The sequence below is a fragment of the Babylonia areolata genome, chromosome 19 (assembly GCF_041734735.1).
Source record: "Babylonia areolata isolate BAREFJ2019XMU chromosome 19, ASM4173473v1, whole genome shotgun sequence".
In the NCBI taxonomy this organism is placed as follows: Eukaryota; Metazoa; Mollusca; class Gastropoda; order Neogastropoda; family Buccinidae; genus Babylonia; species Babylonia areolata.
The window spans coordinates 41,745,003-41,812,221 of NC_134894.1; the positions used below are offsets into that span (position 1 = coordinate 41,745,003).

General features: G+C 41.3%; 4 protein-coding genes across 6 annotated transcripts in view; 3 read left to right on the plus strand and 1 right to left on the minus strand.

Moving 5' to 3' along the window:
- The window catches only part of LOC143293725 (uracil-DNA glycosylase-like), a 9,292-nt gene extending 993 nt beyond the window's left edge, over positions 1-8,299 (plus strand). Inside the window, exons 1-5 of one of the 3 annotated variants that reach the window (XM_076604923.1) lie at positions 280-533; positions 4,593-4,771; positions 5,442-5,489; positions 6,300-6,472; positions 7,083-8,299. In XM_076604923.1, the coding sequence (XP_076461038.1) occupies positions 284-533; positions 4,593-4,771; positions 5,442-5,489; positions 6,300-6,472; positions 7,083-7,362 (930 nt within the window). In that variant the 5' untranslated portion in view covers positions 280-283 and the 3' untranslated portion in view covers positions 7,363-8,299. Of the gene's footprint in view, positions 1-279; positions 534-2,295; positions 2,465-4,592; positions 4,772-5,441; positions 5,490-6,299; positions 6,473-7,082 lie in introns of those variants that run through there. The other 2 variants (XM_076604925.1, XM_076604926.1) reach the window with 2 other exon arrangements.
- Positions 8,300-11,594: 3,295 nt separating this feature from the next.
- LOC143293726 (S-acyl fatty acid synthase thioesterase, medium chain-like) lies at positions 11,595-22,661 on the plus strand. Its single transcript, XM_076604927.1, has 8 exons — positions 11,595-11,730; positions 12,392-12,552; positions 13,666-13,804; positions 14,417-14,516; positions 16,128-16,206; positions 18,505-18,598; positions 19,940-20,025; positions 21,282-22,661. The coding sequence occupies exons 2-8, from the start codon at positions 12,405-12,407 to the stop codon at positions 21,410-21,412; spliced, it is 777 nt and encodes a 258-aa protein (XP_076461042.1). The 5' UTR covers positions 11,595-11,730; positions 12,392-12,404; the 3' UTR covers positions 21,413-22,661.
- Positions 22,662-33,862: 11,201 nt separating this feature from the next.
- LOC143294172 (S-acyl fatty acid synthase thioesterase, medium chain-like) lies at positions 33,863-47,231 on the plus strand. Its single transcript, XM_076605603.1, has 7 exons — positions 33,863-34,016; positions 35,491-35,629; positions 39,642-39,741; positions 44,133-44,214; positions 45,119-45,212; positions 46,398-46,489; positions 47,092-47,231. Exons 1-7 carry the CDS (start codon positions 33,884-33,886, stop codon positions 47,229-47,231), a joined length of 780 nt encoding a protein of 259 aa, XP_076461718.1. The 5' UTR covers positions 33,863-33,883.
- A 4,884-nt stretch (positions 47,232-52,115) lies between these two features.
- Positions 52,116-60,537, minus strand: LOC143294173 (putative defense protein 3). The gene is made up of 6 exons (XM_076605604.1): positions 60,368-60,537; positions 59,448-59,949; positions 58,794-58,868; positions 54,614-54,833; positions 53,157-53,224; positions 52,116-52,267 (listed from the first exon to the last, which is right to left on the minus strand). Exons 2-6 carry the CDS (start codon positions 59,647-59,649, stop codon positions 52,167-52,169), a joined length of 666 nt encoding a protein of 221 aa, XP_076461719.1. The 5' UTR covers positions 59,650-59,949; positions 60,368-60,537; the 3' UTR covers positions 52,116-52,166.
- Positions 60,538-67,219: the final 6,682 nt, after the last annotated feature.

The following is a 67,219-nucleotide window of genomic DNA, read 5'->3' on the forward strand; positions in this document are numbered from 1 at the left end:
GACTGGGGAAATGACGAGGGAACGTCCTATGGCTATGGTGACTGGGGAAATGACGAGGGAACGCCCTATGACAATGATGACTGGGGAAATGATGAGGGAACGTCCTATGACAATGGTGACTGGGGAAATGACGAGGGAACGTCCTATGACGATGGTGACAGGGGAAATGATGAGGGAACGTCCTATGACGATGGTGACTGGGGAAATGACGAGGGAACGTCCTATGACGATGGTGACTGGGGAAATGACGAGGGAACGTCCTATGGTTACGATGACTGGGGAAATGACGAGGGAACGTCCTATGGTTACGATGATTGGGGAAATTACGAGGGAACCTCCCATTACTATGGTGACTGGGGAAATGACAATGGAACGTCATATGGATATGATGACTGGGGAAATGACGAGGGAACGTCCTGTAGATATGATGACTGGGGAAATGACGAAGGAACATCATATGGATATGATGACTGGGGAAATGATGACTTTGGCTGTGGTGACTGGCAGTGACGAGGGAACATCCTTTGGTCATGGTAAGTGGAGAGATTAAGATGGAATGCCGTTTGACTGGGGTCAGTATGTACATATTATATGAGTTAAACATTTCTTGCAGCAGAGTGTATTGTAGTTTTTAAGCCTGGCGTAACTCAAGTTTCTGGTTTGGTAAGTGTTTTTTCTACATGCCCCGTTGTCTCGTAGGCCGTTGGGGCACTACATATTTGGAAACCAGCTAGATCCACCCCTCACGGTTGTCTGTCCTTCTGACTGTCTCACTCAGGGTCAGAACTATCCACTCTGAGATGTTGTTTAACCACCTCTACCTCTGCCTGCCTCTTCTCCTTCCTTCCTGCACTGTTTCCTGTAGGAAGGTCTTGGCAGGTCCTGATGAACGCGAGAAAGGCTGAGGTTTCTTGTGACACCCGAATTTTCAGTCATGGGCCCTAAGAGTATAACAAGCGACTATGCTTGGCTGTTCTAGATTTTCCCAGCATTCCTCAAAGTGACCAGTTTATTAGGAAAAGAACGCTGTCGCAGGAAGCAACAGAAGCGAGCCCTTACTTTTGTATCAGACTGAGAGGACAAACAAATTCTCTGTAGCCTAAGTTAAAGTACAGAATCATTTTAACTAATTCTTAATCAGTTGAGCGTATGTCAGTTTGAATGTGAGCGGCATAGAAATGTGACAGCTGCTGGCCAGTCTACTCACCTGCATGTCCTGCCTGGACGCAGACCATTTTTGGACCAGACCAGCCTAGCTCGGTTTCAAGTTCCTCGTCGTCGTCCTCGGCCTCCTCCTCACTCAGTGAAAACATTTATAGGATCATAAACATCCCGGAAAGACCAAAGTATACATATATATATATATATATATATATATATATATATATATATATATATATATATATATTAATGAATGAACTGTATTAAATAATCTTTAAAAAGTGGGCGGGGTTTAAGAATATTTCGTGCGGCGTAACACCCAGCAACACTTTATGGTAGGCCTAACTGGTGAAGAGAATACTTCAGTTTAGTCCAGTTCAGAAACTTGAGCTGCCACTACTTGTATAATTGTGTGTGTGTTGTGTGTGCGTGTGTGTGTGTCATCGCCATCATTGTCATCATTAGTTGTTTATGCCAAAAATATGTTTCCGCGGCTGTGGAACCGCTGACTTTTTGACTGATCTTGAGTTGCCGTGAGATGTTTAGTTAATTTACTCATGGTAAATATTGTAGAATCAATTTCACTGTTGTGATTAGACTTTTGTGTGGGTGTGGTGTTTTTTGTTGGTGTAGCTGGTTTTGTGTGTGTGTTGTTTTTTCCTGACATAATATTTGTTTGACCTTATAGTTGTCAGCTTCATTTGGTATTCTCGGCATATTTGTGTAATAGTTGTCAGTTGCATCCCTCAAGGACTGACTAAACGCGTTGAGTTGTGCTGCTGGTCAGGCATCTGCTTAGCAGGTATGACGCAGCGTATATGGATTTGTCCGAACGCAGCGACGCCTTATTGAGTAACTGAACTACTGTTGAACAATTCACGGTGTTGAACTGATGCGTGGATCCACATACACATAATTATGTCTTTTAAATATTAAATGCATGTTTTCATGTTTGTATTGTGAGCATGAACAACAAGACCACATGTGAATTTCTCTTTGGGGATAATAAAGTGGACTCGACTTTGAAAAAAGAATAAATAAAGCAAAATAAAGTGAATATTGAAAAAGGAGGGGATAGTTGTTTCACGGGAAATTACTGCGTCAATCTGTCGTCCATTTCTTTAAGTTATTTCCCTTCTGTCACCACGGAAGTTTAACTCGATCTGCCGCAAAGCGTCTGTCTGGAGGCGTGTGGAGGCTGACTTGTCGGATAATTCACAGATGCCACCGAAAAGAAAGGCGATATCGAAGGCTGGGGGGAAGGGCAATAGTCCTGCCAAAAAGGCCAAAGCAGAAGAATCATGTACGTAAGCTTTCTGAAGTTTGTGTGTGTGTGTGTGCGCGCCTGAGGAAAGAATGCTCACACTTGCACAGTAATCGAAAACAAAAACGCACTCTTCGAACTAAATGCATGTTCCTTCTTGTGGCCAGCGACCGAGCATGAAATTATGTGAGCTTTCTAAACCTACGTGCGTATGCGTGGGTGGGTAGGGTGCAGGCAGTTTGCCAGGGGGCGAAATGGGGGTAAGGGGTGTGTGTAGATGTGTGGATGGTTTGGTTTTGTCTGAATAATTTTGTAATGTATACATTTTTCACAACTCACCGCATGGACTGGTTCGGTAAATTTCGACCGTGATTTGAGGAAATCGGAAACCAGGTCAGCATGCCGTAAAGTAAAACACTTACTTCAGACATGCAGGACCAAAGGGGGAAAAAAGATACATCCACACACACACACACACATACACACACACACATGCACGCACGCACGCACACGCGCGCGCACACACACACTAATATCTTACTTAATTGTCTCCTTTTTTTTTTTTTTTTTTTTTTTTTTGGCTGCCTCATCATCTGCACTGTTCCAGTGGCATTACTGCCACGCCGCTCATTTAGATTCCCCCATACACAGCCACACCCAGGTTCATCCGTCACAGATCCAGCGTCGGCAGTCCACAGGGAACCATCGATGTTAGGTCGCCAGGAAGCCACACACCAGAGGGAGACCCTGCACTGCTGCTGAGTCACTTCGGTGATGTTCAGTGGCGCCTGTTCTGTTTTAACATACTTAGGACACCACCTACTAAGTCCCCTACTAACGACAATAATGGCTTAGTCACAGAGCCAGACTGAGTGAACGTCCCTCCCAGAGTGCAGACTGCCACCACATCCCTCGAACAACAGCCCCCCATGAATCTGCTGACACTGACGACATTGACAGGACTCACCCCAAGCACGGAAGTGGAGGGGTATCGAAACTGAGGTCACCATGAGAGCAGGGCATGAAAGGCCACAAACTTTGAGACTATTTTGCTTATATTGATGACGATGAAGGAGGAGGATGACGATGATGATGACAGTATTGCTATGGAGGTCCAATTTGGTTGGCGACTGCGTGACAAGGCTGTACTTTACGCTTCCTGTCATAATGATATCCCGGTGTTAACCAGGCCCGAGAGATACAGACACTTGCAGTGTTGGTCAGGTAATTAGAGCAACACACACAAAGACGCATCCTTGAAGTGGATGACACTCGAATGTGTGGTCTCAGTCTCCCCATTTAAGCCCACAGCACACTCAGCCTTGGGTAGGAGCCGGATCATGGGCCGAAAAACCCACCTCCGCTGGGATTCGAACCGGCGTCCTCCCAGCCATCAGTCCATGACGCTAACCACTTCGCCATGGCGGCTGGTCTTAATTGTCTACTTGATAGACTTCCAGACCAACCATATGCTCATGTCTATAAAAGATATGTTTTAATTACACATACTTAACCGTGACCCACTAGTGCAGACTCCGGCAGGGGTCTGACATTCCTGTCCTGTGCAAATTGCTATCCGCCTATGCAGAGAAAACAAAAGTAGCAGATATGTATATGTTTTAAAATATGTTGTATTATATATATATGTGTGTGTGTGTGTGTGTAAAGAATATATATATGAATAAATTAAGATCTTGAGGAAATGTTTAGTTTCCTTTTTTTGATCGTCAACAAAAATTCAGACTTTCCCTTCGTAAGCTTTTTCAGTTTTCTCAGATTAAAAGTTAGGCATTTTTCTTCATATGAATAAAGATATTTGTTGTTGTTTTTTTATTATAAATATTGGTTAGTTTACTTTTTACAGTATGAAGAATCAGTTCCCTGCTCATTGTTTTTGTCTGTATTTTGTCACACACACACACACACACACACACACACACCAAAACAAAACATTCAGTGTTATCCAGAGTCATCCACTTCTTTCCTTCCACTTTCTATGCCAGTTGCAGTGTGTGTGTGTGTTGTGCAGGCATTTGATTGTTCCTTGTTGTTTTTGTCTGTGTGTGTCTGTGTGTTGGTGGCACTGTGAACACAGAAGCTAAGTGTGAAAATTTGTATGCACCCTACATAAATAAAGTTCATTCATTCATTCATGCAATCACCACAGGGAATCTGTCCCGTCTGCTGACGGAAAGTAGCTGGCGTGACGCCCTGCAGGGGGAGATGCAGAAGGAATATTTTTTAAAGCTGGAGACTACCCTGGACAATGACTACAAGAGAGGCGTCCAGATCTTCCCACCTCAAGACCTCATCTTCAATGCCTTCAATCTCACACCTCTCAGCAAGGTATAGAGTTTTTCAACCAGGGGCGGGTTGCATGAGCAGCCTTAACTGTACTTTTGGTCCCCCACCGTTCTATGCTGAGCCCAAGACACAGTGGATATATCATATGAATCCACTTCCCTGATGGCCATAGGAAGGCTATCAGACCTTTAACCTAGCAATGTTGGAGGAAAAAGATGTACTCAGAACAATTTGCTTTTTTCATTTACTCAAAAAGAAAATATTTCTGATAAGATCTTTGTTCAGTTGTCAAGATGTTTGTGTTATTGCCACTTTATGAGAAGAACATATAATGATACCAATTATTGCTCAGCAGTCAAGGTCTCAATGTTATTGTTACTTTCTGAGTTTGACATGTAATGACGCCATTCGGAAAACTGAAATCAGCAGTAAAATGGCAAGTATTGCGATTTTCTAAGCATAAGATATAATGACACCAATTAGAGTTCATCAATTGATTTTTTAATGTTACTTTCTAATCATAACATACAATGATACCATTTAAAGTTCAATTATCAAGATGCCAATGTTTTCATCACTTTCTGATTGTAACAATGTTGAAAATTTGTTCTTTTGTTTCTTCACAGTTTCTGTCCTTGGAGTAATTTAGCTGCATATAGTACCAACACAAAAAAGAATCACCTTGAAAATGGTGTCTCCACTTTGTCAACAGGTGAAAGTTGTCATTCTTGGGCAGGATCCATACCATGACGATGGCCAGGTACATGATTAGTGATTGATGAATAATTGATTTGTTGGTTGATTGGTTGTTCGATTGATCTCTTGATGTTGATTAAAGTGTCTGGTTGGTTGACATACTTTTTATGGATTTGTAACTGTGTATGTGTGTGTGTGTTTCCAATCTGAAATTCTTCAAACTGGGTCAAAGTTATTCTTTTTGCCCTAAGCCTTTGATGAAATGTCATTTTCACTTAATTAGGTTTTTAGTGATTATGGATTAAGGTTATAATGTTGATTCACTTTGTTTTAGCAGTTTTATGTAGGTCATGTTTGTCATAATGATAATGATGATGATTTGAATTGTAATGAAGTGTATTTCAAAGAAACATTCCAAAATTTGTCATATACATTTATGATTCAAATAATTTCTTTTTGGGACAGCCTTTGATGAGAGAAAATTGAAAAAAGTTGGGGTAAAGACAGTGTATGGAAGTGAAGAAACCTCCAGCTGTTTTTATATTTTCTTTAATATGTATACAAACACACTCACCCACACCCACACTCACACCCACACCCCTCCCACACGCACACACTCACACACACACACACACACACACACACACACACACACACACACACACACATATATATATATATATATATATATATATATAGATTTTTTATAAGGAAAACGCTCCAGCGTTGCAAACATTGTGAAGGATGTTCATTCTGTGGTGATGTTTACATTTTCCCATCTGTATTCCTGTGGGTCTGTCTGTCTTCCTGCATCTGTTTTCCCATTGCTGTTTGTTCCCACAAACACTAATTTTACTTTCCACATGCATTGCAGGCCCATGGTCTGTGTTTCTCGGTGCCCAAGGGAGTCAAGGCCCCTCCCTCCCTGAACAACATGTTCAAAGAGCTAGAGCAGGACATCAGTGACTTTACCACTCCCAGCCATGGCTGTCTTGAAGACTGGGCCAAGGAAGGGGTGTTCTTGCTCAACGCCACTCTCACTGTAGAGTAAGTCACTGGCCTGTTCTGCTTGCTTTTTCTTTTCTTTTTTTTTCTTTTTTTTTTTTCCTTTATAGATTGACCCTTTAACTGCTGCTGCTAAGTATGCTGATCAGTGAAGGGCAGTCACTTTTCTAATATAAGACTGAGCTTACATTGTTATTGCTCAGGGCCTCAGTCACAGGACCTTTGCTCAACATTGACAGCACATTATTTTGAGAATAGGAACAGTCTGTCAGAACTGTGCTTTATCATGTGGTTGTTTCCCTTGGGATTTGTGTTTATTATCCATGCAGTTGATGCCAGTGTAACCATAAATTTGACAGCACAAGGTATTCTTGTCTCCAAATTTTGCAAAGCTGTAAACACTATGACTTACAGTTGTGAGCTAAATCATGCAGAAAGCTATTAAGAAGTAAAAAGACTGAAGACATACAGAAGTGGATTTGCATGCAGAGCTGTGTGTGTGACTGACTGACTCAGATGCACACACACAGGGTGAGGTGGCGGTTTAGGGTGAAGTTGACAATATTGATTGTTGATACATCTGAGTTCACACCCATTTCTATTGCACTTTTTTCATAAATATCCTCCATAAACAAACAGATTGTCATTCCAGAGCTCACAAGGCAAACTCCCACAAGTCCTATGGGTGGCAGATGTTCACTGACGAGGTCATCCGCATCATCAGCGCAAAGTGTGACAAGGTAGTGTTCCTTCTGTGGGGGAACTTTGCCCACAAGAAGGAGAAGCTGATCGACACCAACAAGCATGTGGTGCTGAAAGACGCTCACCCATCCCCACTCAGCTTTGGCAAATTCCAGAACTGCAAGTGCTTCTCCAAAGCCAATGATGCCCTGGTGAAGGCTGGGCTAAAGCCGGTCAATTGGAAACTCTGAGAGCACGGTGCTGAGAGCATGGCACTGAACTCAGGAAGCTGAATATAATAGGTTTTGAGACCTTATTGTTTCCTGGAGTTTGTTTTTAGGCAGCTGCTGAAACATGGATGTAGGGTTGTCAGTAGAATGGATGTTTTAAACTGGCTTCATTATAAATACCTAGAAACTGAACTACCTTTTTCAAACAGTGATATTTTATGCTGAGTGTCACTGGCTTCATTTTGTAGTTCTGTCTGTGTTGATGTTTTGTTTTTTTTATTTGGTTTTTGTTTTGTTTTTTGTTGTTGTTTTTGGGGGGGGTAGCGAGTGGGGGGTTATCAATTGTGTGATGTTTTTATCTTATGTTACTGGTACTCATGAGTACTGTGCTTGAATATTGTTGAATATTCAACATATGTTACTTGTTCTGAATTATTGTTTAATCAGAACCATTTGTTCACCAAGTAAAATAATGTCTGTGATGTTTTTGTTGTTTTTTATGTCTGTGATATTCATCAAGTTAATTCACTGGCACCACCACCTGTATAGTCTGTGGTCTCAGTCAGTGTGTGCTGGTAACACATGGGAACTTCATTCCTGATTCAGATGTTTACAAAAGGACAAATTTTCTTTATATGCCGAGGTAACTTCTCAGTGTTTTTTATTCAAACTCCAAATTTGCCATCATTTTGATCGTTCAGTCAAGAACTGAGGCAATTTTGATATTGATGTATTTCTTTTTGATTTGTAATTTCAACCTTGTTCATTGTTCATGTTAATCATAGTCGGTATCCACATAACTGACAACTGTAGTTGTCTTCTCATTTTGCAACATCTTAAATTGTTTTCATTGTCATTTGTCCCCCTATGTAATTATGTGTGTATGCATAGCTTGGAATCATATTGCTGACTTTTACTTTTAACATTTGAAAACAACATTAAAGTCTGCTTGCCTGAACTGTGACTTTTGTGGTCATTTTTGACTCCTGTTTGTGAACAAAATAAGTGTTATAACCATGACTCAACTGTCTATATTCACATATGTGTGTGTGTGTGTGTGTGATGTGTGTTTGTATGTGAACTGTTTATGTGTTAGTGCTTATGAATGATTTCATGGAAAGTTTGGTCAAAATCAAAGTTGCAAGGTTAGCAAACAGAAGCTTGCAGCCATAACAGAGCTAAAATCATCAGCCAATTTTCAACCAAGTTCTTATAGTGATTAGCCAGATGACAGATTAATCTGAATTGAAATTATTGGTCAAAGGCAAGGGTGTAATATATTACTGGGAAAAGCTGAACAATAATAATTATTATTGCACAAGTCAGCATTGCAATGTCCAAACAGTTCCCCACAGAGCTATTTCATCTGCCATCATGGAAATGTTTTGACAACAGAGCTCATACAGAAAAGTGCAAAATGTATGCACTTGGTTAAAGGCTGTAAAAGAATTGCAGAACAACATCAAGTGCATTCAGGGGGAAACAGATTCACCATACAAGCAAACCGTATTCCATAATCCATTATTGCACATGATTGAGAAAAACTAACTGCATTGAAAATTTTGGTCAAAGATACAACATGTCATATCATTAGGAACATTTTAAATTGTGTACAAGAGAGATAAGGTCTTGCATTGAAATTCTTGGTCAACAGTCAAGTATGTAACATGCATGTCATATTACTGGGAAATGCTTAAATACTGTGTATAAGAGAAGTAAGGTCATGCATTTAATATTTGTCAAGCACTGTTCAGAATAAATCGAGAATAAAAACCATTATAGAAAGCCCCAATCAAACTTAACCTTCAAAGTTGAAATGACAGGCCTGCTTAATTAACACTCATGTTATCAGCTTATTGAGTGCAACCATTGAGAGCAGAGCTAAGCAATGGATTATGAAACAGACACTGTCAGCAGAAAACCATGTTGACAAATCCAAATGGAACAGGGTGAAGCTATTTCATCTGCCATCATGGAAATGTTTTGACAACAGAGCTGATACAGAAAAGTGCAAAATGTATGCACTTGGTTAAAGGCTGTAAAAGAATTGCAGAACAACATCAAGTGCATTCAGGGGGAAACAGATTCACCATACAAGCAAACCGTATTCCATAATCCACAGATCTGGACAAAAATTACCACAAACTTGGTACAACACCAGCCATGGAAGCATTCCATGTCACCACCACCCTCATATTCCTCACCATATCTAATCAAACTTCATCCTCGAAGTTCAAATGCCATGTCTACATACTGACCCCAGATAAACGCCCTGGAAGCAGAGTAACTGACCACAGTGAATCACTACTCCTGTAAATACATCCATTATTGCTTCTTTTTTTTTTTTTTATTCAATAGCAGATTTATCTCTGTGCAAGGGAATCTCAAAGTGGATTTTTCTACAGAATTTTGCCAGGAGCAACCCTTTTGTTGCCATGGATTCTTTTATGTGCCATAAGTGCATGCTGCACACAGGATCTCAGTTTATCATCTCATCTAAATGACTAGCACCCAGACCACTACTCAAGGTCTAGTGGAATGGGAGGAAGTTAAAAATCCAGGTCCGTACATGGAACTTGAACCTGTAAACACCCACTTCCTAGTCAGTCACATCATAATAAAGCTACAGTTTCACTGTGCAATGATCCAGCTGGAATGTTGAATGTAACAAGGTAGAAATATTTTATCATTCAAGTCTGAAATGCTTACATGACCGAGCCTGATCATATAATCAGAAAATGTGAGTCTCTCTAAAATGTTCTGAAGTGTCTGCAGCCATGGTGAAACATACAGCTGAATGTGAGAGGGATGGACACAGACTCAGGGAGTATATCAGACCAATGTACCAACTACTTGATGTACTCACTACCTGATGTGCCCACAGCCCGATGTACCAACTACTTGATGTACTCACTACCTGATGTGCCCATAGCCTGATTTATCAACTACCGGATGTGTCCACTACTTAATGTGCCCACAGCCTGATGTACCAACTACTTGATGTACTCACTACCTGATGTGCCCACAGCCTGATTTATCAACTACCTGATGGGTCCACTACTTAATGTGCCCACAGCCTGATGTACCAACTTCTGGATGTACTCACTACCTGATGTGCCCACGGACTGATTTAACAACTACCTGATGTCTCCACTACTTAATGTGCCCACAGCCCGATGTACCAACTACTTGATGTACTCACTAACTGATGTGCCCACAGCCTGATTTATCAACTACCCGATGTGTCCACTACTTAATGTGCCCACAGCCCGATGTACCAACTACTTGATGTACTCACTACCTGATGTGCCCACAGCCTGATTTATCAACTACCCGATGGGTCCACTACTTAATGTGCCCACAGCCCGATGTACCAACTACTTGATGTACTCACTACCTGATGTGCCCACAGCCTGATTTATCAACTACCTGATGTCTCCACTACTTAATGTGCCCACAGCCCGATGTACCAACTACTTGATGTACTCACTACCTGATGTGCCTACAGCCTGATTTATCAACTACCCGATGGGTCCACTACTTAATGTGCCCACAGCCCGATGTACCCACTACCTAATGTACCCACTACTTGATGTACCCACAGCCAGGTGTACCCACAACCTGATGTACCCACACCCGAAGTACCCACACATGATGTACCCACTACCTGATCTACCCACACCCTGATGTACCCAAACCCTAATGTGCTTGTTCAGTTTCAAGGAAGTGTCAAAGCGTGCAGGCTGATCCATATGTGCTATACAACATCTGCTGTTCAAAAAGAAAAAGGTCAATACATGAATGCAAAGAACATTATATTAAACTCCATATACAAAATGTTAGAAATAACTGATTTGCAGCAACCCAACACATTAATAACAGATCTTCATCGGAACTGTTGGAATGGCACTGTCAAGTACACACTGGGGAGAACAGACTCCCCACACAATCAAAAACCCGTAACTCCAAATCCACAGTTCTACACTTCAATAGTCCGATCCATGAACTGGTTGTTTTTGATAAAGCTGTCAGTTCTGATAATTTCAGAGCAGTTAACCTCGAGATCGTTTGGAAGCCATTCTTATTCGTGTAAAGTTTAATATATAAAACCGTAAATCTTTACAATAGTCAATGTGTATGTACAATAAATCTGCGAAAGTTTAGAGAAGGGAGATTATCCTTCGTGTTGAGCATGCGGGCTTATCTGACGTGTTTTGTTCTCCTCAAGAAAAGGCCGATTTTGTCAACGCAAAGGCTGAAGGGACATGCAGGTGCTCAACTTCCTCTTTGTCAAAAAGGCATGATCAACGAAAAACTAATATAACAGACTGATTCACGTCTTGAATAAACAAAACATAATCGTTTTCGTCGATATTCAAGAAATCAGAGGTAATACTGAACAATAAAGGTTTCTATTCCTACGAGTAAATACGTTCGTTTTCAACTGGGTTGTCAACTGGGAAATCGAAAGTAGATCAGTACATCTGCAAAAACTAGATGTGATGATATTTTGGGGGGGAGGGGGGTGTTGAATGTTTCAACTATTTTGTTGTTACTTTGTTTATTTATGCAGAATAAACAGATCCTGATTTCAATACATAATGATTCAATGGAGGTCCAGGCTTTTCCTATTTATCCTTTATTCTGTTCCACTTCAAATTAAATGTTTTTGGTTTTTCCAGTTTATAATTTTTGTTTCCATGGTTTGACACAACTGGAAAGCCAAAACAATGCTCAAACACACACACACACACACACACACACACACACACACACATATATATATATATATATATATATATATATATACACACACATTAATTACTAATTAGTATACACATACATGCAAACACACACACACACACACACACACACACATAATGAATGTGTGAATGCGCACATACCCTAAATGCATTTCATTCATTCATTCATTCATTAGTTAACATATTCGTTCATTCATTCTTTTTGTTTTTATCTTGCGTTCACTCACCTACTCATTTGAGTGTAAATATTCATTCTGAAACACTTTTGTTTTGTTTTGTTTTTTCAGATCAGTTTGGAAGATGACAAGTGAACTAACACTGAAGCGCTTTATGAACTGTCGCTTCTTGCACCCTGAAGCCACTCACCGCTTGTTCTGCTTTCCATGGGCTGGGGGCGGCTCCAACTTCTATGCTGCCTGGGGCAGGGCACTGCCTGCCAACATTGAAGGTGAACCTTGTTGAAAGCTCTGATTGTGTGTGTGTGTGTGTGTGTTGGTGTGTATATATCTGTGTCATTGTGCATGTGTGTGTATATGCCTCTGTGTGTGTGTGTGTGTGTGTGTGTGTGTGTGTGTGTGTTTGCTATGTCATTTAGTACATACCCTGGTATGAAAATGATGGACAGTTAAAGGCAAGTGTGTGTGTGTGTGTGTGTGTGTGTGTGTGTGTGTGTGTGTGTGTGTGTTTGCTATGTCATTTAGTACATACCCTGGTATGAAAATGATGGACAATTAAAATTTAAAGCAAGTGTGTGTGTGTGTGTGTGTGCGTGTGTTTATATGTGTCTGTCTGGGGTTTTGTGTGCTCATGTGAACGACAGTGTGTATGCTTGTTTGCATTCTTTTTATATATAAAAAAAAATCACTTTCCTTGCACTATGTATACTACCATAAAAAAAACTTCAGATGGAAGCACTTTATCATTGTTGTTTGTGCATATGAGTTTTGAAGTAGAATCCCAATTTATCTGACTTCTTTTTTCTTTCTTTTTTTTTTTTTTTTACATGTTCTTTGTTTGTACTAGGGGCTGGGGTATTACTTGAACATTAGAGACAGCTTTAGAGAGAAATATATTTAGTGTATTCTAATATGTGTTGATGATTGATGCAAGTGTCAGCTTGCAGTCTTGTGTGTGAATGGATGGGGGAGGAGTAAGGTATAGGTGTAAGTGTATGACATTTATGTACATGGTTAATTGTTAATTGTGTATTGCGTTTGTGTTTTATAATTCCCTTGATATGCCTAATAATTACAGTTGCTGTGAAAGTGTATGTTTTATACATTCATGCATTCATGTATCTGTTTTTTATTTGACAAATGACGGAACTTGAATTGTACCACTTCATTTTCCTTACCCGTAAAAATGTTACATAATTGAACAATAACAAGTGTGTCATTGTATGCAGTGTGTGACTGATGAATAAGTGACAGATAACTCTACACCTTTTCTGTTGATGAATGAATAACAAGTGTGTTATCGTGAGTACTGTGCTTTGGTAAATAAGTGGCAAGTTTATTATTGGTTGATGGCTGACTGCCAAACCATATGTTGGTGCACACAGTGTATGGCATTACCTTGGCGGGCAGAGAGTCCCGTTTTAAAGATGAGCCATGCACTTCTGCACAGAAGACGGTGGACCAGATTTCAAAGACAATTGTGTCTGAGTTTGGAGACAAACCATTCATCTTCTTTGGTCACAGGTAAGAGTTTGTCTGCAGTGAGTTCACAGAACCAGACTTAACTGACATACAGGGAAGTTGAAAACTGTGAAAGATGAACCAAAATGATGATAATAACAGTCTCTGGCTTTTTTTTTTTTTTTGGCTTTTTTTTTTTTTTTTAAGAAGGAAATTAATTGCACAGTTTAAAATCTTTTGGCTGAAGTTCTTGTATTTGCTGAAATTTGACAGCACACAGAACCATCGGTTTACAAAGTTCACGTGACTGTTAGCATTGTTCTTTTCTTTGTGTTTTATTAGTTTCTTTGTTTTATGTTTTCTTGTATTTTTTGAGAAGGAAGATTTTGTCATTTTGTTTTTTCTTTGTGCAAGTGGGCATTCCTGCTTATATGTGCATACATGCATGTGTATACGCATTTGCATGACAGAGTGTATGTCAGATATATAAGCATGTGTTGTGTATTTTGATATCATTGCTGTGAATAGTTCTAATGCTAAGGGATAGGGGATGAATTTACATTAAGGACAAGTTGTGTGAGTGATATTATTATTATAATCATTGTTATAATTTCATTGTTGTTTATGATGATGATAATAGTAATAATAATATTATAAGTATACCTCTGATTTCAGTATGGGGTCACTGTTGTGCTATGAGACGGCTGTACTTCTGAAAAAGCATCATGGGTTACAAGCAGAACGCATGTACCTGTCTGGTGTGTCTGCACCCCATGTTAGTTCCCCTGTACTCTTAACATATATCAAGTGTAATTTATCAAAAGTGTCACATAACGTACATCATAAGTGTTCTTCTTTTTTTATTTCATTCAGTGTTTGTTGTCTGTGGTATGTCTGATCCATATCATGTAACACATTGCAAATGGTCTCTTGTGGCATATAGGTGTCCCATGTGTCAAAACATTTGTTGCGTAATGCAGCTGAAGTGCTCTGTGTGACTCCACAGAAGTATTACGAGTAATATGAACATCCTTTGTTGCAGCAGAATCATTCTGTATAATACACTGATATTCTATTTGTATTGCATTTTTTTTAAATCTGTTTTTTCTGTATCAATTTTTACTAAGTAAAAATGTCTGGTTTTCAACAAAGCACGCCGAAAATGTCCCCTGTAACTGTGTGTCTTTTTTAACACAGGTGTGTTTCACTTTCGAAAGATGAGCTTCCTTTGTCACTTTCGAAACATTTTACCCTGTACAGAAAATTATGTGTGTTTTATGTGTAATTATATTTTGCAAGTGAAACACTTTTAGAAGAGTACATTGAATACCTCAGTTGTGTTACAAGAGACAATTACCTTTCTTTTGAAAGTGTATTGCCGTGTATGTTACAACCCAGGGAAGAAAGTCATTGGTTCTACATGTTTTTAAAGCCATCTTTGAAGAACAGTCCTTGGAATGGGAAGAAATATGATAGAAGAATATATTGATTACAAAATAATTAATAAGTGTTTTATGTTCATTGGTGAAGTTAAAAGATGTATGTGAGGAAGATCAGAACACATGTTGATTGAGAGTTCTCATCTCTCGTGTTTCAGAAACTAAGCATTGTCATAGAAGAAGGTATTGTCTGAACCAGAACAGTGAAGGAGTGTGTGTACATGTCGGCGTACATTAACATAAGAATATTAGTGCAAATAATCCTCTTTCGTTATGTGAGAAAAAAAAAATGTTTTGTACTGAATTTTTATATGTGGAGAATGATGGTGCCTCTTTTAGTTTGTTTTAACTATAGCAGAAGTAACCGAAGACAACTTTCTGGCTCTAAACTGGATAATAAAGACACATTGTTGTTATAGCAACAACCAGAACTTGGATCAACAAAATGAAACAACCCCACTCTATCAAGTCAAACAACTGAATTTCAATTAGGAATTCGCACTGCTCAGGAAATGTACAAGAGGAAACAGAGCATGATTCTGATTCTAAACCTTTTTTCATGTTTTGTTCGCCAATCAAGATATTGAGGTTATAAATCAAACACTCACCGATAGATCAGCTTAAATCCAGTCTGTTAATTTATTAGATATTTTTCAAACTGAGATGAAATTGACATTAATGCTTTGATAAAATGATCATGAACAATGATTTGGAAACAGAAATAATTGATTTTATCATTAGGTACTGCTGCTTTATAAACATAACATAGAATTAACAGTATAGTTTCTGTATGGACCGTGTGTGTGTGTGTGTGCATGTGTGTGTGTGTGTGTGTGTGTGTGTGTGTGTGTGCATGTTTGTGTGTCTCAGTGTACCAGTTGCAAATAGTAACTCCACATATACAATGCTTAGTGTAAATATGTTGTTTTTTCTTATGTTTCTTTCAGTCACAGAGCAGACGAGTAAAATCCAAAGAGTTTTCTGCAATGACAGATGAAGAGTTCAAGGACCATTTGAAGAAACTGGGTCAGTCTGCAGTGCTGTTTATACCAGCATATGTGTCACTTTGTTGTTGATCTCAGCTGATGTGTCAGTCTGCAATGTTATTTACATCACCTGGTTTGCCAGACTGTCTGTTGTTGCTATCAGCTAATATGTCAGTCTGTTGTTGATGTCAGCTGATGTGTCAGTCTGTTGTTGGTCAGTCTGTTGTTGATATCAGCTGATATGCCAGTCTGTTGTTGATATCAGCTGATGTCAGCCTGTTGTTGATATCAGCTGATGTGTCAGTCTGTTGTTGATGTCAGCTGATGTGTCAGTCTGCAGTTTTGTTGATATCAGCTGATGTGTCAGTCTGTTGTTGATGTCAGCTGATATGTCAGTCTGTTGTTGATGTCAGCTGATGTGTCAGTCTGTTGTTGATATCAGCTGATGTGTCAGTCTGTTGTTGATGTCAGCTGATGTGTCAGTCTGCAGTTCTGTTGATGTCAGCTGATGTGTCAGTCTACAGTTTTGTTGATATCAGCTGATGTGTCAGTCTGTTGTTGATGTCAGCTGATCTGTCAGCCTGTTGTTGATATCAGCTGATGTGTCAGTCTGTTGTTGATATCAGCTGATGTGTCAGTCTGTTGTTGATATCAGCTGATGTGTCAGTCTGTTGTTGATATCAGCTGATGTGTCAGTCTGTTGTTGATATCAGCTGATGTGTCAGTCTGTTGTTGATGTCAGCTGATCTGTCAGCCTGTTGATGATATCAGCTGATGTGTCAGTCTGTTGTTGATGTCAGCTGATCTGTCAGCCTGTTGATGATATCAGCTGATGTGTCAGTCTGTGATGATATCAGCTGATGTGTCAGCCTGTTGATGATATCAGCTGATGTGTCAGTCTGTTGCTGATATCAGCTGATGTGTCAGTTTGTTGTTGGTACATATATTTATCAGCTGATGTGTCAGTTTGTTCTTGATATCAGCTGATGTGTCAGTTTGTCGTTAATATAATAATAATAATAATAATAATAAATAATAATGGTATTTATATAGCACTGAATCTTGTGCAGAGACAAATCAAAGTGCTTTCGCACCAGTCATTCACAGGCATGCATAACTCTAAAACTGTAGAAACTAAAGACAAGGAAGAGGCAGGCAAGGGAAGCTATTTTGGGAAGAGGTGGGTTTTAAGGCCAGACTTGAAAGAGCTGAGTGTGGAGACTTGACGAAGCAAAAGAGGAAGTTCATTCCAATTGCAAGGTCCAGAGACAGAGAAAGAACGGTGGCCAACAGTCGAGCGTTTGAATCTGGGTATGTGTAAACAGAGTGGATCCGAAGCCGATCGTAGTGAGCGAGATGGAGTGTAGAGGTGAAGGCAGCCGCAAAGATAGGAAGGGGCAGTTTTGTGAATACATCTATAACACAGAGTGCTGATCTTGTACTTTATTTGGTGTGAGACAGGGAGCCAGTGGAGATGTTGCAAAAGAGGAGTGATGTGCTCAGATCTTTTCTTTCTGAGGACAAGTCGGGCAGCAGAGTTTTGTATGCGCTGAAGGGACTGAATGGATGAAGCAGGCAAACCAGACAATAGAGAGTTACAGTAGTCAAGGCGAGAGAGAATGAGAGAAACAACAAGTCTAGATGTTGCGTCAGTGGACAGATATTTCCGGACGGCACTGATGCGCCGCAGTTGACAGTAGCAGGACTGACATGTCTGACTGATAAATTTTTGCATGGACAGTGTATTGTCAAGGACAACACTGAGGTTCCTGACTGAGCTGGAAAGAGGGATGGATGTACTGCCAAGTTTGACTGTGTCAATTGTGATGGAAGACAGTTTTTGTTTAGTTCCTATGATCATTGCTGACATGCCAGTTTGTTCTTGATGTGTCAGTCTGCAATGTTGTTTATATCTGCTGATGTGTCAGTTTGTTGTTGATATCACCTGATGTGTCAGTTCTCATATCAGACTGATATGTATACAGGCCATAATGTCTGTAATAAAATTAAAATAAATCACCACATAGGTTGCACAACATGACTTCCAAACATTTTTCAGAGATGCAAGCGCAACCTGATATATTCTGAATACCCTAATTGTGTCATCAAAACTCAAGTGTCAGATTGGGGGAGGTGTTTTTCATAAGTCTTTTTCTGTTTTCCGATTCAGATATGATGATTCTTTTAATAACAGAAAAATGACTGTAAAGAGAAAAGCATGTGAAGTGTGTTGATGGGACCTGATTCCTCTTTGTGTGTGTGTGTGTATGTGTGTGTGTGCGAGCGCATGTGCGTGCTTGCGCACATGTGTGTGTGTGTGTGTGTGTGTCTTCACCAGGAGGCACCCCCCCTGAGGTGCTACAGAATCAGGAGCTGATGAGCCTCTTTCTGCCCGCCATGAAAGCTGATTACACCATGGTGGCTCAAATGGCGTAAGTTGTTCTCCAGAGTTCCCACACAGAGTCCTGGAATTCTGTAAGAGAAGTCGTGGGGGGAAAATAAATGACACTGTTTAACGCTAGGGCCGGAAAAGTCAGGGAAGTAAAAATGTTTTATCCTTGCAAGGTCTAGAAAATTAAAAGTCTTTCTGAATTTTCACAATTACCTTTCACCACAACTACAGTATTGAGAAAGATTTTACTTGAGCCAAAAAGAAAATCAATAAATAAATAAATAAGAATGTTTTTTAAAGGTGAAAAAAGAGCAGCGGAAATGAACAAAATTAAATGCTGAAAATTAGAAATGATATGTCTCTTTCTCTCTCCTCCCACCACCCAATACTCCCCTCTTTCCCTCACAACCTCTCCCTGTGTGTTAATTCTTTTGTGCTTGTACATGCTGGTTTATTTGTCAGTGACTTTGTTTGGGGGGTCTTGGAAACTGTGGTGAATGGTTTTGGTTTGCTCAGACTTGTGGGAACACTGTGTTTCCATTTCCTTGTTACTCCTGTTCAAATATCACTGCTTGTTCTTTATATGTCAGACAGTCAGTTTTGGGAACAGTTGGCTACAATCAGAGTTTTTTGTTGGTAGTTGTTGTTTGTTTATGATTTTTTTTTTTAAACTGTCAGAACCTTGTGCTTTAGCTTCGGTTCTTTTTTTTCTTCTTTTTTTTAAATTAGTAAGAAATCATCTTCCTTATTGCTTTTGTAGTTGTCAACTAAAATGTGGTGGTGGTGGTGGTTTGTCTTTGTTTTCTTCAAAGCGCATGTCGTGTTGTATGTATGGATCAGTCCACACACACTGATGCTTTCTCGAAACTGAAACTGAAACTATGATAGAAGAGTGGTGTGACTTGTTGGTCTGTGCAGTGTGTGTGTGTTTTGTGTATGTGTGTTTGTGTGTGTGTGTCTGTGTGTGTGTAAAAATGCTAATTTCCCCATTTAATTGTTGTTTCAGATCTTAGTGTAAATACCTACGTAGAACATTAAGTATGATGAATGTTACAGATTCTGCAATCCCTGTCAGAGTTGTGTGGGTTATAATAACAGGGAAATACCCAGTATGGGTCACTCATCAACAGAATCATTAAGAAGCTGATTGTTGGCCATTTAAAAGGGAGAAGAAGAGTAGTTTTGTATGTATGCCTTTGCAGATGTACATGTTCATGCACATACATATATTTCACTTGACTTGTTGGTACATATTTGAGTCAGACTGCATTTTGAGAAAAATATATATTATGGTGCTTAAAGAATATCCCTGATATTTAAGTAATAACTTGTGGGGTGGTTGTCAGTCTAGTGGTGTGGTTTTTCACTTTCTGTATTGCAGCTATGACAAGCCAGAAGGATGTCCTTTTCTTTCTTGTGACTTCACTTTCTTTGACGGTGCTGATGATTCAGATCATGATTATGACAGTGAGTTTGTCTTTTGATTTCTGTGTGTGTGTGTGTGTGTGTGAATCAAAATCAGTCACACAGACTTTGTTTAACACCACTAAACTGAGCACATCTGGTGATTTTACATTGAAAATGTGTGTTAACCCTTGGGCTGCCTATATGACGAGATAACTCGTCAGCGCAAGCATGTACACTTCGCTGCCACAATGACAAGATAACTCATCATCAAAATATTCTGACGTTTCCTTGGTTTGCATTGAGTTTGTTGACAAAAATACTGGTAGCTTTAGCCTGGGGAATCATTTCTAGATTCTATTCATAACTAGAAAACCCACAGTGTCATGAGGCAGTCCTTGATTTGAACGTTTTGGTTGGGTTACTGCCGCAGTATTAACAATCATTATGTGTATGTATGTTTTCATGCACGCATGTGTGTGCATGCTTGTGTGTATGTTTCAATGCATGTATGTGTGCACGTGAGTGTATGTCTGCATATGTGTGCATATTATATGTGTATATGTGAGCATTTGAGTGCACAAGCGTATGTGTTTACCTGAGTGTGTGTGATGTAAGTGTGTTTGTATTTCTTGCCATAGTAATCTGTATTCTTTTCTGAACATCCCTTTTCCATTGTTGAATCATCTACAACATTGTCTTTACAGCAGTTTTCCTTTCTGCAGATATCCAGACACAGTATGAGGTTGCTTTCTGAACTCATGTACTTGCACTGGGCCATTGTATATCCCATAATATAGTGGGTCATTATGGTGATGTTTCTGTCAGCAACTTGACATGACTGTGGGATCATGTTGAACACTTCTCACTCTGGACTGATCATTTGTAAGTATTGTGAACATTTAGGGAGCGTGCTCACATGCACACACACACACACACATACACATGCACACACACACGTGCACATGCATGCACACACACACACACACACACACGTCAAAAATCATTCAAAGTGAAAAGACGTTAGATTAAAGAAAGATGCGCACACGCACACACTATTTTATATGAAACCAGCTTTTACTGGAAACACGTCATAAGGAGACTTAAATGTTTACTTAAATTTTACAGACTTTAATTATGCATGCACAATTATGCATGTATATATGCACATCCTTGTACATGTTCATGAATGTGTTGTTTTGCATACACATGCATGATCATTTGTGTGAGCATGCCTCAAGGTTGTGTATGAGGTGAATTTTCTCACACACAAAGGATTTCATTCTACAAACTACATGTGTGCCAGCTCTTTGTCCCAGGCTGGAAAGAACTGACAGAGGGTTCTTTCACCTTGCACAAACTGCCCGGTGGCCACTTCTACCTGAAGGATGACAACAACCGACAGAAAATTCTGGACGTTATTCAACAAGATTTCCCAGCAGCTGTGTGAGGCAGGGTCACCGTTAGGGCATGCCCCTCGGCTGTATCCTTTGTCAAAACCATGACTCTGTGTGTGTGTGTGTGTGTGTGTGTGTGTGTGGCTGGTGACAAAGTGTGTTCACTGGCTGGTTTTGAAGTTGTTTAAGTCTGTGGGTTTGTCTCCTGTGCTCTCAAATGCACAAGTGATTTCTGATCAGATTGTATTGTGTTGTACTGTACTGTACTGTACTGTGCTGTATTGTTGTTGTCTCAAACCTTTACATCCAGTTGGGTGGTTTTGTTGGGGTTTTTTTTGTTTTGTTTTTTAATGAATAAAGCAGAGAAATAAATGCACAGATTTTATATACATATGGTTTTTTTTAGGTAACTCTTATTGTACTGTACTGTACTGTACTGTACTGTAATGTACTGCAGTTGTCTCAAACATTTACATCCAGTTGGGGTTTGTTTGTGTTTTTTGTTGTTGTTGTTGTTGTTGTTTTGGGGGGTATGAATAAAGCAGAGATAGAAATGCACAGATTTTTCATATACATATATATTTTATAAGCAATTCTTTCATCATAATGAAACATGACTCTACAAAAGATTTATATGTATAAACAATGAAATGAGGAGGTAGATGGAGATTTAAATCTTCGGAGGCAGCCAGGAACCTTCTGAATAATAAGAGGGAGAGAGAGCCAGTTATTACGCCTGTTGTGACATGAGTTAAGTCTCTTCCCCTCTGGATTTGTCATATGTCTCAGCAGTGGCAGTGATCGTTTACATTCGAGTTTCACGTTGACACCCTCAGATACACTGTTCTCATCCTGCATGACTGGTGCAACAGCCGAGTGGTTAGAGCTTTGGATTTTCAATCTGAGGGTCCCTGGTCCAATCCCGATTATCAGTACCTGCTGTGGTAAGAGTTGAGACATTTCTGAATTCCGAGATCAACACATGTGCCAAAATGCAAGTGCCTTAATCTGCTCCTTCTGTTAAAACGTACAGAAGATGAAGTACATACATTAAAGATCCTATGACCCGTGTCAGTGTTTGGTGGTTTTTGGAAACAAGAAGAACACACTCAGCATGCACATCCCAAGAAACAGGGTATGTGGTGCAGTGTAAAAATGGTCATGCACCTAAAAGGCCATTTACAGACACAAATATATGTGTGAGTTGTAGCCCACACACATAGAAAGAAAGAAATCATCCTGCAGAAAGTTTTTGTGTGACTGTGATTATGGGGAAAGAAGATAGTGTTTATGAAAATGTGTGTGTTTTTGTGTGACTGTGATTATGGGGAAAGAAGATAGTGTTTATGAAAATGTGTGTGTTTCTCCTCCTTTGAGCAGTGATTGATCCAGATATCCTAAAAAGGCATCCATATAAAGCCAATGCATTTTTAGAATGTTGTACTTTGCAGCAATGTGTATTTGTTCAGCTTCTTTTTACGGTTGGTGGTGGTCTTTTTCTTATTTTTGTTCTTTTGTTCTGTTTTTGAACAATCAGTTTGATGGTCAGCCAGTGGTTCAGTGGTTTTTAGTGTTTGTCAACAGACTGATTTTTTTTTTCTCTCCCAAAATGATGAGGTAATTGGTGACTTTTTTGTGACATGTCTGCTCTGAAACTTGATACAGTGCTGTGTCCATATTGACACATTGGCATGTTGTGATGGTTTGATCCAATGCAGTCTCACGGTGACGGCGCCTGGTGGGTAAAGGGTGGAGATTTTTCCGATCTCCCAGGTCAACATATGTGCAGACCTGCTAGTGCCTGAACCCCCTTCGTGTGTATATGCAAGCAGAAGATCAAATACGCACGTTAAAGATCCTGTAATCCATGTCAGCGTTCGGTGGGTTATGGAAACAAGAACATACCCAGCATGCACACCCCCGAAAACGGAGTATGGCTGCCTACATGGCGGGGTAAAAACGGTCATACACGTAAAAGCCCACTCGTGTGCATACGAGTGAACGCAGAAGAAGAAGAAGAAGATCCAATGCAGTCATTATATTTTCCAGTATATTTTATGCAGCGTGTTACCTCCTCTTCTTTTCTTCATCTTCTTTCCGCTCCTCATCCCCTCCCCTCCCCTTCCCTGCACCCTCTCCCCCTACCCTCTCCTCTCTTTCTTTCTCACCAACATTTGAATTTAAATAGATTGAAAGATTTATTCACTGAACCTTTTGTAGTATTTATGATTTTAAATCATATTTGGTGCCAAATATTGATAGATTATCACGTTTTACAACAAGATTTAGGCTCTGTTCACCTGATCTTGCTGTTCACTGTTTAAGGTTTTTTTAAATATATTAGATAAGATTAAATGATTTTGGTGTGAAATATGCCTTTTGTGCAAGAATCAAAAGATTGAGTGCATTTTGTTCTTGGTTGTGCTGCTATGACCTGATCATAGGATGATTTTTGTTTTTCTGTGTGATTATGCATACACACATTTGTGTATGGGCATGTGTGTGTGTGACTGTTTGTATGTTTCTGTGAACACACACTTGTGTGCATTTAAAAAATAAACAAAATAACAAGGGTATAGAGTGAGTGTAGGATGACTTTTGGTAATGATAATTACCAGAAAGGATGTTTTGGCATCATCATTGCAGTTTCTGTGCACAAGAGGGAAATTAAAGAATATGTAAAAGCAATGTAAATCACACTAGATACCACACATTAACAGCACAAAGTTATGTCAAAAAGTACATTACCAGTGAAACACACTCACAAATACATATGTCATTTCTTAGGCTTTCAAGAATACATTACCAGTGAAACACACTCACAAATACATATGTCATTTGTTAGGCTTTCAAGAATACATTACCAGTGAAACGCACTCACAAATACATATGTCATTTGTTAGGCTTTCAAGAATACATTACCAGTGAAACACACTCACAAATATGTCATTTGTCAGGCTTTCAAGGCCTGGTTGAGGTTACAGACCAGGCATCTGTGTGGTGTTGTTGTTATTGTTTTTGTTTGTTTTGTTGTTGTTGTTTTTTGGGGGGTTGAGGGTGGAGGGGGGGTTGTTTTGATTTTTTGTTTTGTTGGTTTTTTTGACTCACTTGTGTAAACAAAGTGAGTCTATGTTTTAACCCGGTGTTCAGTTGTCTGTGTGTGTGTGTCTGTGTCCGTGGTAAACTTTAACATTGACATTTTCTCTGCAAATACTTTGTCAGTTGACACCAAATTAGGCATAAAAATAGGAAAAATTCAGTTCTTTCCAGTCATCTTGTTTAAAACAATATTGCACCTCTGGGATGAGCACAAAAAAAAAAATAAATGAAGCCTAATTATATGCAAACTGCATTTACTGTTATATTTATATTTTTTGTATTCTCTAAACTTGGCACTTTGATCTGATATTCTGACCCAACAACAAGAGCAGTCATTATTATCATTTTTTGTTCAAACAGGAACTTTTTTTGCTAAGCATGGAAGTTTTATTTCTTTTGCAAACGTTTTGGTGCAGATAGTAAAGAAGGGAAATTACTCTGTAGTTAATGCTAGGGGACTTAATTTGCTTTAAACTGATCTTTCTCATCTTAAACATTACATTTTGAAATTATACTCAATACATAAAAAGCTTGGATTTTTTTTGTTTAAGTGTATCACAAGTGAGTCTTGAAGGCCTTGCCTCTCTTGTTTTTGTTTGTTGTTGTTTGTTGTTGTTTTAAGTAGGCTGGCTGTTTCAGAATCAGTCCACACATTTTGATGCCTCCTTGAAAGTACTGAGTAGTATCAGAGAAAGATTCATCAGCCTATGGATTATAGACAGTCTTGTATATTTAAACTGACTTACTGTGGGCATGAACTGAAAACTTCTGTTGAACACTATCGCAGTTTATCTCTGTACTTGTAGAAGTTCAAATAAATATCTACATCCTTTAGTGTATCGTGTGCCCATGAAGCGTTGTGTGCCTTGTTGTGCCTTTATCTATGACATGGTATCACATAGTTATCATGTGTGTGAGTGTTCATGCAGAGAGCTCAGCTAGAAGCCACCTCAGTGCAAGCATTCAATTCTTTTACTTAAAGTTATGGAACATTCACTTTGAGTGTGAAGTCACGAATGTGTGGAAGGCAGCACTGGTGGCATCACAAACACAACACATGGAAAATTGCTGCATGACTTTGATCCATGATGTCTACACTGTTTTCTGGATGAAATATTGTTTAGTGTTCTTGCTGTCTGTTATATGCTGTACACATTCCCCTCCATTAGAAGCTGTCACGGGAAACAAATAAAATATCTGAATCTGTATCCATACCTCTCTCTCTCTGTCCATCTGCCTGTCTGTCTCTCTCTCTCTCTCTGTGTCTTCTTCACTCCCTTTCTCACTCTGTCTTACTCGTCTGTCCCCATCCCTTTCTCACTCTGTCTTACTCATCTGTCCCCATCCCTTTCTCACTCTGTCTTACTCGTCTGTCCCCATCCCTTTCTCACTCTGTCTTACTCGTCTGTCCCCATCCCTTTCTCACTCTGTCTTACTCGTCTGTCCCCATCCCTTTCTCACTCTGTCTTACTCGTCTGTCCCCATCCCTTTCTCACTCTGTCTTACTCGTCTGTCCCCATCCCTTTCTCACTCTGTCTTACTCGTCTGTCCCCATCCCTTTCTCAAGTTATGTGATGAAGAGGAAGTTTGTATTGATTTGCGTGTGCATGCATTAAGTGTGTTTGCAGTCAGACAGTTTCAGAATGAGTTTATTTTGTTCTTCATGTTAACTGATTACGATTATTGTTATTTTTCATGTACACTCCTGTTCTGTTTGATGCTCATCTTATATCTTGCAGTGAAATACCAATATGTTTTATGTTCAGCGTCTGCCTTTTTTAAACCAGATTGATTATTACGTCTTGTTCTTTTAATAAACCACTTTACTTTGAGTGTTTGTGTGCAGTACAGTTTGTATGATTGTTTGATTTGCAGTCAGACAGTTTCAGAATGAGTTTATTTTGTTCTTCAAGTTAACTGATTACGATTATTGTTATTTTTCATGTACAGTCCTGTTCTGTTTGATGCTCATCTTATATCTTGCAGTGAAATACCAATATGTTTCACTGAACATTTGTGTTCATCAAATATGAAGTCACATAATATTGTAATCCATGAGATGGATATATCATCACACCAAAATTTGAAAATTTGCTAACCTGAACAATGTAGACAGCAATATCACTGAAGTTGCAATATTTCCTAATAAACTTCCAAAAGCCAAGAAGTAAGCAGTTTCAAAACAAAGTAATAAATTAATTCGATTTCATGGGACATACAAAAGTTTGTGTGTGTTTGCTTGTGTGTGCGAGTTCATTCTATGACTTGCTATTTTTTTTATGCATTATTCTAATTTTTGTTGTGAAGCACTAATTTAATGCTCAACACTATCATTAAAAAGTTTGTTACAAATAAGTTTCTTTTTTTTTCTTTTTTTAAAAATTATTATCAGAAGCATTTTAAAATTTCATTTCCAGATAGGTTTCTGCCATTGTTTGCATTGCAGACCTAACACCTGGAAGACACAGAACTGAACCCCATTATAGTGGGACACTCACCTGAAGACATCTGTTTACAAGCAAAGTTATTTTCTGCAATGCCCAACCAAACAAATATTGCACCACCCTACAGTACAAACCTGCAGAATCTTGTCTTTCGTTTGTTTCCAGACATCTTGAATTGTCAAGGTTCCTGCTCATATACTGAAGTCAGTTAATTGCAGCTTAGGGATTGTTTCCTTTTCTTCAATCATTTGACCTGGCTTTGGGGAGCCACATGCAATGGATTGGCTCAGACATATGGACACTTTGTCTTCAGCAGAAGACGGGTTTTGGTGGATACAATAATAGGCTTTCAAGGTGTCATGTTTTGTTTTGTTTTGTTTTTTGTTGGTTTTTTGTTTTTTTTTTTTGGGGGGGGTGTTTTTTTTGTTTTTTGTTGTTGTTGTTGTTTTGTTGTTGTTGTTTTTGTTGTTTTTGTTTTGTTTTGTTTTGGTTTGGGGTTTTTTTTCGTTGTTGTTTTGTTGTTGTTTTTTGGGGGTTTTTTCAAATGCCAGCGACAATTCATTGATTGTCACAAAGGCCTGATAGCAACAGCTAGCATTTCACAATTAAAGCACTGTACGTCAGTCTAAGCAAGCATTTCACAAAGGCCAGAGAGCAACAACTAACGTTCCACAAAGCACTGATACCAACAATTAGCGTTTCATAAAGCCCTGATAGCAATAACTATAACGTTTCACAAAGCACTGATAGCGACAACTTTGGCGTTCTCTCAAAACCCTGACACGATAACTGGTGTTTTATACAGCACTGATAGCAGAGTTTTTAAAAGCACTGGCATGGAGAAAAAAAAAGTATTTCACGAAGAACAAGTAGCATATGTACTCTTTAAAAAAAAAAAATATATATATATATAAAGAAGTGGGGTGGGGGGCTCTGACGGCGGTCAGGCAGCTGGTGATGCTGATCTGAATGCCTCATTTACAGTACTGAAAGCGACGCCAGAGGTTCTGACTCACTGCTGTGGTTGGAGATTACTCTGCATGAATTCTTCCTCGCCATTATCATGTGTTCTCTGAACGCCAGAATATGCTTTTCGCATCGAACAAGAAAAATAGTCAAGCGTGCAATACCAAAGGTGTTTGTGGTAATTTGGGGGCTATAGTGTTTACACATGAGATAGGATAATGTTGTGACAACAATGGGCCTTTTCACAACTGAAAGATAAAATTAATGCCGATCATTCAGGAAACTGAGCTGAAGAACCACATTGTGTTCAAAAGTCTCCTCCCGGACACACAGCAACAAAGCACGAATTCAGAAGAAAAGGCCACTTAACTTGTCCTGTATGGTGGTAAGACAGACTCAATGCTTGGTACGTCAAAAGCTATATATCGTCACCCTTCAGCCAAACTGACAACCAGCTCTAAATCTCCCGGCGGCAATAAATTTCCATTTCTGGTCCACTCCGCCGCTATTATCTCGAGAATGTAAAAAGCCTGTATGGAAGCAGGACTACGAACCTTGGGTTCAACAACTATATATAGGACAACATGATTTAATTATGATTCCTGTATACATGCCGCAGCCGCCCCTGAACCACATGTTTATATGCAAAATTAAGTCAGGACAAACCTTTAAGTTGCTCTGTTTCCGTCTCGGCACCTTCTGATGTAGCAGAACTGGCAACAACTGTCAGTTTTGTATCTTAATTTGAGCTAAACCGGGCTGCCATGCAGTCTCTCACCACTCCATCGTGGATTTTTCGATTCTTTTATAATGATGAGTAACAGTACCACTTTATCCTTTTTATTGGTTGTCTGGTCCGGCTAATGACCAAATCATGTTAGTCTCATCTCCCCACACCACTGGCCAATGGGCCACGTTCGGCGAACTTGCTCGCACGCGCGCGCACGAACACACACACACAAACACACATACACACACACTGACACACACACACACACGCGCACGCGCGCTTGCTTTTTGCTCTACTGTGAATGACGGTCCGTTTACGTGTACTCACACTATCATACGACGTCACGTGTACTTTAAGAGTGCCACAGTCATCACATTCGTGACATAAGTCAGTCCGTGACGTGACGTATTCATCCATCACGTCACGTGTCCTTTTCTCAGCCAACTGGAAGATCGAGGGACTGTCATCTGCTGTTGCCGAGTCGTCCTAGTTGACTGCAGACGACGCTGTGTGCACAGGTGACATTGTGGAGTTTCCTTTTACCCATTACTTGTTTCACTGACCTAGATTTATTTATTCTTTTTGAGTGTTTTGAAAGCGAGGGTGCGGGGAAGGGGAGGGGGGTGAGAGGGGGTGCGATAGGACTGGAAGGGGAGGATGGCTGGTGTAGGAAAAGCGAAATGCTTTCTCTTGGCTTTCACCTGTACATTAAAAATTTTCGGTAGGGTCACCTGTACTTTTAGGCAAGGTCGGAGACGTATATATATATATATACTCACACGCGTCTCTGTTAGGGTAAAACAGTCCCACATCTACGTATGCGCTTGGAGCAGGTATTTATACCTCCTTTACTCGTTCTCAGGTATGCGTAGCTGTTTTGTAACACAGGTGAAACTTCTGCAGTTATTTGTTATTTCGTTGTGGATTTCTCTGGGGGGTTTTAAGGAGTAACTTTGATCCACTTGCTTGTGAGAATGTGTGTCATTAGGGTGGTGGTTACTGTAGCATGTTGACATGAATACTCTTGGAAGCAAGAGAAAGGTAGCCAACCATTTACTTCCACCGACATCAAGCTGTAACTGAGCTAATACAGTAGACAAAACAGTGATAGCACATTTTGTAACAAGTAGATATGTAGAAACTGTAGATTCCTTTAGTTTCGTATTATCGCAACATTCCCGCTTTTCCTTTAAATGTGATGTAACAGTGTTAACATATATACATACGTTCCAATGTGATCATGCAATATCATGTATTGAATAACAAATATGCAAAAACTGAAATTATGTAGTTCTCGATTGTCACATCTTTTTTTTTAAATTTAAATGTTAAATGGTAGGGTTAACCCTGCATTCACATTCTAATATGTTCATATCATATTCAGTTATTTTGTGTAAATATCGGTTAAATTTATTTTTCTTTGTTTGTCTGTCTGTATATATATATATATTTGTCTGTCTGTATGTATATATATATATATATATATATATATTTTTTTTTTTTTTTTTTTTTTTTTTTAAGCAAGGCACTGGTGACTCGAATTAACATTTAAACAGTGTAAACGTAATCCATAAATCTTTTCATGAAAAATATTGTAATTTATAAACATATGGGAACACTCTGCAAACATAAGCCTGGGTGATGCTTTTAAACTTTAAAAGAACCAGACACTATAAATAGCACATTCTTCTCTATGAGATCCCTCAGTGGCAGTGATTCCACGTTCAAGTTCGGGATGAGTTACACAATGTTAGTCGTCTTTCCCATTGACTCGTGCAACTCTTCTTTGCTTTTCTTTTGTTTTTTTCTTTTTGTTTTTTTTTAATTTTCCCAAACATCTTAAAATTCAGAATTAAAATTCAGACAAAGGTTCACATATAAAGTATGATATTTTACATTGGGAAGTTGCAACAATATATTGTTCTGAATATCAGTCATTCCACATCAAGAATTATATTGGTAGAAAATTGAATCTTCATACAAAACATTGTTCAGTGCTATGCTATGACGCACAGCTTATAAATATTGTTGTTGGAGTCTCCGTCGGACCGACGGATGAGTAGGCAGGCAGGCATATCTGTCAGTGTGTGTCCTCATATGGGAGAAGAGGCCGATTCTGGATGTGCAGCACTTCCCACATGTGTTGCAAGAGAAAACGTCCCCAGAAGTTGAGCCCTGCTTCCTTCGCTCACGCTTCTCCTTAAAGCTGGAAAAACAAAAAATACAAAAAAATGGGTGGCGCTGTAGTGTAGCAACGCGCTCTCCCTCAGTGGGGAGAGCAGCCCGAATTTCACACAGAGAAATCTGTTGTGATAAAAAGAAATACAAATACAAAAATACAAATACAAAGCGATATAGGCAGATCAGTGGACATTCATTCACAAAATAATTAATTTTATGTGATATTATAATGTTCGGCTCACATCAAAGCATTCGGATGAGACGATAAACAGAGGTCCCGTGTGCAGCATACACTTAGCGACGGTAAAGAACCCACGGCAACAAAAGGGTCGTCCCTGGCAAAATTCTGTAGAAAAATCCACTTCAATAGGAAAAACAAATAAAACTGCACACAGGAAAAAAAAAAAAAAAAAAAAAAAAAAATGGGTGGCGCTCTCAGTGGCACAGATTTTAGACTTGTACAATGTGTATGTATGGTGCCGATTCCTGCACAAATTAATTTTGTTATATTCCATAGATATTTCACAAACATATTTGTCAATTTCATATGCCTTTTTAAGATCTTTTATGAACATTTGTATTGCTGGGTTTACTTTATTTGTATATAAAGAATTTGTATATGAAGAATCAGTGTGTGAGAAACAACCATCAGTTTTTGCTTTATTGTCGCACCCAAAAAGCATCAACTCGTGGTTGAGAACAAGTATATCACAGTTTTTGGACATTTTTCTTTAAAGTATCGTACAAATTCTGTCCAAAACTCTTGTACATGATTACATTCCCACGGATAATGTAGGATCGTGTCTTTTTCATTTCTACAAAAATTATTATATGTTAACACTCCCATATTCATCAGCATAGAATTCGTTTTTGCAACTCTTCTTTGTTTTCTGGAACGGGGTTGTTTTGAATGTGGTGGATCTTGGCCGGTTCAGGTTTGATTCCTTCTTTGGAGTAGGTGTCGCTGAAGAAAGAAGTTTATGGCTGTCGAATGTAACATTTCACTGAATTGAATACCTGTCCAGATTCTTTGGCTTTTTCTGCGAGTCCTTGTTTCTGTTGCGCTGCTCCTTATCTTTGCTGTGGATGAAGACGTCGTCAGTGATACCGACAACTCCAGGCAAGTCTTCAGTGATCTCACCCATCCTTGCTTGGAAGATGCTCGATACTTCCAGTCCTTGTAGAAGTCTGCTCCAGCAGCAACGGCCAAATGAGGTTCTGAATGTTGTTAATAGCTTCCTTCCTTCGTCATGGCAGCTGAACAAACAGGTATCCTGCTTTTGCGCCCAGTTTTCTGCAGACTGTTGAACAGGCAAACCGGGAATTAGAATCTTGTGAGGGCATCTTTTCAGTGTTCAGTTCAGTGTTAATGTAATTATGCAGATGCGAAATTATCCATCCTTTTTTTTTACGAATATACCAGGGTGGAAATCCATTTTGTATACTGTTTTACAGGCTTGGTGACTCCCATATCTTCCATCATTTGTTTTCCAGATGTAGCCTACAGAACACTTCTGTGGTTGATCAATCAAAGGCTCTGACCCTGCCTTCGTGTACAGTTTTGTGTGTTGTTTTCTTTGTGTGTGTGGTGTTTTTTTTTGTTGTTGTTGTTGTTGTTGTTGTTTTTGGTTGTTGTTTTTGGTTTTTTGTTGTTTTTTTACCAAGACTAACAACAACAAAAATCATGATATGCTTTTTGGGGGACTTTCGATGGTAGTGATTTTGGGAGCCGAGTGTTTGATACATCACAGTAAATCGTAACAAGTTTAGTGTTACGCGTGTCGGCGGTCCGACAATCCGGGTGGGCCATCAACACCCACAACAAAGAACTTGGCATCACGGAACTGATCCCAGACATGGACTTTCTCGACCATTGTAGGCCATCAGACTCACTTTCTTCAACTGGTTCAAGTATCTTCCTGGATGAAAGAGTTATGTACTTTGCTGATACATGTGCACTGGCAACGTGTTGCCTGCTGCTCCAATACCAAGTTTTAGTTGTATTTTCTGTACTATATTTTTCCAGGGGCATAGAATGTCTTACCTTGTAAATGCTTCTTCCTGCATATTGATTTTTAGATATGTATGTGTACAGGTTACGGCTGTCTGTTCTGTATTGCTTGATTCCACATCATGGAATTTATTTCATTATGTTGCCAAATAACTGTGTAATACAGTTAGCTAAGTTTAGAACAACCAAGAATGCTTTGTCTGTTAACAAACAGTTCTTCGACAATTTACCTAGAAACAAAATAACTGTGTAATCCAGTTAGTGAAGTTTAGAACAACCAAAAATGCTGTGTCTGTTAACAAACAGTTCTTCGACAGTTTACCCAGAAACAATAGAACCTGTGACAATTGTTCCACAAACGACATTGCTGATGAGTTCCACTATTTGTGTGTGCTTTTCTTTTCTTTTTCTTTTTTCTTTTTTTTTAAGAGTCAGATCAAATGTTTATCTATATATTATAGAACCCGCCAAACTCCATCAAATTCCACTTATTGTTTTCGAAAAGAAAAAAAAAAGAATATTGCTAAAACTTAAATCATCTGTTTCTTCTATTTGCAGGTCTTCTCTATGAAGTTATGTCTGTTGATATAGATAAGAATGCTGTTAAGGACTAAGGAAAAAATACTTATTAATGTTTAATCGCGTGTTTACAAGAATGGGCTTTTTTCTTTTCTTATTTCTGTTTTGACATCACTGTTTTTGTTTGTATGGCATGTATAAAAGAAGTATGTAATGTTTCAATGCCCCCAGGGGGCACAAGAAATCAACTTTTTGTCTTGCTTTGCCTTGTCTTGTGACTTGAAATTGAAGGTGGTGGTCTGCCCATGAGAAGTGGGCCATAAGGTGGTGGTCTGGCTTTAAGATTTGTGTCCATTTCAGACTGTTGTCTGGCTGTGAGCTGTGGGTCTTTAAGGTGGTAGTATGGCTGTGAGATGTGGTTATCATTTTCTTTCTTTCTTTTGAATTAAAAACAATTTTTAACGATATCAAGATAGATAAAACTCAACAACGCATTCTGAACACTACGCAGGACGACACCAAGCAGAAAGGAGGCCCCCTGTGTACGGAAGATCAGTGTGTGTGTGACATCACCATGACGGACAAGCTGCTGACCTGTCGTCTCCAACGGCCGGAAGCCAAAGTCCGGCTCATTTGTTTCCCTTGGGCTGGGGCTGGGGGCTCGGCGTTCACACGCTGGCCCAAACTGCTGCCAGCACACGTTGAATGTGTGTTTATTCTTTAACCACAGACACGAACCACAGCAAACGAAAAAGCGAACAAACAAGCAAGCAAACCAAAAACAAATTGACCCACAGAGCAAAAACTAACTGATCATTGATCTCAGCTCAACTCTAGTCATGTTAATGATGTTGGCGGGCGGGAAATTCTAGCACGTAAGGGTTTCAGGTAGTTTCGTTTAGATAAGAAAGGCTAAAGATGCAGATTTGCACTTGCATTCTATTTTCAGAATTTGGTAGTTAAGGCCTGACCAGTGCGTTGGGTACATGTGTATGTCAGGCTTCTGCTTACGTTTTGTAAGCGGATGTGTTGAAGAGTAAATGGATCAGTCCACACGTATTGACGCCTCCTTGAAAGTGAAACTGAAACTGTTAGAATTACCATGGAATATGCACGTAATGGGAACCGTTACGTAGGGTGATCAGGGTTTTGTTTTTTTGTTCGCTGTTGTTGTTTTCTTGTTGTTTTTTTTCGTTGTGTGTGTGTGTGTGTGTGTGTCGTCCAGTTGCTGTCCACACACAGACTTTCTGCTCCTCTCTCAGTCTTCTCTTCAGTATGTATCGCACGTCCCCGGGGATAGTGTGGCTGACAGGGTGAACGTGGGGGTGACTGACAGGGTGAACGTGGTGGTGACTGACAGTGTGAACATGGTGGTGACTGACCGGGTGAACGTGGTGGTGACTGACCGGGTGAACATGATGGTGACTGACCGGGTGAACATGGTGGTGACTGACTGACTGACAGGGTGAACGTGGTGACTGATTGACAGGGTGAACATTGTGCCTGACAGGGTGAACGTGGTGGTGACTGACAGGGTGAACGTGGTGGTGACTGACTGACAGGGTGAACATGGTGACTAACTGACAGGGTGAACGTGGTGACTGACTGACAGGGTGAACGTGGTGGTGACTGACAGAATGAACGTGGTGGTGACTGACTGACAGAGGGAACGTGGTGGTGACTGACTGGCAGGGGAACGTGGTGACTGACTGAAAGAATGAATGTGGTGGTGACTGACTGACAGGGTGAATGTGGTGGTGACTGACTGACAGGGTGAATGTGGTGGTGACTGACTGACAGAATGAACGTGGTGACTGACTGACAGGGTGAATGTGGTGGTGACTGACTGACAGGGTGAATGTGGTGGTGACTGACTGACAGGGTGAATGTGGTGGTGACTGACTGACATGGTGAATGCGGTGGTGACTGACTGACAGAATGAACGTGGTGACTGACTGACAGGGGAACGTGGTGGTGAGTGACTGACAGGGTGAACGTGGTGACTGACTGACAGAATGAACGTGGTGGTGAGTGACAGAATGAACGTGGTGGTGACTGACTGGGTGAACGTGGTGGTAAATGACAAGGGTGGCACTGTGACCGTGGTGGTGACTGACCAAAAAGTAAAAGAATGCGGTGCAGTGGTGACGCGCACGGTAAAGCGTGATGTGTCACGTGCAGTGCTAGGCGTGACGCTGGCGGGGAGAGACAACCGCTACAAGGAGGACTGCAGCTTCTCCGCCCGTCACGTGGCAGACGTCATCGCTGCCGCCGTCCACTCCCGCTGCTCCGACAAGCCGTTCTTCTTCTTCGGCCACAGGTGATGGGGTTTTCTGGTTTATGTCTTTTCCTTTGCTTTAAATAATTCGTATTCAAAGAAACAACTTAGCAAAAGCACAGAAACACACACAAAGAGCATGGGGAGGGCAACAAACATGGCTTGTTTAAACCCTACTGTTTGTTTCTGTCTTCCTTTCTTTGTTGTTTAACTTGCAGAGGGTTTTTTTTTTTCTTCAAATGTTATACAACATCATCATACCACGAGTTCATAGTCGATGACATATATATATATATATATATATATATATATATATATATATATATATATGTATGTATGTATGTATGTATGTATATATTTGCAAGAATCACATCAACATCATTATAACAGATACCTGTAACACATGGCGCGTATTTGGTTTTCGTTTGATTTTGCTGTACATAATTACAGAATGAGCATTTGTAATGTGAACGCTCAAGAAATTGCAATGGCATTTTGCTGAATAACGAGAGAGAGAGAGAGAGAGTTTAAAAAAAATAAAAAATAAAAACCAGCATCACTGTTTTCACCATGGAGTATAATGCTAAATGGATTCAGTCATCCCTGATTTCTCAATACCGTATTGTAGCCTACTCTCTTGGAGACAATACAGAGAGTGATTTATATATTGGGGGGAAATGTACAGAAGCAGTATATTTAACCAACATTTATCGGAACACTCCTTCGCCCTCACGCAGTGAAAATATCACAAACCAAGGTGAACACCATGCCTTGACATTTGATTTGATTTGATTTGGATACTTAAATCGCGCCAGTCCCCCGTCGGAGACCAAGCTCTAAGCGGGGTCATTTGCTCAACAGGCTGCCTACCTGGGTAAAGCCGACTGACGGCTGCCATTGGGTGCTCATCATTCGTTTCCTGTGTCATTCAGTCAGATTTCAGGCACGCACATATACACACTCGGACAGACGTAACATTTCCTCACTTGGTAATACAGTTTCTGTTTCAGTTTTTCAAGGAGGAAATTACAAAGAATATGAAAGTGGTCAGATGGCGGTGACAGGTTAAGTTGCTGTCAGTCCAGTTCCTTTGGGCTTACACCCCAACCTAGTATTAGGGTCCCGAGTACCAGTCCTGGTCACGGCGGCTATTGGGACCGTTTCACTGAATGTCTGTTCAGAGCGCAACTCTCTATGGCGCCAGAAGAACTGAAAAGATGGCGTCTAAGAACAGCTGACGCGTACGAAATATGGCCTATCCTACCAGCGAAAATTGAGAGCAGTAGGTTCGTGGTAAACTCGTGATCTAGTCGCATTTCAGTGACATCGGTGCTCAACTTGCCGGTGCTGAAATGCGACATCGGCGGTGAAAGGGGTAGTTATTTAAAGGGTGGAGATTGTCTTTTTCGATCTCCCAGGTCAGCAGATGTACAGACATGCCAGTACCTCCTCTTCGTTTGCATACGCGTCCAGAAGATTGATTGTGTAAGCGTACGTTACTGAAGGCCCAGAATTCCATATCACCGTTCGGTGGGTTATGGAAACACTAGCATAAAGCATGCACAACCCCTGAACACGGAGTATGGCTACCTACTACACGGTCCTGGTGGAAGCCCACTGACATATGAGTTAAGGCGGGAACTGCCAGCAGAAGAAGAAGAGGGAGAAGAACAGCCCACCCCACAGTGAGGGTCATAATTATCAAGGCTGAATAACAAAAGATATCCGATATATCTCAATTCCACAGTAAGATGTATTCGCTATTGGTTGAAAATAACACAAATGGAAGATTGAAGGTTGCCGAAAAAAGCATTTAGATTATGATTTAGATTTGAAGGTTAGATTATATGAACTGGGATTTGGTTATGTTTGGTTACAGCAGGGGGTAGGGGACATTGAGGGATTTATTAGTGCACTCGGAACAAGATTAATTGACTGTAGATGGCAAGAATGGTCTTATCATGTTCAAGATAGCGATATATTTGAGTTTTACAGACAGTTCATTTCTATGCACTCTATTCCTACTTATCCGTCAATGAAAATAGATAAGTATTTGAAACATACATATCAAATTAGGAATTTCCGACATATTTCTTCATCATTATCGTTATCGAAAGTCCAGTGTCTCTGATCCTAGTTGCCCTTTATGCAGACGTGCTGAAGAAACCGAACTTCACTTTGTGTTGTGTTGCCCTGCATTGAATGACCTTAGACATGAGTGGATTCCACAAAAATATTATAGACACCCTACTTTATTTCGACTTGCTATGCTTATGTCATCAACGAACGAAACTATTATAAAACAGTTTGCTATTTACTTACATAAGGCTTTTAAGTTTCGCAGTGTATTATATAGTTAATTATTATTAGTTTTGCATTATCAGATTTGTGGATTATCATTTGCAGTTTATCATTTACTTTTGTAATTTGTAAGATTTTGATTTTGAATGTTGGTTCACTGTACCCCCCCCCCCCTTCATGAGGGGCCATGGCCTTTACTGAATAAACAACCCGTATCCGTATCTCTGTCTCTCCTTACTAATGTCTTATAAACAATATTTTGTTTAAAGTTCACTTTTATTTTAAGCAGTTTTAGCACGACAGGTCGTCAAAAAGTTTTTGCGCTGCAAGTGTGATCATGAGCATGCGACTCTTCAGTACGTTGTGCAAAACTGGCTCTTTTTTTTTTTTTAAACTCTTTGATACTACCTTGTAGGCTATTTATGCAATGAGAAATTGGAACATTTAGTCGACATGTTTTGTTAAGTCTGTACTCAGTATATCAAATGTGATCAAAAGGGTTTTAGTCCGTGTTCAGCAAGGTAGTCGTGGCATTTATAATAAACAGAAAAAAAGGAGAAAACAACTGCAGTTTGGGGGATTTTTTTATAATATGTAAGAAAATGCCTTTATTATGCGGAGATATGCACACACAACTTAATGTTCCAGTCTCATATCTTAAAAAAAAATCTCATAAATGTTTTATGTGCTGTTCATCTTAATATATGTCAGATTATGTCCTGCTCTCCCCTGTTCCTTATCTATCCATTCTTCACTCATGCCTCATGCATTCATGCATATGCGTTTCTTTTGTGTTCGTTATTTTGAATTACCTGCAAGTGGATAGGAAGCGAGGAAAACGTCATAGAAGCATGAAACGAACAACGTTGGCGGTCACGGTGACAAATACCCCACAATGATATAAAGATAATCTTCGTTATCTCCTACATACCATGAATATTTAATCATGCCATACACTCGGGTAACGTCGTGGAAGAAGGGAGAAGGGAATGTTATTCATGTCATGTCTTAACCCTATCCAAAAAAAAAAACAAACCTCGTGTCGCAACGGCACTGACCGTTGATGGCTGAAACGCAGCTGGTACGTGGAGCCTGTATCGGCTGTATTGTGCTTTGCAGTTTTGCAGGTGGGGAAATTTCCCCAATCTGTGTGTGTGTGTGTGTGTGTGTGTGTGTGTGTGTGTGTGTGTGTGCAGATCACCAAGTGGTCTTGTGTTGTTCGCTGCATTTGGATTCCAAACGTCCTGAGCGGCACTATCAGAACTCAGTTTGAGATCATAACCCTCTACCCATTCCCCACCTCCACCCTCTCTCTCTCCCTCTCTCTCTGTCTGTCTGTCTGTCTGTCTCTCTCTCTCTCTCTCTCTCTCTCTCAATCCCATTCCCTCTATCTTTCTCTCAATCCTTTCTCTCTCTCTCACTCTCTCTCCCCTCTCTCTCACCCCCCTCTCTCTTTCTCTCACTCTCTCTTTCTCAATCCCATTCCCTCTCTCTCTCTCCCAATCCTTCTCTCCCTCTCTCTCTTCCCCCCTCTCTCTCTCTCTCTCCCTCTCTCCCCCCTCTCTCTCTCCCTCCCCTGTCTCTCTCTTTGTGCTGTATTTGTCATAGAATATGAAGAGCTCATGAACAGACAGACAAAATAAACAAGTTAAAAGAAACAAAGAAAGAAAGAATGAAACAAACAAAAAACCAAACCCAAAACATGACATCACTTTCTGTTGTTGTTTGTTTGTCTTTTTTCCCTTCCCTGCAGTCTCGGGGCCTTGCTGTGTCAGGAGGTGGCAGCGACTTTAAGGGCAGACTACGGCTTGGGACCGGCTCACGTGTATGTGTCTGGGGAGTCTCCACCTCATGTGAGTGTATCGTATCGTACTGTATTGTATTGTATTGTATTACTCATTTTGTCGCAACAGATTTCTCTGTGTGAAATTCGGGCTGCTCTCCTACACTGAACTCAAGATCAACACCAATCAACAGGCAGAAATCCAAGGGGTTGATATAGTCTTTAAAGAACACAACCTCAGGATCTACAGTGTCTATTGCCCTCAAGATCGTGATCTTTCCCTCACATTCATGAACATCCCAGACAACAACTGTGTGGTGGTGGGAGATTTCAACAGTCACTCAGAGAGATGGGGCTATGAGGAGACGGACAGGAGAGGCGAAGAAGTTGAGGATTGGGAGATTGACACACATCTTCATCTCATCAACCAAGAAGATGATGAACCCACCTTCTACTCTAGACGCTGGATGACCACATCAACATCAGATCTAGCGTTCGTCACCAACGACCTGTTCGTCAGGACCACAAGAACAGTCCTCAACCAGCTTGGGAGGAAGTGACCACAAACCCGTAAAACTCTCTATCAACCTCAACTTGCAGGCTCCTCAAGCAAAGTGTTTTCCCCGCTGGAATTACAGAAAGGCGGACTGGACTCTCTTTGAGACCCTCACAGATACATACACATAGCCAATCAGCATCAGGCAGAAGGACTCAAACAAGATGGTTCAAGACTTCACAAAGGCCGTCTTGAAAGCTGCTATAGAATCCATCCCAAGAGTAGCACGCAAAGACTACAAGCCATACTGGACGGGGGAACTCCAAAATCTGGAAGATGCTGTTACAGAAGCCAGGGACTGAGCAGAAAAGCAGCCATCACTGGATAACAACATAGCGCTGAAGGAAGTAACTGCCAGATACAAGCTGTCCTGCACACAAGCTGCAAGAAAAAGCGGCAAGAGAAAACTGAAAGCCTAAATCTCGACCAGGATGGCAGCAAGCTGTGGAAACTGGCTAGAACCCTCAGCAACGAAACAACACGTCACACCACAATAACAATACAAGAGAATGGAAATTACCTCTCTGGAAAGAAAGCAGCAGACCACTTCATAGATTTCTATGAAATCATCAGCAATCTGGAAGTCCCTCCTGAACATAGAGCTGCAGTGCACAGGGCCCAAGGTGAACTTCATGAGAAAGAGCCCCAAGAGGAAGTCATGACCTCAGCTTTCACAGAGAAAGAGCTGGAGGAGGCGTTGCAGAGCCTCAACCTGAAGAAGTCACCTGGACCAGACGTAATCACAAATGAAATGATTCTGCATCTTGGGATGAAGAGCGAGACAGTCCTTTTAACAATCTTCAACTCCAGCTGGAAGATAGGATCAGTCCCACAGTGCTGGAGGGGAGCAGACATGATCCCCATTCACAAAAAGGGAAAGGACAAGTCGAAGGCTGACAGCTACAGACCCATCAGCCATACAAGCTGCTTAAGAAAGCTGATGGAGAGACTTGTCAACACTAGGCTTGTCTGGCACCTTGGGGAGTATCAGCTGCTGAGCCCTGAACAGGCAGATTTCCGCCAACATAGTTCAACAGAAGACCAGACCACATTCATCACTCAAAGCATTGAGGACACATTCCAAGAAAAGGAGAACACGCTTTCTGTCTGGATTGACTTGGAGAAGGCGTTCGACAAAGTCTGGAAGGACGGACTCAGGCTCAAACTACGGCGATGTGGTGTGTCTGGGAGGATGTACACCTGGATCAGCCAGTACCTACACAACCGCCAAGCCCGAGTCAATATTCAGGGCCAGAAGAGCAAGAAGAAGGTGATGAGACAGGGAGTACCACAAGGAGGAGTCCTTTCGCCAACGCTGTTCCTCATCTTCATAGATGACATCGTCAGAGAACTGCCAAGAGGGGTCAGAGGAACGATATACGCAGATGACCTGGTACTCTGGTGCATTGGAGTGTACACCACTACAGCACAGGTACGTCTCCAGACTGCGCTCAACAAGATTAGCAGCTGGACCAAGGAATGGCTTGTCTCTGTCAACTCAAGCAAAACAACCTACACAGTCTTCAGCATATCCAGCAAGAAGCAAGAGGCAAAGTTGACACTGAACAACCAAAAGCTTGCAGAGGAACCCACACCTACCTACCTGGGAGTGACCTTTGACCGCAGGCTCACTTGGAAACAGCAGATCACCAGATGCTGTAGCAGGGCCAAGCTAAGACCCAGATGCTGTAGCAGGGCCAAGCTAAGACCCAGATGCTGTAGCAGGGCCAAGCTAAGACCCAGATGCTGTAGCAGGGCCAAGCTAAGACTGGCGATCATGAAGAAACTTGTAGGGACGGACTGGGGGGCTGATGAACGTATCCTGAAGAGACTCTATACGGGGAGAGTCCGACCTGTAGAGTACGGGACATCAGCATGGGCATCAGCTGCAAAGTCTAACCTCGACCATCTCAACAAGATACAAAACCAAGCTCAGCGTGTCATAACTGCCGCCATGAGATCCACCCCAATCCTGAAGATGGAGGAGACCACTGGGCTTCAGTCACTGGAGGACAGAAGGGACACAAAGATCCTCATCCATGCAGCAAAATTCAGACGCCTTGAAAACCATCCAGTGAACAACAGAATGAGCAGACCCACCAAGAGCCGGCTGAAAAGAGGCAGCTTCATCCACCAGTCAAGACGCCTTGAAAGACAAACCCCAGTCTTGATGGAACACGAAGCAAAGCCTATCCCGGCAAATGTCACCCACTCATCTTGGAAGAGGCGGGTGTTCCCTACAGTCGTCACCACCATTCCCGGAGTGGAGAAGAGAGGAACACAGACACCCAAAGGAAGGCCCTAGCCATGGAGTACATCTGCAACCAGTACCCCCAGGAAGACTGGATCCATGTCTTTACAGATGGCTCCGCCACAGAAGCAACGAGGGATGGTGGAGCTGGAATCTTCTTCCGATACAAAGACGGAGATGAAGAAATTGCAATCCCAACAGGAAAATACTCCACCTACTTCCGAGCTGAGCGAGAAGCCCTCTGTGAGGCAGCCACAACAGTCTCGCAGAACTCCACAAGAACAACAGGGCAGGTGGTGGTGTTCTCAGACGCTCTCTCCGTGCTCCAAGCCCTCAAGAACTCCCGCTGCAAAGAACAGAACCATCTCACTTCAGCCCTTGTTGCCCTGAGTGCCAGAGTGGAGAAAGTGGTGATACAATGGGTACCAGCACACTGGCATCAGGGGCAGCGAAAAATTGGACATTCTGGTAAAAGACGGTGCACAGAAGGAGCAGGCCCACAAACTGGTGTCATACGATGAAATCAAGACAATCATCAAGGTACAACAAGGAATAAAGTGGCGCCTCCAGCACCCCAAATATAACCCAGAAGACAGATACCATTTGCTGGAATGACGGGAACAGGTCAAGATCTTCCGCCTGAGGACTGGACACAACCGCCTGCTCCACCACATGCACACGAAATTTGGCATTGGACAGAGTGGAGAGTGCCCTTGTGGTGAGGGACCAATGACAACCGACCACATCCTTCAAGACTGTACGACGCATGCAGCATCCAGGAGGAAGTACTGGCCAACACCGACAGCAGTGGAAGCCAAGCTGTACGGCACCCTGGAGGAGCTGCGACGGACGGCAGCCTTCATCGAGGATACCGGGCTGCTCATCTAATGGGAGAAAGAAGAAGAATCTTGCACTGAGAGCGCCATCCTTTCTTTTTTCTTCTTATTTCAGCAGTTTTATTTGTTTTCCTATCGTAGTAGATCTTTCTACACATTCTTACCAAGGACAACCCTTTTGTTGCCGTGGGCTCTTTTACGTGAGCTAAATTCATGCTATACACGGGATCTCGGTTTATTGTCTCATTGGAATGACTAGCGTCATTTATTTATTCATTTATTTATTGTCTTTAATGTGTGTGTGAGAGAGAGAGAGAGAGAGAGAGAGAGAGAGAAGGGGGCGCACTGGGAGAGGAGGGGTGGGGGAACGTTCTTATGCACACGAACCTGGAATACAAGCTCTCTCTCTCTCTCTCTCTCTCTCTCTCTCTCTCTCTCTCTCTCTCTCTCTCTCATTCCCTGTTTTCTTCATCAGTCAGTAACAACCAAATGGTTTTTCGTTTGTTTTTACATCAATTCATATACTTCTCCATTTTTTTGTGTTCTACTTCTGTTTCTTTTTCTTCCATTTTGGGGGCAAGTCACTCTCACAGGTAAACAAGGGGATGTGGAGAACTACTCCCATGTTTTTATCTCTCCTTTTTTCTTTATCAGTTAGCCTTGTGGGATTGTTCCTCTCTTTCCATCTTCCTCTTCATCCAGCTTCTTACCGACTTGTCGTGGTATTCGTCCTTTCTTCCTTCCTTCCTTCCTTCCTGCCTTCCTTCCTTCTTTCTTTCTTTGTTTATTTAATTCTTTTTTTTTTTTTTTCGTAACAGTCGACGACACTAAAGAGAAGGCCAAAGAAAGACTACAAGAGCATGGACGAGGAATCTCTTGTCAAAGAACTGAAGAAGCTTGGTAATGTTTTGTTGTTTCGTTTACGTTTGTGTGTATTAGTTTGTGCATTCATTTCTTTGAAAATGCGTGTTTGTTGCATATCCGTTGTGTGTGTGTGTGTGTGTGTGTGTGTGTGTGTGTGTGTGTGTGTGTGTGTTTTACATTTCTTTGCTTATTTGCTTATCCATCAGCATTATTGTTTTTTTATCTTATTTTTATTTATTACTGTTACTATTAGTATTAGTATTATCAGCATCATCTTCTTTTCTCTCTGTCAAGGCCTGACAGCACGTTGGGTTACGCTGCTGTTCAAGCAACTGCAAGGCAGATGTGGTGTAGCGTATATGGATTTGTCCGAACGCAGTGACGCCTCCTTGAGCTACTGACACTGATACTGTTTCGTTTTGTTTTTCTGTTTGTTGTTGTTGTTGTTGTTGATTAACCCTCAGTTTCCTTTCTGTTTTTCTTTCTGTATTGTCTTACTGTCTTTGTACACACACACACACACACACACACACACACACACACACACACACACACACACACACGAAAGAACGCACGCACGCACGTGCTCTTCTTTTCTACTTCCGTCACTGAAACTGTGTGCGCGCGTATTTGTGTGTATGTGTGTTCGTCCTTTAGTTTAGCGTCTTTTCACTATCAGTGATGTTAGACTGTGTATGTGTGTGTGTGTGTGTGCGCGCGCGCGTCCCGTGTTTGTGTACGTGTATTTTCGTGTGTGCGTGTATTTGCGTCCGTGTCTGCGTGCATGTGTGTGTGCGTGCATTCGTATGGGTATGTATTTATGTTTGTGTATGTGCGTGTGTTTGTATGTGTGTGTGCGTTAGTGTATGTGTGCTTGCGTGTGCGTCCGTTTGTTTATATGTGCCTGTATGTGTGTGTGTGTGTGTGTGTGTGGTGTCAGGCTGTATAACGAGCAACGTACTGGAAAACCGAGAACTGCTGGCCATCTATTTACCTGCATTTCGGGCCGACCTCACCTTAGTGGACCAGATCGTGTGAGTATATCAGTACGTCCGTCTGTCTGTCTGTCTCTCTCTCTCTCTACCGACGTATTATGTGTATGTCTGTCATGTGCCCCCCCTCCCCCTTTTTTTCAAGCAGATATCGTATAACGTATAGAAAAGTCCACACGCTGTTGTTACATATGGAACTAGATAAAGAAAACCGGGCTTGTAAGGTTGAAAAGGTTTTGTGTGTACATGGCTTTGGAATAGTATGGATGTGTCAGGAAATATCAAGTGAACAACAGTTCATATCAGAATTTGAAGACCGACTTGTGTGTACTTTTTTGTACATAGTTTTTATGTGACTTATTCTTAAATTTGTGTATTTCATGGTAAAGCGCGATGAGCCCCATCTAGAATGGGGTTACTGCGCTATATATGCTTTTTTTTTCTTTCTTTCTTTTTTTTTATAGACAGAACTGGCATTCAGATATGTGAAAGTCAAGAAAAATACAGTCGGTTTTTCACATTCAAAAGCATATTTCATGCGGAAAGGTATTTAACATTTGTTACAAATGAATGGCACAGAATGAATTTAGCAAGATTTCGCTTGGAAACATTTGGGGCTTCCATGCAAACAAAAGATTATTTCAACCTGGAACATCCAAAGAATCGCCATGCCTTTTGTGCTCATATAAGGTTGATAATGAAAGACATTTTCTCTTTCATTGTAAGTCATTTGATGAATTGAGAAAAAAAATAAAGTGCGTTTTTTGTTGTTGTTTTTAACAGATATGGGTAAAGTACACTACTTTGTTGCTGCTTTATTGTCTAAGGAATTCATAGTACAGTCATTAGCCAAAAGTATTACTGAGGCACAGACGTTAAGGCAGAGCTATATTAATCACAATACCGGAAATAATGAGGAAGATAATCAAAAGTAATACCTAGTTCCATAAGCTCTAACGATGAAGTACATATTGATAAGTTATATATCGCTATATGAGTGGGTGGTCGAGTATGATTGCATTATTCAATTTAGAATTTTTCCCCTTGAAGTACTTTGAAAAGATTGTGTGTGTGTGTGCGCGCGCGCGCGTACGTGTGTGTCTGTGTTTACGTGTCTATCTGTGCGCGTGCGCGCGCGCGTGTGTGTGTATGTGTATACGTGTGTGTGTGTGCGTGTGTTAACGTGATTGCGCGCGCGCGTGTGTGTATGTGTGTGTGTGATGACAGCTATGACATACCGTGTCGCTTGAAGGCCACACCCCTCCCCTGTCCCGTCACCGTGTTGGAGGCTTTGGAGGACGACCCTTTCGACATACAAGGTATACAATACAATACAATACAATATGATACAATACAATACAATATAATATAACACAACATATTACGTTACAATACAGTGCGTTACAGTGCATTAGAATGTATTGCAATAGAATGTAATATGATACTCATTTTAATCATTATACTACTACCACTGCAACTCTTATCATCATCATCATCATCATTATTATTATCATTATTATAATATTATTATCACCATTGTTATTGTTATCATTGTCACCATAATCATCATCATTAGTATTAGTATCATCATTATTGTGATTATTATTGCTATTGTTATTATCATGATTTCCCTCATATAGTCGTTTTCCATTTCTTATTTATCTATGCATGTTCTTCTTTGTTAACTGATTACTCTCTTAATTTCATTTGTAATATTACACTTGTTTTGATTAATTGATTGGTTTGGTCATTCACTGATTCATTTATGCATGTCCTTTAATTGTTACCTTACCGATTTACTTATAATGTGCTTGTTTGTCTAATTGCTTCGTCTGCTTCATTATTTGGTTTTCTTGAATGTTTCTTCACTCTCTTTTTTGTGGCTGTGTGTGTGTGTGTGCGTGCGTGTGTGTGGCTGCAGGTTGGAAGACTATGACGACTGGTGAATTCAGGGTGAAACAGGTCGCAGGAGGCCATTTCTACATGAAAGACCCGTTCAACGAGAAACTCTTATGTGATCTGATAGCTGCTGACGCGGAAGCTTACGTCAATTCTCCATGACGACTGATGACATCATCAGTTGAAATTTGTGTGTGTGTGTGTGTGTGTGTGTTGTTGTTTAAACAGACTTGCATTAAATGCATCCGACACAAAATCGGAGTGCAACTTGTACTGAACCGCGTGAACGTTATATGAGTTGCAGTAGTCTCTCTGTCTGTCTGTCTGTCTGTCTCTCTCTCTCTCGTTTGCTCGCTCGTTCAACCCTCTCTCTCTCTCTCTCCCTCTCTCTCTCTCTTTCTCCTTCGCTCGCTTGCTCAAGCTTCTCTCTCTCTCTCTCTCTCTCTCTCTCTCTCTCTCTGATTTTTGGCGGCTTTTTAAAAAAAATTATTTATCCATAGCTGTTTTTCCGTTGCTTTTTACAGTTGCTGCATTTGTCAGATCTGTTGCTTTTTTTTTTTTTGCTTTTTTTTCAATAACTTGTGGATTTACCAATAAAGAATCCTGATAATTTCGGAACAAATTTGTCAGTTTGTGTAGTCAGTGATGACATAAGCTCAGCTCAGCTGTGTGAAAGCATCTGTAGCCAAGGAAAAGGACACTGCTGTTTACATCTGCTTTTTCCAAGTTTCTTCATGTTCTTGTGGATATCCTGATCACATAATACACAAGCACCAACACTGACATCGACAGTGAGACAGGGAGGGGAGTATGGGTGTTTGTTGGTATTACATTGTGTTGTGTTGTGCTTGTTGGTGTAAGGTATCATATTGTGCTGTGTTGTGCTTGTTGGTATGAGGTATCATATTGTGCTGTGTTGTGCTTGTTGGTTGTTATGTATTATATTGCGCTGTGCTGTGTTGTGCTTGTTGGTGTGAGTTACGGTACTGCACTGTGTTGCTCATGTTGGTGTGATGTATTATGTGGTGCTGGTGTGAGATAATTGTGCTGTGTTGTACGTATTGGTATGAGGCATTGTACTGTTTTGTGCTTGATGGTGTTAAGTATGATATTGTGTTGTGCTTATTGGTGCGTTGCGTTGTGCTTGTTGCCGTGAGATATGTTGTGCTTGTTGTTGCCGTGAGATATGTTGTGCTTGTTGCCGTGAGGTATATTGTGTTGTGGTTGTTGCTGTGAGATGTGTTGTGCTTGTTGCCGTGAGGTATATTGTGTTGTGCTTGTTGCCGTGAGGTATTACATTGTGCTGTTCTGTTATGTGTCGTTCCGTGCCACGCACGTGCCTCCTCGTGACGCGTTCCTACATATCCTCTGAAGAAATCTGAATCTTCCGTGCACGCGCATCACAGCTGTGCTGATATAAGTTTGTTGTCTATCGTGTTCACGGTCACCGGCGGAACAGTTAAGATTCGAACCGATCCACCCCGTCGTTCTTGAGTTGTGCTGGTGCTCATATCGCCTACACTAAGCATGGCAGGACCCCAAACCCAAGGTCAACAGCAACAAACACACGCGCAATCGTACACCTTGAACACTGCCCACACACTCGCACAGAGACATACGGACAGGCAGAGGAGACAGACAGAACACACACACACACACACACACATGACTGGACAAGACGATGATCAGTGAACTTTCAAACTTTATTTTCATCGTGTCGTATTCCTTCTTCTGTTGTTATTAGATATACTACTCTCAGAGATCGTTGTCACTTCAAAAATATAGCAGTGCGGAAATCGCAACTGGGGGCGGTGAGAAAACCGGAAAATGACAGAAAACAAAAGTACCGAACATCATACTAAGTCAAACCAATAATTTCAGGACAACCGTGGCGAACAAATTATGTAATGCTGAGAAAACTGAGGACATTGTTTAAATTTAGGCCTGGTTGATTATTATTCGTCTCAAATCAAGCAAGAAGGTCCACCTCCAGATTCAATCGGAAGTAGTCCATGGCATCATGGTGAACCATAGTTGACATCTCTCCCTGTTTCTTTTCCCACGTGTATCAGCAATGTACAACCCTTCCAGAGACCGAAAAACAAAACCACTGGGAAAATTACCAACCCAAAAGCGAACACAGAAAAAATATTATATAAAGAATTTAGGCGGGAAAGGGTAGCGTTGAAAATAGAAAACTATGTACACGTTGATTGTGAGCAAATAAGCACATGAAATTTCGTCAGGGGGAAGAAAGTCTAATACAATTTGTTTTGAAAAATACATCCTTTGGGATGTGTGCGCGCACGCGTGTGTTTTCTATGGCGATGCTTAGGTGTTGATCACTATAATCTTTTCCTTTTCTGTTCTGTATGCAACTGACATTCATTTCCCTTCATGACAGACTTCAAGTACCTGAGTTCCAATGATTATGTAGTTAATCAAACGGTTATGGTAATTACATTGTTATGGTTATTGATAACTTGCCTTCAAATTGTCCATCATTTCGTACCAGGGTACGTACTGCATGATATAGCACACACACACACACACACACACACACACACACACACACACACACACACACACACACAGAGAGACAGAGACAGAGACAGAAACTGAATACATTTTATCAAATCCGTTAGCAAACTGAAAAGAAAGAAAATGACGCTTGAAATATCAAATTAAGGTATTGGTGTGTCTGCATGAACATGATTTAGACTGCTTTCGCAGACATGTTTGTTTCTTTTATTTCATTTTTTTCTAGAACCACAAAACAGATACGTGTGCATTTAGAACCACGGCGACACATGGATGTTCAGAGGGGTACATAGTAACTTGTTTCTTATATTCCCCAGAGGCATATTTAGGTTGTGGTTTTTTTTACATTTTTTAATTGAAGAAGGGTTAGGTGAAAGGTCTCATATCCTTTTGCGGCCGCATGTACAGGGAATCAATATTCAGTGAGTCAAGGGTTCGGTATAGGAAGGCGAGGCCCAGTCCTCTCCTTCCATCGCTTTAAACCTTTCCCGACCTCAGTCAGGTACACATTCACACCCGTGTGGAGTGAGGAAATTCGGAGTAAAATGCATTTTGCCAAGGACCCAATACCACGCTTCCCTGCACTTCACGCGCGTGCGCGCGTGTGTGTGTGTGTGCGCGCGCGCGCGTGTGTGTATGTGTGTGTATATGCGTGTGCTAACCAAAATAAGGAGATCAGGACAAGACAGTTACGAGATTATTCAGCGGCTTGAAATGTTCGTGACACAAAACAGTTTTTGCATTAAAAAATGAATTCTAAAAACTGAGTGGAGAGACCGAGACAGCGAGCGAGCGAGAGAGAGAGAGAGAGAGAGAGAGAGAGAGAGAATCGAAAAAAATGCTATGTACACAACGTGAAAGACTGAGTGAAGATACATCTATTATCTTGAAGAAACATCTATTGTCTTGCAGACAGCTGAATCTGACAAGTCGTCTTTCTACAATAAACACTCCATCATCGCCCCTCCCCCATAAATTCATGACCATATCTCACAAACGCAGAAAATCGTTGAACCTGAATTTGAATAAGCAAAAGTTATAACTTAATATTTTCCCTGCGTTAAACATAATAATATCAAGAACGTCATCCGCGATGTCACTAACTGCTTGACTGTTGAACCTTGGTGATATGTCAACGTGCCTGAGTTTGAAATACAGTTACTACACTTTGCATAGTTGTTTATGGTGCAGCTGATTTTGCTGAACAAATGTAAGGCCACCTCAAGAAGAAGAGTTCGAAGTTTAAAAAACAGAAACTAACAACCTAATCTCTAAGATCCATTTCATTTCAGTGAAATGACACCCTTTCATTGAAGGGCATATACGTCAACAGCCGTCAATGGGTTAACAAAAACAACTTGTACTACTAAAACAGCGAGAAATAATTGTGTCTTCACACCTGTCTTTGTGAGCGCGTCACTGAAGCAGCACGGTGCAAAACAAGTCAAGTACAAGGACAAACTAAAACAACAATAAAAAGTAGATACATTTCTTATCAACACACGTTTTCCATTTGGCAAATAGGTTGTCCCCCGAGACACCACATCAGTCCACCACAGCCATCACAGTTCTCGTGCTTGGTTTGCAATGCAGAACGTTGTTTTGTCGGTGGTGACTGTAACACTGTGTGTAGGGGTGTCCAGTGTTGCGTTCCAACAGAATGACTGGGAGGAAGTGTCAGAGGTGTAGCAGAGGCCGGGGAGGGTGTGTTGGCTTGTCGGCAGTGTGGAAGACGCCAAGGTGGGAAGACTAATCAAGGTGTGGACGATTCTTGGTGACTGGGTTGATTTAGCAAGGGTGTGGAAGAGACGTTGGAAGGGGGAGGGGGGAGCCAAGGTGGGAAGACTAATCAGGGTGTCGACTATTCTTGGTGTGTGGGTTGATTTAGCAGAGGTGTGGAAGAGACGTTGGAGGGGGGAGGGGGGAGGAAGGACGGGAGGAGAATACGGATTAGGCTTCTTGAGCAATTTTATCAAGGTGTAGAAGATGGTGGGTGGGTGGGTAGACTTGTCACGAGTGTGAAGGAGGCTGGGTGGGTGGGTAGACTCATCTGTTTATCGGAAGTGTGGAGGAGGCTGGGTGGGTGGGTAGACTCATCTGTTTATCGGAAGTGTGGAGGCGGCTGGGTGGGTGGGTAGACTCATCTGTTTATCGGAAGTGTGGAGGAGGCTGGGCGGGCAGATTTTCCAAAGTGTGGATAATGTTGGATGGTAGGGTGGATATCTAGATTTATGGATGTGGAGGAGGCATGTTGGGCAGGATTATAATGGTGTGGAAGAGTTTGGGTTGATGGAGGAGCGTGAATGGCTTGTCAGGAGCGTGTAGGTGGCTGTGTAGGCAGATTTACCAGCTTAAGAAGTCGGGTAGGTGGGTAGACTTATCAAGGGTGTGGAAGAGGTCGGCTAGGGTAGCTAGACTTTGGGTGTTTAAGAAGTCGGGTGGGTGTGTGGGTGGGTAGATTTATCGGAGTGTGGAAGAGGTCGGGTGGGTGGGTGGGCTGGCAGACCTATCAGAGGCATGGAGGAGGCTGACTAGGCGGGTGGCTGGGTGGAGGTATCAGAGGTGTGAGGAGTGAAAGAGACGGGTCACCACGATGGTCACTAGGGACAGAGCGATGACCAGGACACAGGACGTCTGCCTGTCTGCCCCGCTTTCCCCTGCCACACACACACACACACACACACACACACACACACAATCCGTTTCATTCAAAGAAAAAAGAGAATGTAGTTAGAATCAGTAAACAAGACCATGCAGACACAAGAAAAAACTGTACACGAAACATGAACAAATATCAACATACAAAATCTGCTCTTTATGGCGTGCAAGCACACGTTCATATTTTTCAAAGTCAGGTGCAATGTTTGATTAAGCAGAAAATGAGTACATGTATTCGAACAGTTGCTAAAAGAAGCTCGCGTTAGGTAGATGGCAAAACATGTTTCCCATTGTTTTGTTGTTCAAAGTTATCAGTAAAGAGGTTATCAGTAAAGAGTGTTCCTATACAACAAACAGTATGGATAATGATACAATCGGGTTTTTTTGGAGTGTTTTTTTTTTTTTTACCTAATGCAACACCATAGAGTCCGGGACATATACGATCCATGTACGAAATGATTTATAGTATTTAAGGTATACTGTTTCTTATATTGTATTTTGTATATTAAAAGAGAACTTGCATACACCAGTACTATCAAAAAAGCTCGTCATTTCGATGCATTCAAAAAGAGCAATTTCGATTTCCTCAGACTTGCACCATACTTGTTTGGTTGACTTTTTGTTCGATCCTATATGGTCTTCATATCAAACAAATATGATTCCGATTCTTATTTTGAAACCGGTTTACACACGTACACACACGCACGTGCACACACACACACACACGCACGCACGCACGCACACACACACACACACACACACACACACACACACGGCACACACAGCACACACACACACACACACACGCCAAGACAGAACAGACAACAGACCAACACAGAAAGACAGAGAGGGTGAACTGTCCAGTGAGCGGACAGAACGAACTCTTACGTGGTTTGCCTTTGATCAGTTCTGATTCCACGGCCCAGAAGATGTATTTTGTACTGGCTATCGACCCTCTGCAACACAGGGTACATACATAGTGCACACACATAGTTCACATACACAGTGCACGTACATACAGCATATACAGAATGCACAAACATATAGCACATACACAGTGCACAAACATAGTGCGCATACACAGTGCATGTACATACAGCATATACAGAATGCACATACATAATGCACATACATAGTGCACACACATAGTGCACATACATTATGCACGCACATAATGCACATGCATAGTGCACACACACATAGTGCATATACATAGCACGCACACATAGTGCACATACATACTGCACATACATAGTGCACACACATAGTGCACATACATACTGCACAGTCATAGTGCACACCCATAATGCAAATACATACTGCACATGCATAATGTACATACATGGTGCACACACATAGTGCATAAATATATAATGCACATACATATTGCACATATATAATGCACATACAGAATGCACAATCATAATGCACACACATAGTGCATATTCATAATGCACATACATAGTGCATATACACAGTGCGCTTACATATTGCATAAATACATGGTGCATATGCACATACATAATGCACATACATGGTGTACATACATAGTGCACATACATAGCGCACATACATAATGGACATAATACTGCACATAGTTCAATACATAGTGCACACACATAGCGCACACACATAGTGCACATACATACTGCACAGTCATAGTGCACACTCATAATGCAAATACATACTGCACATGCATAATGTACATACATGGTGCACACACATAGTGCATAAATACATAATGCACATACATATTGCACATATATAATGCACATACAGAATGCACAATCATAATGCACACATATAGTGCATATTCATAATGCACATACATAGTGCATATACACAGTGCACTTACATATTGCATAAATATGTGGTGCATATGCACATACATAATGCACATACATGGTGTACATACATAGTGTACATACATAGTGCACAAACATAGTGTGCATTCAAAATGCACATACAAAGCGCACATACATAATGCACATAATACTGCACATACATAGAGCACATACATAGTGCACACACATAGTGCACACACATAATGTATATACATAGTGCACATACACAGTGCAAACATACTGAAAACGTAGCCGCTGCTAAGTTTGCTTAATTAAGCAACCCAACCACCAGCCCCTAGGATGGGTTGCATGAGCGAACTTAAGCAGCGCTAAGTTTGCTTGTCGTTAAGAATGTTCCTAACTCCACGGTTAACTCCATATACTTCATACACATTCCTAGCTCTGAGCACACTCAGCGCTACAAAGATCGCTTCATGCATCCCAAACCCCAGCCCCTGGACTGAAGGATTTTTGAGATGAGTGGAAAGGCACGTGACTCACGTGATGAAGACGTCCCCTACGTCAGCCTTGGGCGGGTGCCACAGGACCTGCATGGTCGTGCGCTCAAAGGCCGCGGCGTGGCTCAGAGTGTCGTTGTCGCCGTAGCAGCTGAGGAACTTGGCCACCGCGGGAGCGTAGCTGAAGTGGCCCACGGGCTGGTTGTCTCGGGTTCGACCCTGAAGCATGAAGGCGAGGTACGGGTCTCTGCTCGTCACAGACACTGTACAGAAACAAAGAAAGTTAACAAACAAACAAACGCACAAACAATAACGCAATGCATACACGCGTGCATCGCACGCACGCGCTTACACAAGCACCCTCACACATACGTATACACGCGCACGTTCACATGTTACACGCACACATACAGATACTCATACACGTACGCGTTCGGATACTCACGCACCACACACACACACACACACACACACACACACACACACACACATATATATATATATATATATATATATATATATACACGCACGCACGCACGCACGCACACACAAACATACACACACGCGTGCGGGGGTCGGGGTTGGGGGGTGACGGTTCCATATGATTTCTTTAACAATCCTTTGTGATATGGAGTTACCCAAATACAAAAGTTTTAGTTTTGAATACAATGTTGGATTAAAGATTCTGATACCACAGTTTAAAAAAAAATCAAAAGCATTTAGAGAACCAAAATGAAAGATAAAAGCGAAGACAATAACAGATAACAACAAAACCATTCAATTGAACACATTTCCAACACTGAACTGCTTCAGAGTCTGTGTTACATATTTTATTTTACCCCCTTAGTGTTCCGATAATGGTATGGAAAGGAGTGACCGACTCTCTCTCTCTCTCTCACACACACACACACACACACACACACACACACACACACACACACACACACACACACACACACACACACACACACAAACACACACACACACACACACACACACACACACACACACACACACACAAACGCACGTACGCACACACACATACACATAATCGGCACAACGATAAGTTCGCCTATTAAGATATGTTTGTGTACAGATTCCAATGCTCAGATCCCCAACGGAACAGAGTGGTTTTATCACTATTTACTTCATTAAAATACATGAAAGAGCAACTGAGGTTTTTTCGAGCACATTGTGGAATAAGAAGTGGAATAACCAATTCAGTAACTGGCGAATCAGGAACAGGCAAATAAGGATGACAGCTAAGATAATGTAAAAGACGTAGAAGCAAACAAACAATATACCAACCCACCACACTCCCTCTTGATGACTTGCTCTTTCTCCCGACTCATCGATTTTCACGAAGGACGGATCGAAGCCATGACTCATACAACAAAATACCAACACACCACACTCCCTCCAATGACTTGCACTTTCTCCCGACTCATCGATTTTTCACGAGCGACGGATCGAAGTCATGACTCATTTCCCCGATGACCCTCCCACCCCACCCTCTACTCCCAACCCCCCAAAAACCTTCCATGTCCCCCCTGAAGGAAACGAGCGGGTGGGGGACTCGTCGTTTTCCACAAGTTGCATGAACTGTCACGAAAGTCAAGATGGAATGAGCTCAGAAGGATCCGATGGCTTATCCAATCAGACACAAGCATTTTGCCCGGGGCTACGGTAGCATGGAACATGGGAAACGGGATTTGGGATTGGCTATAATTATGAACTGCTCATCACGGTGTTATGATGATGATGGTGGTCATAAAAACAACAACCTGAAAGCCATCTCGGTGAAGAGTTGCGTGCTCAGTGAATTAAAAGGAAACCAAAGCTTAGGTGCATTCATACATGAATGCACACATACATACATACATACATACATACACAGAAAGGACGTTCATTCCTGTACTTTCCAACAACACATTCAGAAAACAAAACAAAACAAACAAACAACAACAAAAACGAAACAAAAAACAAAAAAACATTTAACTCTTCGACCTCAACCCACCACTTTTTTTGGGTTAATTTACATAAACGTCCATATAATTATATGAATATTTTACAATTTCCGAGCGCGCTCTCATACCCAACACTTTTGTTGTCAGGGTATCTTTTTCGGTGCGCCAAGTCCCACGGGACTTTGGTTTATCGTCTTACCAGAATGACTAGAGGCTAAGTTTGATTTTCCTGTGAAACATGGGAGAAAGGGCGAGGTTGGCGTTTGAACCAAGACCACCATGGACCTTGTACTGGCAGACAGCGTCTTAACCATTCTGCCACCTTCCTCCACCAATGCCTTTGTAAATTTAGTTGACTTCATCAACATTTTGCGCCCTATAAATATTATCATTATTATTTATAGTAGTAGTATTTTTATGTATTTATCTTCTTCTTTTTTTTTCTTTCTTTTTTTTCTCAAGGCCTGACTAAGCGCGTTAGGTTACGCTGCTGGTCAGGCATCTGCTTGGCAGATGTGGTGTACATATATGGATTTGACCGAACGCAGTGACGCCTCCTTGAGCTACTGATACTGATACTGATACTGAATGTCATTTATACCACGCGTCATCTTTTCTTTTTATTCCGTGAAGACTCCTGGTCAGCCAAGGAAAAGCAAAGCAGTGATCTATTTTTCCGGCTTTCATGACGGATAGATTGGCAATACCTCTGACAATCATGAGTCATGGTGTTTTGAACATAAACTGATAACACACACACACACACACACACACACACACACACACACACACACACACACACACACACACACACACACACACACACACACACACACACACACACCCCGATCATTTCTTCTGCCGAGTTATTGACAATAAAATTTTAAAATGTCACATCACCTTTACTATGTGGAGCCATCGCTCGGGACGAGGGATTACAAATACTGTTCATCTGTCCAATAGTTTGTCGAAATACTGTTCATCGGTCGAATAGTTTGTCGAAATATTGTTCATCGGTCCAATAGTTTGTCGAAATACTGTTCATCGATCCAATAGTTTGTCGTAAAGAGTTATGTAAGCTTGCCTGTTTGTTATCTTTTCCTTCCGTTTCCATTCTTACTATTGACTAGATACCGAAAGAGTAGTCAGATGTTGTCATTGATAACTTTTACTGCATTTGCTTCGTTTTCACTTAGCCATCACCTTGCCTACATATCAGTTTTCTGTTGTGGTGCATATTCGTTCAAAACCTTTCAAGCAAAGGAAAATGTTTCCATTTTAAGTGAGAATCTTTTTTTAAGGTCTCGAGGTGTAGAGAGCATCAACTGGAAATTTTGGCATTCGCTTATAACGCTGTTTTCTCTTTCGGCTGTTATACACTGCCTTCTCTTTTTCGATATGCATCTCATTATGTGTTAGCTTGATAAGCGAGTGCCCCAATTTCCAATTGGGTCCGCAAACAAAACTTTAAAAAGCCATAGAATAAACTGAAGTAAAGACATGGACAACCCAGGGACAAAAAGATATGGTCAGCTTAAAACTTGAGCTTCTAATCCTCTCCCGAAATCACTCACCCACTCCCGAAAATGTGGTGAGCTCTGTATGCGTTTAAATGTAATTGGCCTGACAAGCGCAATAACCGAGTTTTTTAAGGTTTTTTTGTTTTTGTTTTTTTTTAAACGTTCGACTTTCCATCTAAGGATCCCGGGTTCGAATCTCGGTAACAGTGCGAGGTGGGTAAAGGGTGGATTTTTTCCGATCTCCCAGGTCAACATAACGTGCAGACCTGCTTGTGCCTGAACCCCCCTTCGTGTGTATATGCTAGCAGAAGATCAAATGCGCACGTTAAAGATCTTGTAATCCATGTCAGCGTTCGGTGGGTTATGGAAACAAGAACATATCCAGCATGCACACCTCCGAAAATGGAGTATAGCTGCCTACATAGCGGTTTAAAAACGGTCATACACGTTAAAGCCCACTCGTGTACATACGAGTGGACGTGGGAGTTCCAGCCCACGACCGAAGAAGAAGAAGTTATGGGCCGGCCAGAAGTGTAACTGATGTCGGATATTAATTAGAACGATAGACAGACACGTTGTGGCTCACCTTTAACGGACCGACCAGAAGTGCCGTGTGCTGGATAGCAGAATGATGTATGGAAAAGGGTCTCTCTGATTGACCAATAATGGGACGGCTAGAAGCGTCATTGGTGTTGTACAGTCAAAACGCTGAATTTTCGAGCAAATCATTACTTACCTGTAATGGACCGGCCAAACATGAAGCAGGTTTTGAAGAGAAGAATGACGAAGGGAGTAGTGGTTTGTGACTTACCTGCCATTAATGGGCCAGTCAGAGGTATGATGGTATCAGACAGAAGAACGATCAAGGGGTGGAGGGGAAGCACTTTGTATTTTACTGTGATGAGCTGACCACCAGTGTATCAGTATCAGTTTCAAGGAGGTGAAGTCAGTTCACGTGGCTTCAGCCCAGCTGACCACAAAAAAGCCATTTCAGGGCTGAGGTTCAAGGAGGTGTCAAAGCGTTTGACTGATCACTACGTGCTACACCACATCTGATCTATTTGAAAAATAAAATAAAATGAGCAGATGGCTGACTTTCACATAAACCCAACGCGCTGGTCAGGTCTTAAGTGTAATTGGTGTCGTGCAGAAAAATGAAGATAGGAACACTGTTACTGACCTGTAATAGGCTCGCCAGAAGTGTAATTGGTGTCGTGCAGAAAAATGAAGATAGTAACACTGTTACTGACCTGTAATCGGCTCGCCAGAAGTGTAATTGGTGTCGTGCAGAAAAATGAAGATAGTAACACTGTTACTGACCTGTAATCGGCTCGGCAGACGTGTAATTGGTGTCGTGCAGAAAAATGAAGATAGGAATACTGTTACTGACCTGCAATCGGCTCGCCAGAAGTGTAATTGGTGTGGGACAGGAGAATGAAGAAGGGGGGAGCCGTCTCTTGGGCTTCGGCTTCTTCGTGAATTGGCATCAGATGTCCACAGGCCGACAGCGGGGCTCCGCTGGGGAAGCAGGAGGCCACAGCGGCCACCAGAAGTACCACCAGGGCCTGTACTGCACGCTGAACTGGCTGCATTTTGCTTCAGCTGTTGGTAGACTGGTTTGGTTTGGTTAGGTTCCGGCACCGTTTTTTTTCTGACTTGAAATAACAGCGGTATGGAACTTTTTTTTTTCTCTCCCCCACAGTGACACGATCAATGAAAAATATTTGTCGAAACTTCGTTTGTTTTCTTTTTGTGTATATGTGTGTCTTCTTGCAATTGTTGTGTGGACTGGTTTTTTCGATTGTGGTTCACTCCTTTCTGTATCGGGTTTTTTTCCTTCTTTTTCTTTTTGGTTTTTACTTGGACGGCGGGTGTGATCTTTTAGCTCAAACCTGTATATAGAATGAAAGCAATTGATATTTAGTGCACGGTTTGTTTCAGCAGGAATGACTTCTATCTTAATCACTTGAAATTAATCATTTACAGCTCAGTATTTTCCAGTTAGTAATTTCAGTCTATACCTCAGTTTCGAAATTCAACAACCACAACTACTGATGAGCCAAATTGTTAAATTGCTTACCACCCGTACGTTGTTTTGGAAATAGATTCTGCCTGTTAAAAAGAACAACTTTTGCTGTTGTTGTTGTTGCATCACAAAATACTGGATTAAAGAAATAAATTCAATGTTAATTGATTTTCCAGTTTGATTCTACTTATGCCGAAAGTACACCTGGCCTAAATTCTTGGAGAATGGTACTTAGATTATGTACAGCATAAGAAAGGGAAAACAGTTAATTTTCAAATACTCACAAATAAAGAATTAGGCGTGTTGATGATATACTATTAAAACCGTGTTCTTGGTTGTTTTCGGTTAGCCTTTGATTGCTTTTGGTAGCCCTATCCTGTATATTCACAAACACAAGTTTCACCGCAATCGGGCCTAAGATGTTATCATTAGCAAACCTAAGTGAACGTTTCTTTTCTCTAGCTTGGCTGGGATGTCTTGAAGCCCACACGTTCTCCTCCCGCCGACTGTTGATGTAAAGCTGGGAAAAAGCCGAATGAACCCAGTCCGCAGGGCGACAACACGGGGAAGAAGCGGAGGAGGCTGAAGCCGTGTGATGACGAACCGCATGGTGTGACGAAAGCTGGAGGCGACCCGCGCACCACCGCTCCTCATTGGTGACGTCACGCGCTCAAAGGGGAATAAAGCGGTTGTGGGGCGGGGGGCTGTGGGGCAGAGTAGGAGGGGGCGAAAGGGGGAAGGGATCATCACTCACGTTAGGATTCCTCCTTCGTCAGTCAGATCTGCCCCAAGGCCACAGTCACACTTCCAATCATGACTTGGACATTTAATTGCCGCATTTAATAAACCGTGCGGCGTTGACGAAAAAAAACACCTTCGTGCGACTGTCGCCCAAAATCAGAAGTTTACGGTGAGCATGATCAGTGTCGTTCTCGTAAACTGCTTTTTTTAAAACTTGACCGTTCATTGCCACGTTATCTGAAAAGAAAGAACGAAAACAGAACGGCATCTAGAGCAGTCTCATGGAGGTTCATTGCTCTCTCTCTCTCTCTCTCTCTCTCTCTCTCTCTCTCTCTCTCTCTCTCTCTCTCTCTCTCTCTCTCTCTCTCTCCCAGGCCAATTTCCATTATTTCTATTCTTTCAAAACCACTGGAAAAACACATCAACAAGCATATTTCACATCACTTTGATGTCAATGAACTTTTACATCCAGCTCAGTCTGGTTTCACAGCATTGGTCAACATTGTAGATGACTGCCTTACCAATGTTAATAACAATAGATATTGTGGTGTTTTATTCGTCGATTTTAAAAAAGCATTTGATGTGATAGACCACAAACTCTTACTTAGAAAACTTGAGCTGCATGGTCTGTCAACCAATTGTCTTAGTTTGCTTGAATCCTATATGACAAACAGACAACAATGCGTGACAATGAGTACATCAATCTCAGCACCAACAACACTTAATTATGGCATTCCTCAGGGGTCTATTCTAGGCCCTTTACTGTTCTCAATATATATAAAACCGCTCCATATGAAATCGGTCTGCGAACTGTTTGCGGATGATACAACAATCCACACTTCTCATACTGACATTGTCGCTCTTGCAAAAGACTCACAAGAAAGTACTGATGACCTCGTTAGATGGACCGAACTAAACCACATGTCTCTTCACCCTCAAAAAACAAAATGCATGTTAATCACAACCAGACAAAAGAGGCAAAACACTATACATAATCTTCCTTCCATCCAAATTAAAGGCGAACCTACTGAACAGGTCAGTGATCATAAAGTTCTGGGGATCATAATTGACAACAATCTCACTTGGAATCCTCACATAAATTTCCTTTGCAAAAAGACAGCCCAGAAAACCCATCAACTATCCAAAATCAAACATTTCCTTGACCTTCATTCACGGAAATTATTTTTTCAAGCGCATATTCAGTCTACAATAGATTATGCATCAACACTATGGGACTCCGCAAGTACCATGAAGCCATTACAGAATCTTCATAAACGGGGGCTCAAGCTGGTACTCCTTAAAAAGACTACCCTTTAGACTCAGACTATAAACAAGCGAATATTCTCCCACTAATCCGTAGATTAAAGTACAATAAAGGAATCATGATGCAAAAGATTATGACAGGTAATGCACCACCAACATTAACAGACAAATTTTCTGTAAATTCATCAAGGAATCCCCCGAAAGTCCATATACCAATTCCAAGAACTGACTTGTTCAAATCCAGTCTGATTACTCAGGCGCCACCCTATGGAACTCACTCCCAGAAACAATTAAACAACACCATTGCCCAACCACATCCAAAAAACATTGCCTTTCCCACCTTATGCCATAATGTGTAATGTAAATCGTTCATTTTATTGATACTGTTTGTCAGATGTGTATGGTTGACAGAACCTTCCTCACCCTCTATCCCCCATTCTGATGTGTAATGCGGTGTGTGTTGTGTGTCTTTGTTTCTTTCATTTTGTTCTTTTTTATTTTTATTTTTTTACCTGTGCATTTTACTAACATCATGCTAGTGCCTGTATGTCATGTGTGTGTGCGTGCGTGCGTGCGTGCGTGCGTGTGTGTGTGTGTGTGTGTGTGTGTGTGTGTGTCTGTGTGTGTATGTGGTTGCTGTTTTGTTTTGATTTATGCATATTTTTTTTCCTCTGTTGTGTATCTCTACTAACACCATGCTTTCATTTTATTAAATATTGTGTAGTGTAGACCCTATTCAGGGCGGGGACTGGATGTAAAAGAGCACACCAGTGCTTATCTAGTATCCTCGAAATAAAGAATTTTTCTTGTCTTGTCTTGTCCCTCTCTCTCTCTTCTCTCTCTTTGTTTTTATGTCTTGTTTTATATATCTGCCTATGTCTATCATCAACAGACGAAGAAGATATAGTCTAGTAAAAGCACTACAATCTCAGCTGATGTTAACCAAACCGTTGGTTTTTTTTCTGTAATTTACAAATTACTGGGGGATTTGGGGGGCGGGATATATCCCTCAGATACGTGACATACTGCTCCTGGACATTCATTACTGAACCGCTATGCTTGATATGATCACGTTTGCAAGGATTACTGAAAAAAGGTCCATCAGGAACAAAAAGAGAGCTGATAATGAGTAGGTCCAGATGTTACGTACGTAGCACGTTGGCAATTTAAGTCAGTGTAACTCAGGACAGGGCTGGTGTCACGGCTCGTAGCATTCATTTGTGCGTGTGTTCGTGTGTTCGTATGTTCGTCTCGCTTCTCCTCCTCTCCCTTTCCCCTCTCCCTTCCCCTCCTCTCCTTTTCCCTCTCCCTTTCTCCTCTCCCTTTCTCCCTCCTTCTCTCTCCCCCTTTTGCTCTATCGTTCTCTTGTATGCTCAGTTCTGTTCCGAACTGAAGCACGTGAATCTGTTGTGATGTGTGTTTGACATGTCCTTAGTCATTCTCGCTCAGAACTCTTGAGATGAGTTCTGAGTTAACGTCGTTGTGAAGGAAGAGTTTTGCTTTGCCTTTGGTGCCGAGCTTTGGAAGGAGAAGGGTCGCCGTTCCAGCAAGTGAGCTGTTAGGTGCCCTCTTGGACAGTCGTGGGGTTCGGTTCTGGTGTGACCCCCTTCTGCCTTTGTGTGGATCTGTGTTTCGTGTTCTCTCCTGGGCCAGTGGTGAGCCTGATTCCTGCCTGGTGACAGGTGAGGGGGGAGTTGTATAGTTAGTTTGTCCTCGTGGTGTTAGTGTCGTAACTTGTGACATTTGGTTGTATTTTTGGGATTGTTTTAACGGAAATCTTTTAAATCCAGTATTCTTTTATTTCTAGATATTTGTGTTGGGATAATTGATAAGGTTGTGTTAGGGTTGTTTTGCTATGTATTCAGCTCGAGTTGTTTCCGATTTATTTCCTTTGTGAACTGTGTCCAACTGCAGCCTAAGATTTCCAAAACGGTTGTGTGGTGTTTGAAATGTGATTGGTAGATTACAATGTTGACTCATTGAGTTTTGTTTCGGTAGTTTGAAACCACAAGGATTGATACCGACATTTTTGTCATTTAGGGTAAATGTCTCTTTCGGATTGCATGCGAGTTTAACTCCTTCATTACTGGATAAATCGAAAACATTTCATGTACTTTGGCGTTCGTAGCATTGTGTGGAATTGACTGTATATGATAAGATAACCAATTATTTCCTTAGTGCATTCCGTATCATTCCAGGAAGAGGGGGGGGGGGGTACTCTTTCATAATGTTAGAGTGTAATCTACAGAGATATGGGAGTTGTTACAGATTTGTTCCCTGTGATTCTTCCTGTTGGTTCTCCCTGACTGCCACCCCAACGGGACTCCAGGATTCACTTTTCGTCGTTCCACTTCATCCCTGTCTGTTCCAAACTCCTCACTCCCACTCCTTTCCCCGACCCCCATATTTTCTAACGCCCTCGCCCACAGTCCCTCCTCCCGTTTCCACCCTTTCCGTTTCTGCGGGCGTACGACTAAAGCCAGTTCAGTGATGCTGTCCTTCAACAGATGAACTTGATTTAAGTTCAAGTGAACTGACATTTTTGTTTCTTTTGCGTAGATCCGTGCTGCCGTTATTAGGGCTTACTTGGTCAAGCTGCTATGATGTAACTAAAAAGTGTTGCTGTAGTTAAGTGTTTCAATTTGTGTGTCTGGACCAGGGTATTCAAAGTGTACGACAGTAAAGAATTATCTATGTCTGTGTTTTGTGTTGTCGGGGTGTTAGTTAGTCTGGGAAGGTGCGAGGGGTTCATGGGCAACCCCTTATGGGTTCTGAGAGCTGGACAGACACTTTTCTTCTTCTTCTTCTTCTGCTTCCGTGGGATGCTTTTGCTGTGTACACTCCTTTTTCTGGGTGGGCTTAATCATGTATGATATTTCTTTTTATACCCCGCCATTTAGGCAGTCATACTCCGTTTTAAGGGTTGTGCATGCTGGGTATTTTCTTGTCTCAATTACCAACCGAACGCTGACATAGATTGTGGGATCTCTAATATGCGTATTTTATTTTGAGCTTCTGCCATATCATGTCCACGCACAAAGGGTGTTCAGTCTCGACCAGGTCCGTCTGCACATCTGCTGACTTGGAAGATCGTAAAAACATCCACCATTAACTCACTCAGTACGGCCAGTCCTCTCTTCTCCTCTACACACACCCCTCGGATGTCCAGTGGGTGTCTCTATGACCCAACCTTTAGCTTCCGTCGTCAGAATTGTGGTATTCTTTGTCAAGATTCACCTCTTCAGTGTAAGAGCCTTCCGCTTGTAATATTTTGATGGTTGTAATTGGGGTGAAACGCTGTTAACGTCGTCTGTTTCGCCTTTCGTATGGAGAGAGTTAATCCACAAGGTGCCAGTCGGGATTCGAACCCAGGACCCTCAAATAGGAAAGTCTCAGGATGCTCTAACCACTGGATTGTTGCACCAATGGGCTGACACCATTCATCACTATAACTGGTTGACTGCGGGGTTAGCGATAATTTTGGGGAGCGGCTGGCTGATGGGGTTAATAAAAGCCTCGTGGTTGACTACTCGTTTTTCTTTGTTTCTTTCTTTCTGTTATCGTTTCCTTTCTTATGTTCTACTTTGCTCATCCATTCACATATTTTTTCTTGACAGTCTTCAATACTTTTGTCTTTTCCTGGACTTAATGACTGCTGACGCCACCCTCCCTCCACCCCCACCCCCACCCCTGCCAAGAATGTGTGAGTATCCCGCCGGATGTTGTTTCATGTTGTTGTTGTTTCTTCTTCATCATCATCATCTTCTTCTTTGTCCTCTTCCTCCTCCTGCTCTTCTTCTTCTTCTTCTTCTTCTTCTTCTTCTTCTTTCATGCCCTGTTGGTCGTTTATAATTACTCTTATGTTTTGGTCCTTTAATTTGATGGGATGTCCAACTTCAAAGACATTCCTGGGTTTATGTGTATGAACGTAACTACTTGTGCCCAACTTTTTTTTCCAGGTTTCTTTTTTAATGTTCCACGGGATGATAGGCCTATTGGCGACTTCTCTTTTTATGATTAATTTGATTTATTTCAACTGAACTATTTTTGGTCCTGATTAGGCTCTGTGCGGTCGGCTTGGCAAGAGGTAATAATACAGATTACATTGAATACCTTTATTCAGAGAACGACCGGCAGACAGACGAGGGAACAGATAGAAGACCTTTTCCCAGCATTAAAAAGTTTTTGATTGGGGTTATCATTCCACCGTTGTCAGAATTCCGATACTGACACAGCGGTTTGACTGTGATCGAGCCGTGTTCACGAGCAGATTAAAACTTTTTTATTATGTGTTAGGGACATTGAAACTACCGTTCACACTGCAACTGGTTTTGCGTTTGCGGAGAAACAGATGAGTCCAACATCAAGTCCGGAGATTCGCTGTTGCTGAAAAATTAGCTTTCAAAAGAATGGAGGTGTGTGTGTGTGTGTGTGTGTGTGTGTGTGTGTCTGTGTCTGTGTCTATGTGTGTGTCAGGGGAGATGTAGGGTAAAGGATTGTGGGGTGTGGAAGGAGGCTAGGAAGGGGGAAAGGTGGGTTGGGGACCAGGGAACGTTCTTTCTTCTTTGCTGCTCCTCACATCTGGAACAACCTTCCTCATCATATCCGTACATCTGATTCTGTTTCTGCTTTTCGCTCATCACTAAAGACTGATCTTTTTAAAACCTATCTATAAGTACTCTCAGCTTCCTTTTCTCCAACACTACCCATGTCAGCTCACTTTGGATGTATGTAGAGTGGGAAAGAGAGTGTGAGTGGGGGGAGGGTTTTTTGAGAAAGAGTGGTCATGAATGTTTTATGTTACTTTGAATATTTTTATTTCATGTAAAGCGCCCTGAGCTCTTAGTGAGAAAGGGCGCTATATAAATGTACATTATCATTATTATTATTATTATCATATGACGCAGCCAGCGATGTTCAAGCCGGTCTGATCGTCTGTAAAATCATTCATGATGCAGACTTGGCAAGGAAACGGCTCAAGAGTTGGCACAACCCGTACACCCCCCTGCACCCACCCCCTCCCCACCAATCATCCTCCCCCACCTCACCAACCACCTTTTGCATCCAGATTAGTGCTCCGGTAAGCGAAGTTTAACGACGAAAACAGCAAAATTCAGTGCTTCCCTTTCCAA

What these genes read in the sequence shown, in the direction of transcription:
- LOC143293726 (XM_076604927.1), top strand. Translation starts at nt 12,405, where the DNA reads ATGACAAGTGAACTAACACTGAAGCGCTTTATGAACTGTCGCTTCTTG. An exon ending in CTGGTGTGTCTGCACCCCAT is followed by an intron (nt 14,517 to 16,127) that starts GTTAGTTCCCCT and finishes TGTTTCTTTCAG; the next exon opens with TCACAGAGCAGACGAGTAAA. An exon ending in ACCATGGTGGCTCAAATGGC is followed by an intron (nt 18,599 to 19,939) that starts GTAAGTTGTTCT and finishes TCTGTATTGCAG; the next exon opens with CTATGACAAGCCAGAAGGAT.
- LOC143294172 (XM_076605603.1), top strand. Translation starts at nt 33,884, where the DNA reads ATGACGGACAAGCTGCTGACCTGTCGTCTCCAACGGCCGGAAGCCAAA. An exon ending in CTGGGGAGTCTCCACCTCAT is followed by an intron (nt 39,742 to 44,132) that starts GTGAGTGTATCG and finishes TTTTCGTAACAG; the next exon opens with TCGACGACACTAAAGAGAAG. An exon ending in CGACCCTTTCGACATACAAG is followed by an intron (nt 46,490 to 47,091) that starts GTATACAATACA and finishes GTGTGGCTGCAG; the next exon opens with GTTGGAAGACTATGACGACT.
- LOC143294173 (XM_076605604.1), bottom strand. Translation starts at nt 59,649, where the DNA reads ATGCAGCCAGTTCAGCGTGCAGTACAGGCCCTGGTGGTACTTCTGGTG. An exon ending in TTCTGGCGAGCCGATTGCAG is followed by an intron (nt 58,869 to 59,447) that starts GTCAGTAACAGT and finishes CATTAATGGCAG; the next exon opens with GTAAGTCACAAACCACTACT. An exon ending in ACTGATCAAAGGCAAACCAC is followed by an intron (nt 52,268 to 53,156) that starts GTAAGAGTTCGT and finishes TGTGTGTGGCAG; the next exon opens with GGGAAAGCGGGGCAGACAGG.